At 41.3% G+C, this 72,089-nt stretch overlaps 1 protein-coding gene across 1 annotated transcript; it reads right to left on the bottom strand.

Annotated features, from left to right (window-relative positions):
- Nucleotides 1-35,888: 35,888 nt before the first annotated feature.
- On the bottom strand, nucleotides 35,889-71,583 carry LOC121167762 (neuropilin and tolloid-like protein 2; the record flags this gene model as incomplete). Its single annotated transcript, XM_040997343.1, has 7 exons — nucleotides 35,889-37,201; nucleotides 38,834-38,947; nucleotides 52,320-52,548; nucleotides 63,765-63,892; nucleotides 63,997-64,020; nucleotides 70,644-70,892; nucleotides 71,443-71,583. Coding segments are annotated over 7 exons (1,466 nt in total), but the record flags the coding sequence as incomplete, so codon positions are not given.
- Nucleotides 71,584-72,089: the final 506 nt, after the last annotated feature.

The raw sequence follows: 72,089 nt of genomic DNA, 5'->3' as shown, positions 1-72,089 counted from the left end.
AAACAAGTTTAGAGGTCGACAGTTGTGGTGCAGAGAGCTATGAGGCTGCCCAGCCTGCCAGCATCCCATATGAATGCCAGTTCGAGTCCCAGGTTTGGCCTGGACTCTTGTCCTTTGGTGAGTGAACCAGTGGGTAGAGGACTTCTCTCCCTCTCTCTAGTATTTTGTATTTCAAATAAATAAACTTTGTTTTTATTTTTTTAAGAGGAACATATTCACTAAGCTTTTACTTATGAGTCATTTGTGATGGTTTTCAAAGCCCTCAACACTGAGCTTCATGGTTTAGTAGTAGGGAAATTACTAGGTTAATGGACGTACCTCTTTTTAAGATTTATTTAGTTGAAAAGCAGAGCAAGGGAAAGAATCTTCCATGTGCTGGTTCGCTTCCCGCATGACCACGACATCTGGTGCTGGGTCATGGCGAAGTCAGGAGCCTGGGGCTTCATCCGGATCTCCCAAGGGGGTGCAGGGGACCAAGCACGGGGGGCATCTGCTGCTGTTTTTCCAGGCATGTTAGCCAGGAGCTGGATGGGAAGCAGAGCAGCATGGATTTCACCCAATGCTCTTGTGGGATGCCCGTATCACAAGCAGCGGCTTAACTTGCTACATTAAAGCATTAGGTCCTTAACAGTGTTAGCTCTCAAGAATGTCACCAGCCTGAGAAAATCTATTGCAAACCAGTTGGTAGGTGGAAAGTAACATCTTGGTTTGGTAGATGAATGTGAACCAAAGAGATTATCCCACAGATGTGGGCAGGTAGGGGAGTGCTAGCAAAAGGAGCTGCGATTTCTTTAAAAATATATGTTTATTTGAAAGTCATAGTTGAGGAGACAGAGAGAGAGACAGAGAAAGATCTTCTATCTTCTGGTTCACTCCTCAAATGGCCAGGCCTGGGCCAAGCCAGGAGCTTCATCTGGGTCTCCCACAAGTGCGTCAGAGATGCAAACACATGAGCCATCTTCTGTTGCTTTCCCTAGGCCGTTGGCGGGGAGCTGGGGCCGAACTGGAGCAGTTGAGATATGAACCAGCACCCATGCGGATGCCAATGTCACAGGTGATGGCATTACAAAGCCACAGCCCTGGCTCCAGGGGAGGTTTTGACATCAGTGTTCAACTGCCCTGCACTCCCTGGGGTGTGAGCCCTGCCTATGCAGAAGCTCTGGCCAGCACAGCAGCTCCCCCAGAACAGCCAGCCATGGCGGAGTGACAGCCCCATGCCCTTCCTTGGAATGGAGATGACAATTCTCCAATGTTCCAACTTAGAACTAGAACCAGCTGGAGGTAGCCAGCGTGGCTGTACGTTGTGTCCTTGTGGGGCTCCTGATGTCATTATGATGTCATTATAATAAAATGACCAGAAGCCATGACACTTCCAAGATTTCCAAAAAGGGGGCATGGAAATAAGTGATACTCAAACCCCACCCCAAACTCTGCTCCTCTGAATACACAAGTATGCCTCAACCCGGACAACACCCCGATGTCTCGTGTGAGGATAAAAGGTGGCCCAAACCTTGTGGGGGGAATTTTCTGTGTTCCTTTGGCTTTCTCTCTCTCCTGCCATTTTCCTTTGCTTTGAATAAATTCTGCTCTCCTGTACACTTTTATACATCTTCCTAGCCTTTCTTCTTCTGATGGAGCCAAGGCCCGAAGCAAGCCTAGCCAGGACCACCCTCCGAGAGATGCAGGAAGATCTGGGGTGGAAGAGGGGCCTGGTGGGCTCTGTGCTACACATCTGGAGTGATGAAGTCTTCAGCTTTGCAGGGAAGCCGTGCTGCTCTGCTCGTTCCCGGTGCTGTGCCACGCGTAGATATTTTGTGGGATATAGAGTCTGTGTAATGTTTCTTAGGGTAAATCAAAGAGCGAGGCTTACTCACTGTTGGGGTCAGCCCGCAGTAGGACCACCCAGAGCAGTGGAGGGGGCAAAAGGTGCCCTGAGGGCTTGCTGAGACTGCAGCCTCAGGAGAGGATGCTGCTTCCCCACAGACAGAGGATCTGAGGGTCCCAGCCGATTTCACTTAAATTTCAAAGACTAGCAAGGCTCTAGTTGATGTCTGGATCGTATCTACAACTGTGAGGGCCGGGGAGGACGGCTTTTGTGACCCATAAAACCCAGAGTGTCTGGGGAGCTTTGGTAAGGTTGTGTGGCAGCTGTGCTACTATGGAATTCGAAGCCCGCATTCCTGTGCCTTGGGTCCCTGCATCAGTCCTTCTCTATCTGTGAGCTTCCCAGGGCCTTCTGGTGATCCCTTTGTTGGGGCTTAGCAAACCAGAGGGGGTTTCTTAGCTCATTTTTGACGTACCTCTGTTGTGTTTGAAGTTCAGCAGGTGCCCTGCCTTGGCTGGACCCGGGCACACAGGTGCACCCTCTTTCCTGCAGGAGCTCACAGCCAAGATGGGGGTCAGGGAGCAGGTGCTGGCAGGAGGAGACTGACGGGGCTGTGAGAAAGCTGAGTGAGTACCTGGGCTGCCCGGTGCCTTCAGTCTGATCCTGGGCTCCCAGAGACAATCACGAGCCTGAAGGAGCTGGGGTGGGGGATGGGGAGGAGGAAAATGTCCCTCATTTGCAGTGACAGGACTCCAGGCTATAAATAGCACCAGAAATAGAGCAGAGAGAGAGGTCATTCTCTAGCTCATGTGGACTTTTCCTTCCATCGGAGACAAGTATTTTGAGGATTCTCTCCGAACTCAGAAAATCTGTACCGCCTCCGTAGCCCCCCACCCCTGTGTCTGCAGTGGCTCTCAGGGCTGCTGACTCAACCTGGGGGGGGGCCCTTGTCCGGGGTGTGCAGGCCAGTGGGTATGGGGGAGGGGCAGCTGCCACCCAGGCCCCCCCCCCTCCGTCCTTCCTCCTTCCCTTTCACTCTCCCGGCAAAGTACCTGCAAGACTCATCAAAGGGCAGCAGCTGAATGGGAGAGATTGATTAGCCGATCTGGTTTGCATAATGCAGTCATTGGCATTAGCAAATTAAGTCGGCTTGGCTTCCCTCGTCGCCAGGCTGTTCTTTAGATGGAGAGGAGACACAAGCTCGCAGTCCCAGTCCTGGCAGTTCTCCGGTGATCATTAATAACAATAAACTGCGAATACGACTCGACAGTGGTTCCTTCCGGTCCCATTTTCAGGCTTGGTTCTGGCATCCAGGGTAGAGTTAGTGAGGCAGTCTCGCTCTTCCACCTTGATGAACAAGGGAAGGGGAGCCCTGGCAGGTGGGGCCAGCTGGGGAGGGGCAGGGTGTGGTCCGCCACCAGCCTCTGCCACCCTTACCACCCATCTTGGTGTCCTCATGCCAGTTGAGCTTAGGAGAGAGCCAGGACTCGGGCAGTGCCAACCGCTAAGGCGCTGCCTTCACCACAGCCTCCCTGGCAGGGACCCCGGTCCTCATCATGCTGGAGTGAGTCCTGCCACTAACAGTGGCTACGATAAAGGTGAACGCTTGCGGAGTCCTCCCAGCCAGCAAACACTTTATGAAAGGGTGCTTCAAGAATGTCATTGAGAAATAGAATTCAAAGACTAATTTCAGTGAAAAATATTTAGAAATTAATTTCTAAATTCATTTAGAAGCACATTTCTTCGTAATATGTTTTCCATACACATTTTAAAGTCCTCTCTTACATGCCATTAATAACCAGGTTCAGAGGAAGGCAAAGTAACTGATACCAAAATACAGCCAGATGGGAGGAGTAAGGCATACTGTTCTACAGGAGGGAGTGTGTGTATATATCAATTTATTATTTCATGAAGAACCAGAGGGTTCCCAACACAAAGGAATGATAAATATTTAAGGAGATACAAATGTTAATTACCCCAACTTTGGTCATTACACATTGTATACATGTGTTGAATTATCACATTGTATCTTACCAATAGGCATAATTATTGCATGTCCGTTGCAAAAACAAAACCTCACAGCCAGCCATGATGCAGGTACCAAGTCTCCTTCATTCACTGACCTGGTGCCACTGGCTTTATCACATGCTTTGCTCTTCTTGCCATGCTTGGTTAGACCAGGAGGGGCCTGCTGACTGGTTAGGCCAGCAAAGTTCCTCCCTGGGACTTGTTAGGATGGAACTAAACAAGGGAGACAGTGTCCTCTGGAGCTGGCTGGAGCCACGGCAGTCCTGTTGTCGCCATGTGGAGGCAGCCAGGCTGTGATCCAGTGGGGGGTGGACTAAGGTGAGTAACAGCCTTGAATTGTCCTAGAGGCACATGGATGGTGAGAAACCCCAGGGTTCACTCAGCAAACTCCTTTTCCTGAGAGGGCTAGAGTCAGATTTCTGCTTCTTGAAACCATGACTCCTAAGCTGGGATCTACCAGGCAATAGGTGCATGGCAAGGACAGTCATGTTCCCTCCTCACCACATTGTCTAGGGTCTGTTTTGCTCAAGAGTGAGAGGGCAGGGGAGCCAAGCTGTAGACGGGGCAACTTTCTGCTTCTTTATTTTGCATTTTTTTAAGTTGGAAAGTCAGGTATACAGACAGGAGGAGAGTCAGAGAGAAAGATTTTCTGTCCGCTGATTCACTCCCCAAGCGGCTGCAACAGCTGATGCTGAACTGAGCCGAAGCCAGGAGTCAGGAGCTTCTTCCAGGTTTTCCACGTGGGTGCAGGATCCCAAAACTTAGGCTGTCCTCGACTGCTTTCCCAGGCCTCAAGCTGGGATCTGGGTGGGAAGCGGTACCACTGGGACACAAACCAGTGCCCATATGGAATCCTGGCACTTGTAAGGCGATGACTTTAGCCATTAGGCTACCATGCTGGACTCTCTATTGCTCTTTAAAACATGTTTTATTTACTTATTTAAGAGGAAGAGTGTTTTGTGTGTATGTGTGTGAAGGAGAGGGAGGGAGGGGAGGAGGGAGGGAGAGACAGAGAGAGGGTTCCATTCTCTGGTTCACTCCCCAAATGCTTGCGATGGCTGTTGGCTGGGACAGGACGAAGCTGGAAGCTGGGAATTGCATCCAGGCCCCTCCTGTAGGTGGCAGGAGCCAAAGACTGAAGCCATCACCCGTTGCTTTCCGACAGGCAGGAGCTGGAGCCGGACCTCAGCCCAAGTGCTCTGACACAGGGACAGGCTTGTTTATTAGTAGGCCAAGCAGCCTCCTGGGCCCCTGACATCAAGTGAGGCCCGAAGCCTGGGCTCTCAGCCGAATCCACAAACCATTGTTCTAATGTGGTCTGGGGTTTATCCGTGCCACCCTGGTGTGCTGGGCCAGGCTGGCAAAGCTGGCCATTTGGAGAGTTCATTGTTTGCGGGAGATGAGTCTGCAACCACCGTGTCCTCTCTCAGTCCCAGCCTGCGGCTGGACTTTAGATGCCTCAGGGGCTGTCATTCCATGGATCACTACGGACACATCTCCTGCCTTCTCCCACCTGGCCTGCAGCCCCTCTGGGTGCTCAGCAGTCCATCCTCTCAATCCCAGGAACCCAGTCCTTTGAAACAGAAGTAGACAGGCTCCCACTGGACCAAAGATCTCCCCATGCAGCCTCCTGGGTGTGTTAGGGGGCAGGGACTGCAGTGAGACCACCGGAGTGGGTACAGATCCATGCTCTGTCGATGGGCTGAGTCCTTCAGTCTTTGTGGATCTCGGGTTTCTAAATGCATCACAGAGGAAGACAGTAACACTAACTCCCTCCCTGAGTGACTATTAGGGCTCAAAGACACATTTCAATAGAGTGCAACATCCCGAGAATTCACATGCTGACTGGTAAAGGCGGGGACAGGAGTGAAGAGAGTGGAAGTGATGGCTGGGCAGCCGCAGTGCATGTCAAAACCCGGCTGGGATCAGACGCCAGGCCCCTGTCACCTCTTCACCTCGCACAGAAACCCGGAGAGCAGTGTATGCCTCCTCCGGCCCCACCCGCGCTGCCGAAGACTGGCAGATGCACGTGGGATGCCTGGGACCAGGGTTTTATATTTGGCAACTGCCATGGGAAGGGAATGATGCTGGAGAGGGTGCTGCATTTCTGAGAATCCGAGTTTGTCAAGTGACTGAGTCTATTCTGGTGAGCCAGCCAGAGACGTGTGATTTATTGACATTTCAGAAAAAGCTGTCAGCCCATCCCAGTCAGCTCCTTCCATCGAAGGTGCAGCTCTCCCATCTTCCCCCTTGCTAGGGCTGGCACCACAGTGTGGGTGACACTGAACCCATCCTGCTGCTGGACCTCCACCCCCTTACGGTCAGTGCGAGCTCAGTGGCCTGGGGCCAGATGTAGCAGGGATTTAGGAAGAGGTAAAGTAGCCAGAGACTGTTGGACGCGGTGGGCAAGGTGCAGCTGTGGGGGCTGAAAGTTTAGACTTGGACCTGTTGCAGCCATTTTATCCTCCTGTCTGTCCATCTGTGATTCAACACACACCGAAAGGAGGGGCTGACTTCCCAAGCCTGAGGTGAGGCTGAAATCTCCACCTGGGCAGCATCTCAGGCCACCCAGAATGAGGGAGAGGGAGACGTGCGAGCGTGAGAGAGAATGGACACATGTTTGTGTATGAATGCACATGAACACATGTCTCTGTGTGCATGTATGGGCATGTCTGTGTACACGTATGTGGTATGCACACAAGTGAGCTAATGCATCCTGGGGATACATATGAGTAAACATGCACATATGTGCTCATTACACATACATGTGTGTAAGCATGAGCTTGTGTGTGTGCACTCACACACGTGTGGTTGCCAACTGGGGTTCTCAGATCTAGGACAGGGGAGCGCTAGGTGCCAGCTCATCTGAGTCAGTGTTGTGTTGGACCCTCCAGCACTGTCACTCCCCTCTGGCCTCTGGGCTGTCTGAAGATGCTCTCAGAGCCCCTTGATGACTTGAGACATTGGCTGGGAAGCAGGCCTGGGGCGGAGGCTCAGGTCATCTGGCTTGGCTAGGAGTGAGCCAGATGTGGCTCGACCCAGAAAAATATCAGCTGCAGGTCTTGTTTTCAGCAAAACAGAAAAGGGCACACATGTTGGCAGCAAGTGCCCAAAGGAAATGAGGTGGGCTCTTCCTGTAATTCCCCGTGTGCACCAACTGGGTAATCTACAATTAAATTTAGTCCCAACACCATCCACCTGGAGTTCACACAGACTCCAAAGTTTCAAGCTCAGTACCATAAGCCTGCTCCCTCTCCCCTACATCAGGTGCCAGTTCCCAGAATCTCTGTCCAACCCGATTACTCATCTGGATCTCCCAGCTTGGTGGCAGGGACCCAAGAACTCCAGCAACCTCCTGCTGCTTCCTAGATGCACCAGCAAGGAGCCGATTGGAAGTGGAGGACCTGGGACTTGACCCAATGCCCATACAGGATGCCAGCATTGCCAGTGACAGCATAGCCAACAGCACCATAATGGCTGCAATGGATTATTAATCTCCAATCTCATCCAACCTACTCTTCTCCAGAAATGGGCAGAGGGAACTGAGGCAGCAATGATTTTGTCTTTCTGGAAGTCAATTTCATCCAAGGAGCCCCATTAAATAATCTCTTTAGAACATTAAGACTCCCAATATTCAGGTTTTAGGAGCTCTGGCTAGCATCCAGGAACAAGAACCAAAAAATATCACATTCTGTGAAATACTGTGTTTGATACATTAGCTATAGTTTAATATTGATTACATAGCCAAGCAAACTAGCTTGGGTTGCATCTCACCTAAAGGCACGGGAGAGTAACTAGCAGTAGAGCTGCTCTCTGCTCAGTGTGAGCTTTGGGAATAGGCAAAGGGCAGGCAGGTGCACACACCAGCTCCTGTTTACCAGACAGAGGCTGTGCCTAGCACACAGCACGTGCTCATGGTGACATGGTGCCCCTGAGAAAGGAAACAGCTCAACACCCTGATCTGGACTGAAAAGTTGCCTGGCATCTTACCTGGTGTGATTCAAGGGAAGCTAATTAACCTGCAGAGTGGGAACAATATCTACCTTACCATGGCGCCGTGAGGCCAGAAACAGAGTAGTACATACAGTATTGAATGGAGGGAAAACCCTTAATAAGTGACATTTCCTTCTCCCTCTCCTGCATTTGATGAACCTATTTGCGTCACACAGAGGGGGTGATGCAGGCACTCCTTCCCCAAGGAATCGGTTTAACCCCAAGGATGGTTTTTTGGTCTGGGAAAATGTGGGCATCAGCCATACAGCTGAGAGGTGCACAGGCTACGCAGTCCTCTGTTGCGGGGGACCAAGCATCTTTTACCACACTGGGGCTGTGATTCATTGCCTGGAGAGGCAAGAGTTGAGATGAGACTGCTTGCCTCTGACGTTGCACTTTCATTTCCTCCAGGGGCTGGGCAGGTGGCACGGACTGGTGAGAAACAGAGTCACGCCTACAGCTGTACTGAAGCAATAGGGTGGTGTTTGTGGGAGAACAGAGGGTGCTGAATGGGGTTCCGAGCCACAGGAAAGCAACACTGCCACGGTACCAGCTGCCTTTGGCTGGGACCTCTGTTTACAACCCCCTTTTAGGGTTTCTCCAGGCAGGAATAACCATTCCCAGGGCCCCAGACTTGCTGCTACTGCCAGTCTTTCCCCACCCTGTCTCCAAACAATCACTTGCTTGGCTGCACTTTGAACTTCTTTCTGGGCTTCCTCCCTAGAAGCAGAGTGTCTGGGCAGTGGTTGTGTCCAAGCTATGTGGAATTCTTGCTGTGTGTGAGCATCTCTGCCTTGAAGGAGCCCTGTTTGACCCAAGATGACCCCAAGTGACCTCAGTCTTGGGCCGTTCTGCCAATGGCAATTTTCAGCTTAGTTTCCTGGAGCCCCTTCTTCTGCTCAGAGGGGTGGGCAAGCTTTCCTAATCCTGAGCTGTGAGCAGATGACTGCTGCTGATGGGGATCAAGTTGGGCAGGTACAGCAGAAGCGGATACCTCTGACGCACCTCTCTGTGATGAACAGCGTTGCTGGGGTTGCTCGAGATGCCAATACTCCTGGCAAAATGAAAATCATGAGCGTCAGGGATGGGGGATGTATGTGTGTGGTTTTCACTCCCTCCGTCCTGGCTATTGCAGGACAGTGACCCGAGGATGACCCCATGGCATCATCAGGAGGAGGATCTTTTCTTGGTGGGAAGGTCCCTCACGGCTTAATGTGTTCCAGTCTGGAAGGCACTTTCACAGCTACACTTCATGGCATCCTTGTTCATTGCCTACAAGGTAGGCAGGACAAGAGATGTTCTGCTTATGTTTTAGGTACAAGAGGCGAGATCAAAGGCTTCCTGCAAATCACCCAGAAATGCAAGGCTGGAGTCACGTTGTGGACGCAGACCTGTTGCTTATCCATGGCTTTCCTCACTGCCTCCCACCGTCTTCCCACCCGGTCACCTGCCCAGCATTGTTAAAGCTCCACTGCTCATCTAGTGAGCTGTGCAAACAGGGAGGGGAGCAGAAAGCATCTAAAGCTCAGTAAGAGATGTGTGTTTCAAGGTCAAGGATGTATCTTCATCATACAGCGTGTGCTTCACAAAGTATGCACGTCAATCAGGATGCGTTCCAGCCAAAATGTTTAACCTGATGTCACCAAATGGAGGGAACCAATTAAACAGCACAACACAAAAGCAGTCAGAAGACTGGGTTCTGTGCAGGGCAGACTGCACCATGGTTAAACCACAGTGGAAGACTGGTGGATGGAGACTGAACACTGAGTGCCAGATGCAATTCATACTATTGGATGAATAATCATTCAGAGTGTGAGCTTGCTTTAGTAAAAACAATACTTATCAGTACACCCAGAACACTGGGAGGAGACTCATTAAGAAGCTCTGAGTGGTGGGGAATGAATTTTCATTTTTCATCATCAGTTGCCGGATTTTCTGAGACCAGATGTATCACTTCGGCGGTGAAAGGTGGTCCCCATACCTGGCAAAGATCTGTACTAGAGGATAAGGGGCCTCTCTCCTGCCGTGGAGGCCAGTTGCCTGGAAGAGCAAGGTTAGAATCTTCCCAAACCAAGTCAAGTTAAAGCCCCAAGAGTTCACTTCTGCCAGTGGTTAGTCCAGCCTTGACTGGAGTGGCAGCAGCATGAGAAAATGCAGTTGTTTGTGGGTAAGCAGGCGGGGGCTACCAGGGCCGCCAGCCCGCCAGGAGAATGTGCTCACCAGCCGCTGGCTCAGGGTACCCAGTGCTTATCTTCCATTTCCTGCTGCGCTGGCGTGGAGAAAACCTACCGGCAGTGCTTTGAATTGTATCTAAAGTTGAGTAGTTTCACTCCTGTTGGTTGTAGTTGTGCAACTAGCAGTTCCTTAAAAGAATAAAACAAAATGAAGCAAATACTTTGTCCTGTTTCTCCTTAGAAACACCTGGTTTCAAGGGAGGGTGACACTTGGGTGTTCCCAGGATGAGTGTCCAAGACAGAGGGAGGAGGGCCCGAGTGAGCGGGGCTGTCCCACACCAGGGCTGCCCCAAACAAGATGGGTTCTCCCAGGGCCCAAGAGAGCAGAGGAGATGAGGAGGGCAAGGAGAGAGGCAGGAGACGAGAGGGACAGCTTTGAGCCAGGCCAGGGGTCACCACCTTTACCAAGATGTCCCCTGTAGGCTGTCCCTCTTGTTCTTTCTCTCCCCTTTCTTGGGCCTCATGCTGTTGCTGTCATTGAACGCTGCCGTGTCTTACAGGAATCCTGCCACCTTCTGCCTGTGTGGGCCGGCCCCAGGAATAACCATCAGTCAACTATTTCGTGGCCCCTGTTTGAGGGCTGGGTGCTTGACTGAGCTTTTAAAAGATTTTTTTAAAAAGATTTATTTATTGGGCCCGGCGCGGTGGCGCAAGTGGTTAAAGGTCCTCGCTTTGCACGCCCGGGATCCCATATGGGCGCCGGTTCTGCCTGTGGCCTGGGAAAGCAGTCCAGGATGGCCCAAGGCTTTGGGACCCTGCAGGAGACCCGGAAGAGGCTCCTGGCTTCGGATCGGCATATTTGAATCATCGGACGGAAGATCTTCCTCTCTGTCTCTCCTCTCTGTATATCCGCCTTTCCAATAAAAAAAAAATAATAAAAATAAATCTTCAAAAAAATGTATTTATTATTTATCTGAAGGGTAGAATTACAAAGAGAAGAGGAAAGAGAGAATCTTCCAGCTGTTGGTTCACTGTCCAAATGGCCACCAAGGGCAGGGCTGGGCCAGAATGAAGCTGGGGAGCCAGAAGATTCTTCTGGGTCTTCCATGTGGGTGTAGGGACCCAAGCACTTGAGCTGTCTTCTGTTGTTTTCCCAGGCACATTAGCAGGGAGCTGAATCGAAAGTGGAACAATTGGGATTTGAATCAGCATCTGTATGGGATACTGACATTGCAGGGCTGGGTAGCCTGCTACACCATAGTGCTGGCCTCCAGCCGAGGCGTTCTGGAACGTTCAACTGACCTTTTCTCCTCCTTTGGATAGTTCTCATCCTGTGGCTGTTGCTTGGCTTCCTGTAAGCTCCCTTATCACAGGAGCCTCTCTGATCTCCTCAGCTGACCTGGGGCCTTCCAGCCACATTAGATGTACCTGCTTCATGGTCAAGGACGGGACCTTTTGCCTGTAGTGGCTAGGGCCCTGGGCTGCCAGCACAGCTGAAATCCACAAAGTTCAAATAGGCCAGCTGGCTTTCTCCAAGTTCTTTGCTTAGCAGCTTTCATTTGGAACCCATCACTATTCTTCTAGTTAACATCCAGCTAACTAGGGTTGGGGCTTTGTCACATGTCCTGCAGGTCCCTCTAATTTCTCCTTGTCACTCACCGTATTTCATGGTAGTTGCTTACCTAGCATCAGCTTTCTCCAAGAGTGTCTAGCTCCACATAGTTGGGATCCTGGTCTGCCCTGTGCAGTATTGGAAGCTCTGTGCCCAACAGTCAGAAACGCACAACCAGCACACTACAGTCACTGTTGAAGAGAGAAGTCAGTTCTGAGCACAGGTCAGAGGTCAAATGCCAAAGAGGAAATAAGGGTCAGGGAGCCACAGGCGACAGGTGGATCCATGCAATCAGGGTTTGGGCCACACACCATCGGCAGGCAGGGTGCTGGGATCTAAGGGCACTGAAAACAAAGCTCTCACTGTGGGGCTGTCTCCAGCACTCACCCCAGCACCCAGAATACACTGGTTCTCAGGCAGTGACTCCACACCCACAGATTTTCAGAATTCTCAGTGAGTGCTTACAGACGCTCAACTGTAAAGGGCAACATTATGTAACATTATGCAAGTCAACGAAAGCGATGGAGATGTTAGATTCTCTGGCTACGAGTGAGGAGGACAGACTTGGGATGATGGAAGTGAGCATATAACTCAAAGGCAAAGTAGAAGAAGCAGGTTTGGGATGGGCAGCAACAGCACAGCTCAGGTGTCCTCTGATGGAAGATTCGTGTCACCTGTTCTCAACAGGTGAATGATGGCCCTGGGGAGGTTGCATAGAGTGGACAAGGAGGTGCTCCCACAAGCGACAAGCATTCATGGATGTTGGTACCCTCGAGTAGATAAAAGTGATGCTTGTTCACAAAAGGAAATCTAAGAAACACAAGAAAGTAAAAAGTGCGATCTGACATCATGCTTCAGTGGGTTAACCTTTGCCTGTGATGCTGGCGACCCATAGCACAGTGCTGGTTCGTGTCCTGACTGCTCTGCCTCTGACACTGCTCCCTGACAATGCACCTAGGAAAGCAGCAGCAGGTGACCCAAGTACTTGAATCCTTGTCACCCGTGTGGGAGGATGAAGCTTTTGGCTCTGATTTTTGACCTGCTTGGATGTGGCTATTGTGGACATTTGGGGAATCAACCAGTAGATGGAGATTTCTTTATCTCTGCCTCTCCTTCTCTCTATTATTCTGCCTGTAGTAACCATCCAAATATACACGTTTGTATTTTAGACCCAAGTCTTTTTCTGTTTCGTTTAGCTGGGAGGCAATACAGAAAATTAGTCAGGATAGTGAGTTCTGGAGCTGCAACACTGGGTTGACTTCAGATATGTAGTTTGACCTAAGTCAAACTATTATGTATAAAAGAGAGCTATTGTGAATAAAAGAGAGGTGTTCCGAGGAAAAATACAGCAATGTCTGTCAGACAGTAAATACTTCAATGCTGATGAATGCTCAACAAATATTTGATGTGATTAACCTCACAGACAATCTATTATACTGCCATGTTGTCTGTCGCAGCTCTCCCCTGGAAACTCTTGGGTATAACGTATCTCAATTTGGGGCTTCTGGTATATCATCGAATATTTCTGGAAAACAACCAGAGAGTTTCCATCTGCTGATTCATTCTCCAAAGAACCAGAGACACCACCCAGGTCTTGCACACGGGCAGCAGGGATGCCAGCACTTGAGCCGTCACTTGCTGCCTTCTGAGCTTTGCATTAGCAGAGGCTGGGGTCAGGCGCGGAGCCAGGATTTGAACCCAAGCAGTCTGATGTGGGATGTGTACAAATACCTGTCCCCCTAGGGAGTACTTTTCCCCCCATTCCATGTCTTAAGAGCAAAGTTAGCTTATAGATTATCTTGAGTAATTTGGGGAGTGTGGAGAGGATGAAGACAGCGCACTTAAAAGCAGATAAAGCACTACATCGGATGGAGCTGGCTGCTCATTCAGGTCTGTTTGTTTTCTTCTAGTATAGTATTCCCTTAACCTCCTTTCTTTTGAAAATGCTTTCCTATCCCAGGTGGTATGAGCGGCTCTGTCTTGTTGACAGTCTCTGCCTTTTTGAAGTTGTAGGCCTAGCCAATTAGAGGTTCCCATTGGCCTCAAAATGTGGTTTTATAATTGGTGCTGACCTCGGGTTCTTGAAATTTTTGTCTTTGGAATGAGGGTGCTAAAAGGATGTGAACACGTTTGCCACGTGGAGAGAAGCAGACACCTGCAGAGATGCAGAGATAAGCCAGGACGTGCCCAGTCCCAGCCCCAGAAGCCTGGGTTTTTGCAGAATGTCTGATTTCTGTGACTTTCCAGTATTGTTCCAACCATGCAAACTGTATAAATTTCCATTTATTTTTTCTTAAATTGAGTTGTGTTGGGCTGTTGTTATTTTTAAGTCAAAGAATCTTGACTCATGCTTTGTTTTAAAAGGAAGGTGATTGTGTAATCATTTTTAATTTTGTCCATTCTGTCTCTAATGAGAAAGAATGTCTTCTCCACCTGGGCAATCCTCCCATGAGCATGGGAACCCCAGGTTTTGGGGGATGGGACTTGTCAGTTTCATATTAGGATATCCCTGGGGCTTTACTCTGTCTTAGTGATTGCTGGTATGATGATCCACAGCATTCACTCCGTCCAGCAAAATTTGATTCTCTCATGTCTTTAGAGTTGTTTGAAGAAACTGTGCTTCCTTTTATCTCTTCTGGTTTTCTTGGAGCTTGTTCTATTCCCTTTCATGTCGAGCTCAACACCACGGAAAGCTGTAACGGACTGAGATCCTGAAGTCTGCCTGTGTACGCAAGTTCACTGGCATCTTCCAAGCAATCAGAATTAAACATGTGGCACCTGCACAGTGTTCTTACTCCCTTTAACATCACAGGCTTTTTTTTTGGTATGTTTTTAAAGATGTGTGGCTGATGGTGGGGCTTAAAAAGTCTTCCCTGCTTGGTGGAGGTGCAGGAAGAAGGCTGTTCCTACTCAGAGACCCAACAGGCTCCCAGTGTGCTGCCTGCCTACAGACTTCCCGGCCAGGCCCTGTTTGGGAAGCCTGCCCACCTTCTCAGTCTGCCCCTCTTGTGTTTCATCAAAATGCTCAGAACACATCAGGGGAACTTCTGTTTAGTCAATTTCAGTGCCAGACAAGTCATCGTTTGTTGTTTTCTACGTTCACCCTCTTACTGCCTTGACCCCCTACCGGGCAGTGCTGTATCTGGGGGCAAGGACAGCGGACCTTCAGACACCCTGTAAGAGCATCGCGGGACACAGTGGAGAAGGCACTCCAGGGCAGGGTGAGGGGTGCAGGGGCCTGGGCAGAGCCTGGCATTAGTGCTTAGGGGAGAAACCAAACAGAAGCCACTGCATTCGCCGCGTGCACTTCCAGAGCAGAAAGGCCTCAAGTTGTGACCTATTTGGGTTTTTAGTTCACAAAACTCCTAAGAAGAAGTGAAAAAGGGTGTTTTTCTCTCCTCTAAATAGTCCTTGACAAATCTTCACTACTTAGTTTGTTCCTGTCTTTATACTTTATTTTGGTTCAGGATTAGGTAGTTGATTTGAGATCTCTGTTCTTTATTTATTTTTAAAATTTATTTTGGAGAGAGGGAAGCAGGGAGGGAAAGAGAAGGAGAGAGGAAGAGAGATGGAATGGGGAAGAGAACCTCCATCTTTTGTGTCATTGCCCAAATGCCCACAACAACCAGGATTGGGGTAGACCTAAGCTGGCAGCCAGGAATTCAGCACCGGTCCCCTGTCTGAGTAGAAGCAACACTGCTCATCCCAGCTGCCTCTCAGGGTCAACACTGGCAGTAACTGTGATCAGTTAGAGGAGTTAGACATGCAGCATGTGGGTGCAGCATGTGGGTGTCTTAAACAGTAGATTAAATACTGGATCCCTGTTCTTCTTTCCTATTTTTCATATTTATTATTATTCTTTTTTTCACATATATTTCACACCTACTGTTTCACTTTCCAAATGGCTGCCACAGTCAGAGCTGGGCTCTCCATAGCTGGGAGCCAGGAGCTTTTTTCTGGACCTCTCACATGGGTGCAGGGACCCAAGGACTCATGTGTCACTGCTTTCCCACGCTACCAGCAGGGAGCTGGATCAGAAGCGGAGCAGCCAGAACTTGTGAACTGGTGTCCAGTTGGGATGCTGGCACCATGAGAGGAGAACCAGTATGCTATACCACTGTACCCTCCCTGTTCTTTTTAAAAACTTGCTTACCAATATAAGCTTTTTTCTTAGTACAGCTTTTATGGCTTTCTATGAGTCTTGACTCAATGTATTCTTGCCTTCCTGTGTCTCTAGATATTTTCCAATTTCCCTGGTGATTCCTTCTCTGGCCCGTTGGTAGAGTAGGCTGCTGAATTTTCACATACAGTCTTTTTTTTTTTTAATCTCTGGCTTCATTTTCCATGGTTTCAGTTACCTACAGTCCAAAACTACTAAATGGAAAACATGAAAAATAAGTGGTGTGCTGAGCCTTAACAAGAAAGCTCACGCCGTTGTGCTCTGACCTTCCTGAGAAGTGATTCGTCCTTCGGTGTGGCACCTCCGCGTAGTGTGCACTGTCACCTGTTAGTCATCCTGTAGCCGTCTCCATTGTGAGCTCAGTGGTCATTGTGTCACAGTACTTGTGTTGAAGTAGTCCTTATTCTACCTAACAGCCCTGAAGTGCAAGGGCAGCAATGCAAGGAGGGAACGGACCGGCGGGTCAGCGGGAGTGCTGTGCTTGACTTTGGTTCTAGCTACCGCTTTTAAGCACTCACTCAACATGTCCCCGGAGGATGGATGGGGGCAGCCACTGTACATTTTTCAGTTTTCCTTTTGCTGTTGGTTTCTAAGTTTCATTCTATGGGTTAGAAAAATACGCTTTGTGTAATTTCAACTTAAGTTGTTTTGTTGCCTAACATGTGGTATGGAGAATGTTCATTTGAAGGGTTTTCTGCTAGCAGTCGTGACAGACTCTCTTTGACCAAGTTTAGGCTCCTACAACAACCTAAGCCTTGACTTAAGGTGTCTGTCCCTATTGGGCCAATATCATCCTATGGTGGCAAAAAGCTGGCTAAGTCTGTTTATATCTTCCTCCCCTTACCTTCAGTAGCTGCCTACCATTGATACTGATCAAATTTCTTATCATCCTCATCCACTAGGGAAAATCTAATAGGCCGAGCTTGCTCAGCAAGAATCCTGTGAACTCAGCTTCACAGATTACCCCACCCCAGCTTTATTCCTTACTGTTTCCCTGTAGTAATTTTTCATTCCCTGACCCGCACTTAACTCGTTGGCGATATTGTCTTGTCTATGTTGTCTTCAGCACAGACATCGAGGCCATTTCCATACTGAGGTTTCTTTTTTTTTTATTATAATCATTCCTGAACAAACTACTTTCAGGTCCTGGTTCTCTTTAGCATTGGGGAGATGTTTTAGGAATATTCATGTAGATACACATAAATGTACAAGTGCCCACACAGACTCTTTTTGGCTTAATTTGTTGGCATTTGCAAATATAAATGCTACCATACAACTTCAGTACAATCTAGTCACCCAGTCATAGCTGAGCAGAAAACCTCCAAGACTTTCAACTAGTGCTGTTCTGAGCCTGCCTGGAGCTCCTAGGCACCAGCTACATACCCCAGCTGCATACACCAGGCATATAAACCAGCCACATGCAGCAGCTGCATACCCCACCCAGCTACATACGCCAGCTACATACGCCAACTGCATGACCCATCCAACTACATACATGCCAGCTACATACAGCAGCTGTACACGCCAGCTAACATACCCCAGCTACATACACCAGCTGTACATGTCAGCTACATATCCCAGCTACATACAGCAGCTGTACATGCCAGCTACATACCCCAGCTACATACAGCAGCTGTACACACCAGCTACATACCCCAGCTACATACAGCAGCTGTACATGCCAGCTACATACCCCAGCTACATACAGCAGCTGTACACACCAGCTACATACCCCAGCTACATACAGCAGCTGTACATGCCAGCTACATACCCCAGCTACATACAGCAGCTGTACACGCCAGCTACATACCTCAGCCCCAAGGCGCCATCAGGATTCACCTGAAGTTCCTGAACCTCTCTCCCACGCTTACCACTAGTTCTGACTTGAGATGATATCCTGGAAGTCCTCATATTACTTGGTTGATTCTTGGTACATCAAAAAGCACATCATTTTAAGAGATGTCAGGATAAATGATCCTAATTGGTCACTCTCAAAAGAAAAGGACATCAAGTGGCTGACAAGACAGGAAGACATATTCAAAATAACTTATCTTCAGAAAAATGCAAATGCAATGCAATGAAATTATACCTCACACCATTAAAATAACTATTAGCAATAAATACATCGGCAGCACCTGGCACAGAGGTGAAGTTGGTGCTTGGGATGTGTGTATCCTGCATTGTAGTGGCTTAAGAATTCTAACACTTCCTGATTCCAGCTCCTGGTTACTGCGCATCCTGAATGACAGCGGGTAACGGCTGGGCTGAAGCTAGGATCAAGCCAAGGGTTCAGAACTCAATCCAAGTCTTCATGTGGTGGGTCCGAGGACTTGAACTATCATCTGTCGCTAGGTGTAGTCGTAAGAAGCTGGATTGGAATCAGAGTCTTTGGGACTCAAACATGCACTCTGATGTGGACGCAGGAAGCCCAATGGCTTTACATAAAATAAAAAATAAGTATCTGAAAAAGAGAGGGAGACAAAAGAAAGTATCTGTTGGTTCACACCCCAAGTGACTACAACAGCTGGGACTGGACCAGGCCCAAGCAGGAGCTAAGGACTCCCTTTGGGTCTCCCATAGAGATGGCAAGGATAAAAGCACTTAGGTCATAATCCATCATTTTCCCAGATTTATTAGAAGCTTGCTGGATTGGAAGTGGAGCAGCTTGGACTCGAACTGACACCCTGATATGAAATGCCAGCATCATAGGCAGTGAATTAACTCACTGTACCACAACGCTGGCTCCCCAGCTGGCTTATTAAACACCCGAAGCTCACCCCAGATTTCAGAAATCTTCCTACAAAATAACTTTATCTCTTAATTCCATTTTCTATGAGTTTTGAAGTGCCCTTACAGTTAGTAACAATGTACTGTATTGTTGAAAATTGTTCAGAGTTAGATCTCAAGTATGCAGGATGAAGGAAGGATACATGGACTGCCCTCAATTATTTTTTGAAATGTTTTGTGAATTGAAAATTTCTTCAAAATAAAGGTACAAAATAAAGATAGGCATAAATTATGTGCATGCACTATAATTAAGGGATCTTTAGATACCGTCAAACATGAAAAAATGGGGATATAAGTAAGTTAAAATTTCATAGATGGATAGAAACATGAAATAAATAAAACTATAGGAAAAAACTATAGGGGGAAATAAAACTATAGGAATAGAAATAAATAAATTAGGAAATGGACAAACAATGGAAAAATAATTTGTACTACAGGCTAATCTTTGGTGAAGGGCAGTATGGTTGCAAACTTAACTGACTATAATGGAAAAAAGGAGAAAAGATAGAAACCTACTAATACTAGGAATGAAAACCGTGATGTTGTATATCTTAAAGATGTTCAAAAGAAAATAAGAGAATATTATGAATACTTGAAAGCCAGTAAACTCAGCAACCTAAATAAAAGTTGTACATTCTTTGAAGGTAGCCTCAAGAAACAAACGAAAAACTAAATAACTCTATTTGAATTAAAAAGTGAATCTCTCAATCCAAAGGCTCACATCGATGGAACTGCAGGTTTAGATGGTTTCAGTGAATGTTGCAAAACACTTAGGGATGAAATAATACCAATTCTTCACAAAATCAACAAATGCAGAAGGAAGTAAAAATCTTCCCCCCTCGTTTCATGACCTGCGATTGTCTTCACAGCAAAATCAAAGACATCTCCAAAACCTGAAAAATGAATATCCCTCATGAACAAGGATGCAAAAAATCCTTCAGAAAGTACTTGGAATTAAAGTTAGCAAGACGTGCATATGTATACACATGAATAAGTTATCATCTCTGAACAAGTGAGTTTAATCCTAAGAATGCTTTAATGTTTAACATTTGAAAAAGTACTCATTTTAATTTACCATATAAAAGAGGAAGTGCATGTAAACACATCGTTATATGAAAAGAAGGTTTTTGATAAAAATCCACCATCTGTACAAAATAAAATCTCTTAGGGCTGAGGCTAATTCTGAGCCTGCGGCTCTGGCATTCCTGCTAAAGGCCTGGGAAAGCAGCGGACTTTGGCTCAAGTCCTTGGGTCCCTGCACCCACGTGGAAGACCCAGAAGAAGCGTCTGGCTGCCCAGCTTTGGATCAGCGCAGCTCTGGCCGTTGTGGCCATTCGTCAAATGGTACAGTGGATGGGAAATCTGCCCCTCTCTCTGTAATGCTGATTTTCAAGTAAAATAAATATAGATATATTTTTGGTGTGGCAAAAGTTTTTTAACTTTAAATTAAAAAGGAAAATATTCTCACACAGAACAGATTCAGCTTACCAGCTTTAAGGAAATAGTCAAGGTTTTGTTGGTATAAATAAATCTTTAAAAAAAAATAAAAATCTCTGGGGCCCAGCATGGTAGCCTAGTGGCTAAAGTCTTCACTTTGTATGCGCCAGGATCCCATATGAATGCCGGTTCTAATGCCACTGGTCTGCTTCCCATCCTGCTCCCTGCTTGTGGCCTGGGAAAGCAGTCGAGGACAGCCCAAAGCCTTGGGACTCTGCACCTGCATTGGGAGACCTGGAAGAAGCTTCTGGCTTCGGATTGTCTTAGCTTTGGACATTGTAGCCACTTGAGGAATGAATCATCGGATGAAAGATTTTCCTCTCTGACTCTCGTCCTCTCTGTATATCTGACTTTGTAATACAAATAAATAAATCTTTTTAAAAATAAAATAAAAATATCTTTGCGAACTAAGCGTAGAAGGAAACTTCCTCAACCTGATATCAGGTACCTATGAATGATGCATATTTAATGTGACACTAGATGGAAGAGACAATGATTTTTCCTGAGGATCAAGACAATAAAAAGATATCCACTTTCTCCATTTGTAGCCAAGGTCGTATTGATGAACACAGCCAGAGTCAGAAGACAAGAAAAAGAAACAGAATGCACAGATGGTGTAAAAGTGCGTTTCTTTTTATCAATCCCATGATTCCACAGAAAGCCAGGTTTACGTGTTGAGTATAGAAAAGTCAACAGAACTCCTGCTTATCAGCAACAAACAAGTGGCAGTGGAATTTTTTTTTGGGAAAAGCATTTAAATAATACTTATGAAAGCATAAAATATTCACGTAGGAATAAATATAAAGAAATCATGCAAGAGCTGTACTATTAAAAGTATAATACGTTGCTGTGAGAATTCAGTCCCCAACACAGGTAGGTGCACAATTGGACCAGAGTTTCAGTGCACACGTTTCTCCAGAATCCCATCTTGAATTTACATGATGGGGCCTAGCAGAGTGGCCTAGTGGCTAAAGTCCTCGCCTTGAACGCGCTGGGATCCCATATGGGCGCCACTTCTAATCCCGGCAGCTCCACTTCCCATCCAGCTCCCTGCTTGTGGCCTGGGAAAGCAGTCGAGGACGACCCAAGGCCATGAGACCCTGCACCCGTGTGGGAGACCTGGAGGTAGTTCCTGGCTCCTGGCTCCTGGCTCTGGATAGGCACAGCACCAGCCATCGCGGCTCACTTGGAGAGTGATTCACCGGACGGAAGATCTTCCTCTCTGTCTCTCCTCCTCTCTGTATATCTGACTTTGTAGTAAAAATAAATAAATCTTAAAAAAAAATAACTTAAACAAAGAGATAAATAGCACTAAAAGGTGAAGTGCTGAGCTCAGAACCTTCCAGAATGAGAATGGAGGCTTCGAAGACTACTTGAGGAAAAGGCAGAGCATTCTTCCTGGACAATCAACTGGCACCTTGATTGTTGGACTGTCCAGCTTTCAGAAGTGTGAGGAATGAATGTGTGCTTTTACACATTACAATATAGACGTTTCAGAAACTGCCCAACCCTTCCATCATGTCTGAGACCTGCTATGTGAGAACAAGGTGCTTGCCCCATCCCAGCTCATGATGCAGACTGCAGCAGGAAGGTGCCATCTTGGAAGCAGAAAGCAGCTGTAACTCAGGAATTTAAGTGCTGCACCTTCAACTTGGACTTTCTAGCACCAAGGACTTTGAATATGTTTATTTATTTTTAAAAGATTTATTTACTTTTATTTGCAAAGCAGATTTATAGAGAGGAGAGTCAGAGAGAGAGAAGGTCTTTCATATGCTGGTTCACTTCCTAACCAACCACAACAGCCTGGGGAGACAGGAGCTTCCTCTAACTCTCCCACTTGGGTGCAGGGACCCAATTACTTCGCCCATTGTCCACTGCTTTAGCAGGCCACAAGCAAGGAACTGGATCAGGAGAGCAGCTGGGACATGAACCGGCACCTGCAAGGGATGCCAGATCTACAGGAGAAGGATTAGCTTGGTATGCCACTGTACCTGCCCTGAAGTAATTTAAAAAAATATATATTTCTTTGAAAGGCAGAGAGAGAGAGAGAATTGATTTCCTGTCTTCTGCTTCACCTCAAATGCTCACAACAGCAAGGGCTGAGCTAGGCTGAAGTTGAAAGCAGGAAACTCAATCCAGGTTTCTTACATAGGTATTATGGATTTCAAATGCTGGAGACATCAGTTCCGCTTCCCAGGGCATTAGCAGGAAGCCAGAGAGGACGGTGCAACCAGAACCCGAGTTCTAACATGGGCTGTGGGTGTCCCAAGCTATCACTTAGCTGTTGTGCCAAATGTTTGAGAAATAAACAGCTATTTGCAAATTGTTTGTATATTTTGTTACAGCAGCAGCGACAGACTGTGATTATGTATCAGAAGACACAGTATTGCAGAGATGTACATCTTTCCAAATTGAGCTACAGATTCAGTCCAATTGCAAACAAAACTCCAGTAACTTTTTTTGGGTAGATGTTGACAAATAGGTTCTAAAGTTTATGTACCAATGCAAAGGTCATTGAATAACCAAATGAATAATAATAAAAAACCTTAGAGGCTTTACATGATCTAATTTCTTTCTTTATTTCTTTTAAGGATTTGCTTATTTTTATTGGAAAGGCTGATCAATTTATGAAGAAGAGAGACACAAAGATCTTCTGTCCACTGGTTCACTGCCTAAGTGGCTGCATCGACCGGAGCTGAGCTTATCTGAAGGCACGAGCCGTGAGAGTCTTCTGGGTCTCCCACGCGGTGCAGGGTCCCAAGGCTTTTGGTTGTCCTCTATTGCTTTCCCAGGCCACAAGCAGGGAGTTGGATGGGAAATGGGGTTGCGGGGATTAGAATCAGTGCTCATATGGGATCCCAGTGTGTTCAAGGTGAGGATTTTCGCCACTGAGCCATTGCGATGCACCGGATCTAATTGGAAGAGTTACTAAAAAGCTATTGTGTGGACTGGTGCTGTGACATTGCTTGGAAAGCTTCCACCTGTGAGGCCAGCTTCTCATTTGGATCCCAGTTTGAGTCTTAGCTGCTCTACTTCTAATCTAGTTCCCTGCTAGCATGCCTGGGAAAATGGTGAAGGACTGTTCAAGTGCTTGGGCCCCCTGAACCTAAGTACTTGGGTTCCTGCTTCTGTGTAACAGACCTAGAAAAAGCTCCTGGCTACTTACTGGCTTTGCATTGTCCCGTCGCCAGCCACTACAGCCATTTGGGGGGTGAGCCAGCAGATGGAAGAGATGGAAGATCTCACCCTTTCTCTCTGTGTAAGTCTGCCTTTCAAATAAATAAATAATTAAATAAATATTTTATAAAAGTTACAGCAGAAGAATTTTTTTTTTTTTTTTTTTACAAAATACCAAAGGACAGTGTTTTCAACACAATGTGATGGAACAAATGCATTCTCTTATGGAGAAGACAAATCTCAACATTTCTTTCTTTTTTTTTTTTTTTAAAGATTTATTTTTATTATTTTTTTATTGGAAAGGCGGATATACAGAGAGGAGATACAGAGAGGAAGATCTTCCATCCGATGATTCACTCCCCAAGTGAGCCGCAACGGGTTGATACTATGCCGATCCGAAGCCAGGAGCCTCTTCCGGGTCTCCCACGCGGGTGCAGGGTCCCAAAGCTTTGGGCCGTCCTCAACTGCCTTCCCAGGCCACAGGCAGGGAGCTGGAAGGGAAGCGGGGCTGCCGGGATTAGAACCGGCGCCCATATGGGATCCTGGGCGTGCAAGGCGAGGACTTAACCACTTGCGCCACCGCGCCGGGCCCTCTTTTTTTTTTTTTTTTAAGATTTATTCATTTTCATTACAAAGTCAGATGTACAGAGAGGAAGATCTTCCATCCGGTGATTCACTCCCCAAGTGAGCTGCGACGGCCAGTGCTGTGCTGATCCAAAGCTGGGAAACAGGAACCTCTTCCCAGTATCCCACACGGGTGCAGGGTCCCAAGGCTTTTGGGCCGTTCTCAACTGCCTTCCCAGGCCAAAAGCAGGGAGCTGGATAGTAAGTGGGGCCTCAGGGATTAGAACTGGCGCCCATATGGGATCCTGGGGTGTTCAAGGCAAGGACTTTAGCCACTAGGCCATGCTGCCAGACCCCAGAACATAAATTTCTTGAGGGAATTTTAGGAGGACATTTTTTTCAATGTTGGTATGGGCCAACATTTCTTATTGAATACCCAAAAGATGCTAACCATGAGAGAACAAAAAATAATAAACTGGATGCCATTTGCTATGTAAAAACATGGCTAAAAAGGCCCGCACCGTGGCCTAGTGGCTAAAGTCCTCGCCTTGAATGCACTGGGATCCCATATGGGCACCGGTTCTAATCCCGGCAGCTCCACTTCCCATCCAGCTCCTTTCTTGTGTCCTGGGAAAGCAGTTGAGGACGGCCCCAGGCCTTGGGACTCTGCACCGGTGTGGCTTTGGATTGGCGCAGCATCGGCCGTTGTGCTCACTTGGGGAGTGAATCATCGCACGTAAGGTCTTTCTGTCTCTCCTCCTCTCTGTATATCTGACTTTCCAATATAAATAAAATAAATCTTAAAAAAAAATGAAAAAGGCAAGCTGCATAAGCAAAAATTTGCTACTTTGAGCAAGTCAACAGAAACAGCAAAGAAATTTAGATATATAAAAATATATTTGAATAAAGATTATGAACTATATTCAAAATACTTTGAATATACAAAATTCTTTATTCGTAACAGTCACTAATTTTCTTTTTTTTTTTCTTTTCTTTTTTTTTTTTTTAAAGATTTATTTTTATTATTTTTTCATTGGAAAGGCGGATATACAGAGAGGAGAGACAGAGAGGAAGATCTTCCGTCCGGTGATTCACTCCCCAAGTGAGCACAACGGCCGATGCTATGCAGATCCGAAGCCAGGAGCCTCTTCAGGGTCTCTAGCGCGGGTGCAGGGTCCCAAAGCTTTGGGCCGTCCTCGACTGCTTTCCCGGGCCACAGGCAGGGAGCTGGAAGGGAAGCGGGGCTGCCAGGATTAGAACCGGCGCCCATATGGGATCCTGGGCGTGCAAGGCGAGGACTTAACCACTTGCAACACCGTGCCGGGCCCAATTCTCTTTCTTTTTAAAGAGGAATTTGCTTTTGTAAGAAAAGTAGAGAAAAGAAAAAAATTTAAGAATTATTTGTATTGGAAAGGCAGATCAGATTTACAGACAAGGAGAGACAAAGAGAAAGAGCTTCCATGTGCAGGATCACTTCCCACTTGGCCTCCATGGACAGTGCTGAGCTGAGCTGAAGCCAGGAGCCAGGAGCTTCTTCTGAGTCTCCCATGTGGGTGCAGGATCCCAAGGCTTTGGGCCATCCTCGACTGCTTTCCCAGGTCACAAGCAGGGATCTGGATGGGAAGTGGAGCAGCTGGGACACAAACCAGTGCCCAAATGGGATGTCAGCACTTCAGTTTGGAGGATTAGCCAGTAAGCCATCATGCGCGTCCCATCAGCCAATAATTTTCATCAAAAATGCAAATTATGTTATACCTAGCCATGAAATAATTAGCAATGTGAATATACGCATTGGCGCTGGTGCCATGGGGTATGCTGCTGCCTATGGTGCTGGCATACTATGTGGACAGTAGTCTAAGATCTGGGAAGCCTCACTTCCAATCCAGTTCCCTGCTAACCTGCGTCCTTGGGCCCCTGCACCCACATGAAAGACCCAGAAGTTCCTGACTCCTGGTTTCGGACTTAACACCCAACTGTGGCCATTGTGGCCATTTGGGAAGTGAACTAGCCAATGGGAGATCTCTTTCTCCCTTTCTGTAAATCTCTCAATTAAGTAAATAAATCTTTATATAAAATATGTAAAAATATGTACACTATTGATATATACACAAGGGTTACACAAGGGTAATGTAAAATGTATATATACACGAGGGTTAGTGTAAAATGTATTGAATGAAAGAATTCATATATTGAAAAACACTCAGGAGCCAGCATGGTAGCATAGCAAGCTAATTCTCCACCTATGGTGTCAGCATCTCATATAGATGCTGGTTTATGTCCCAGCTGTTTCACTTCTGATCCAGCTCTCTGCTTATGGCATGGAAGGACAGCCTAAGTCACTGGGACCCTGTGCCTATGTGGGAGACCAGAAAAAAGCTCCTGATGAGCTCTGTTCTGGTTGCTATGACCATTTTTAGAGAGTGAACTAACAATGGAAGCCATCTCTTTCTGTCTTTCCTTCTCTCTGTAAATCTGCCTTTCAAACAGAAAGAAAATAAATCTTCAAAAAGTCTATGGCATTTGTGGTGTATTGGATTAAATCACTGTTTGTAATTCTGGCATTCCATCTCAGATCTCCAGCTTAAATCCTGATTACTCTACTTCTGATCTAACTTCATGCTCACGCTACTAGGAAAGCAGCTGAAGATGGCCTAAGGATTTGTGCTCCTGCCATCCACATGAGAGATCTGAATGGAGTTACAGCCTCCTGGCTTTGGCTAGGCCCATTCCTAGCTGTTGCAGCCATTCGGGGAGTAAACAAACAGATGGATAATATTTCTGTGTCTTTTCTTCTGTCTCTCTACTTTTCACTCTACTTTTCAATGACAATCTTAAAATTTTCTTATATGAAATCTAGAAAACACACATCTACTCTGTGGTGATAGAAAATGAAGCAGTGGTTGCCAAGCATTGAGAGGAAAAAGGCTCCGGGACATCTTTGGGGGTGATAAAATGGTCAACATTTTTGATGGGTGCACATATATTTCAGAACTCATTGAACATGACTTGACTTGCATGCATTTTACTACATGTAAATTAGACTTAGTTAATTAATTTCATATTATCTGTGGTTTGTGGAAAATTCTCAATCTGAGAACTAAATCTAATCTAATCTTGCAGAAGCTAGCAGAAATCCTTTCAGGAAAGAGGTAATGGGGTACAGAGGGGCAGGTCAGCACGTGGGATGCCTGCTTTCCATACTGGAGATGTCAGTTTGAGTCCTGTCTTCCTACCTGCTTTCCTGGTACAGCTTTCTGGCAAGCAGCAGGTGATGGTTCAAGCACTTGCGTCCTTGCCACTCGGTGTGGGAGGCTTGAGCAGAGTTCTAGGATCCTGGCTTCAGCCTGGCCCAGCATTTGCTGTTTGTGGGTTTTCAGGAGAGTGAATCAGCTGATAGAGTATCTGTTTCTCTCTCTGTTACTGTGACTTAAAAAAACAATATCAGAAAATCAGCAAGCATCCAAAAAAAAAATATGACGAGTATGGGTCAACAGAGACAATAATAGCATTGAAGCCTCATTTTAGGAATTCCAGGACACAGAATACAAGGTATGTTTTTAAAAGGTTAAGGAGGGAAAGAGAATTAAACACACAGAAAAGGAAAGGTACTATTAAAATTACAGGCAGGTTTAAAATAGAACTAAACAGAAATTTTGGAAATAAGTGAAAATGTTATTTAAATTAAGGACTCATTGAATGGTTAGATGAGGTTGAGAATATGTATCACAAATAAAATATGAAGAGATGGAACTATTCAAAGACTAAAAGCTGTGAAACATAGACTTTTCCAGAATTGTTAAAAAAAATATGTTAGATCCAAGAAGCATATGGGATTCAGAATAATAATATAAAAATAAATCCACATGTAGACATATTGTAGTGAAACGTAAGAGCAGATTTTCATAAAATCATCTAAGAAGGAAAAGAAAAACTATGGATACGGGAATTTAGATTTACAGAAGAAGCTAAATGATCATGAAATAAACAGAGAGAGAACAGCTGCCCGTAGGGATCCTCACACACCTTTCAGCTCTGCTCAGCGATGAGGAGAAAGGAGAGATCTGAGGAAAAACGAGTACATCACCAGGGAAAGTGTCAATAAGGAAGGTGACCACAAAAGCAAGACACGGGGTGTGGGAAGGGTAAATGAATTGATGATGATGGAGGAAAAGCTAAATGCTTTCCATAAAACCACACACTGACCCACAATGCCAGCCTCAGGACATGATTTCTTAAGCTGGGCTCTGGGTTTGTGGGTGCTCCTTATTCTTAATGCATATTCCTAAGCCTTGAAGCATTTTTTTTGAAATAGAATTCAATAGCTTAGTCGTAGTTAAGAACAAAACATGAATATCTTGAGTCCATGAGCATTGGCAGTTTTTGCCCAAGGGCCGCCTCCCTCCGCATCCCTGCAGGGGACCCTCAGTTATTTCCAGTGGCATTTTGTGCTGTCACAACTGTTAGTACTACTCCAGAGGCCAGGGTGCTGCGGCTTCCTGTAGCCACAAAAGGGGCCACAAGCTACAAAGAATTAACTGGTTCAATCCATGCAGAAGTGCTGAGAGTGAGACACTGTCCTTTAGGATACAATGTTTATATATTTTTTAAAAATCTAATTTTCTCCCTTCTTTTCCCTTAAAAAAATCACATGGTGACTTGGTTCCCAGTTTTCAGGTACATGATAATTTTCAGTCAGTAAAGATGCTTGAAAAAGTTATCGGGAAAACAATCAATTTCATCAATGCACAGAATAATGAATGTTTTGAAAGTGTTCAAGAATTAGTCTTTGGTAAAGCTTCATGAACACAGCCACTGTAGGTTGCATTTGGTCATACTTTCTTTAAGACGAAGTTTCCATGAAACAGTTAATTGCTTTCTGTCTCTTCAGGAAAGGGACAAAAAAGGTAACTGAGAAAGCAGCTGTTTCTGTTTCCTTGTTAGTGGCACATTAGTATTCGACCGTGGTGCCACACTAAATTCTGGGGCTGCTACTGAAATGTCGGCGTTAAATTCCAACTTTACACATTGGGCACGCTGCCGAAAGGCAGCTCAGCATGTGAAAGTGTAGATTACGGCCCAACAAATCAATGCTCTCCAGTTGTTGGTTTATGTAAACCTACAATTAAAAACAGTATGCAATCACTTTCTTTGCCTACCTGATGAGAGGAAGAGAAGGAAGCTATTTTTTCCCAGGATTGGGAGGTGAGAACACCAGTTTAAAATAGAAGCATCCTCCAATACACACTTTAGGACATGGCTTTTGATAAAAGCAGTCGCTGCACATCTCTCGGCCTACTGCTGACCTGCAGCTCTCAGGGCAAACCTTTCACTTTAACTACTTTCACTGGCAAACTTTTACTTCCTAAGGTTTATATATTTGAAAGGCAAGAGTGATGAGAGAGAAAGAGAGAGAGAAAGAAAGATTTGTTACCTGCTGGCTTTCTCCCCAAATGGCATCAAAGGTCAGGTTTGGGTCAGGTTGAAGTCAGCAGCCTGAAGCTCCATCTGGGTCTTCCACAAAGATGGCAGTGGCCCAAATACCTGAGCCACCATCTGCTACTAATGCTAGCTGCAGCAGTAGGGAGTGAGATTAGCAGTGGAGCAGCTGGGACTGAAACCAGTGCTCCCACGTGGGATGCCAGGATCACAACTGGAGGCTTAACCCACTGTGGAGCCCCCTACACCCACAGCAAACTTCAAAGTTTCTTGAGAGTACTTGGTTTGATGCTGTAGGATTTCCTTTAAAAATCTGCAAGCACTTTGGCTTAATGAGGAAAAGACATGAGATCTTCAAGCAAAGAGGCAGTGATGCAACAGAAGGATTTAACAAAGCATCGTGGTGAGGATTAAGCTCTGGGGAGGTCGGCCTTCCTCCCAGCCCCGCAGCTGATGGGAGACTGCCGGAGCACTTCTGGCACAGGCTCGGTCAACTGGCCCTCAAGAGTGGCAGTATGACAGAAAGGATTTAGGGTACAGTTATACCCACAAAGCAGGCACGCAGGTTCTCATTCAAAGGAAAAGACTTATGGAGATACAACTAAGGATACAGTTCTATCATTTACAGTAGGTAGCTCTGCTGTTAGCAAGCTACTGATGTCCAAACAAGAAAAAAGTGTTATCTTTCATGAAAACTATTTCTATTTCATCACAACAGACAATTCTTTGCACAGAAACATTTTGGTTAGACTTCTAATTTTGGAGACAGGGTGGGTCCTGGCCACATCCAGCTTATACCCTTGTTTTCTGAGCCAGTTACCAAGAACCAACCTTTACATGAAGACATTGCATAGATAGGCCCTACAGTCCAGGAAATTGAGAAATTGTTATTGGAAATTTGAAAGTTATTGAATGATGGGAATACCTTCATAGAATCTGAATAGAATGTCACCTTTTATTTCTTTTGGATGACCTCATCTTACTGCAAGAATTGATGAGACTTAAAAGGCCACTTTTCTAGAGTTTGGATTTAGCTGTAATCACTGTCTTGCTGTCTTGAGGGGGAGAAAGAATTCAGTGCTTGTATTTGTGGCAGGAGAGGCTGAGCCACTTGTGCAGGGGGGCGACCAGCCTCCCTGTTACTGCTCCTTGGAGCCTCGTGGTTTCATCAAAATGACATGCACATGACTGGAGAGGTTTCCCTGCAAGAGGAAAACACATTACACTTCCCTCAGCCATTTTCACCCCAAGAATGACGCTGGCATGTGTCACCGTTTCCCTCTTCCAGCTTTGTTTCCATCACCTACACTTCCATTAAAATTCACCCCAAAATGTAGCAACTCCAACAATCTGACCTAAGTGTCTGTGAGTCAGTAATGAGTAGAGTGAGGCCCAAGTCCATTATCACGGCATTGGCTGCACCAGGGGTGGGGCCTCTTTCAAATTTATACTACTGATGATTCAGTTCTTTGAAGCCTATTGGAGATGACAGCCTGTTCCATGTTAGCTGCTAACTGGAAGTCTCCGTTTCTCATCCCACAGGCCTCTCTAAAAATATTTTGGAACAGAAATGGCTCCATCAGATCAGAAAAGCTCGTGGGAGGGTAAGGGACAGAATCCAGAACCTTTCTGTCAACTAATTTCAGAAGGATCTTTGCCAAGTGGCAGTGGGTCACTAGAGCTAGCTTTCACTGAAGGACAGTGGATGCAAGGGTCACCAGGAACCATCTCAGAAACTGCCTTCCGCGTGCTTTGAACTGAAAGCTAATGACTGAGGCAGGCACTGGGACAGCAGTTAAGACTATGCTTGGGCCCCCGTATCAGGATATCTGGGTTTGAGTCCTGCCTCTACTTATGATTCCATATTCCTGCCAGTGTGCACCTTGGGAGGCAACAGGTGATGGCCTACGTGATTGGGTCCATGCTACCCACGTGGGAAACTTAGATTGAGTTTTTGAATCTGGGCTTCAGCTTGATCCAGTTCCAGCTGTTGCACGCATTTGGAGAGTGAACCTACAGATGTTATGTAAAACAGGTAAAAATTTTAAAAAGTTGATGACTGAGACAAATTGCCTTCATACAACAAACTTGAAAGTCACAGGCTGAGTTTGAGCCACTTGCAGTCAGTTTTTTAATCGTTGTGTTCATTTTTATGGCTCAATTGTCTTACATATGTGGCAGAGTGGTAGAAAAATGGAAGGGTACAGAAAAAAAAACTCCTTTTCTATTCACACTTCTTTCATTTCAAGATTTCTGAATATTTCTCTGAAAAGCACTTAATGTAACACGACAATCTCATCAATGGAAGAAATAAAGCCAAGATTTGAAAAGCCTGGTTCAATACCTGAGTTTCTGATGAAAATTCTTTCTGGCAATCAGCAGCTACTTAAAACATTTCAATAAATCATTTACCAGCTCAGAGGCCTAATGGCATCAGATGTTATAGAATGTGGCAAAGCTTGGAAGGCGAGAGCCCTTGTAAATAAGTGTTTCTTGATCCTAAATAGCACAGAAAGAAAAACTGCTCTGCAGATTTTATTCCTCTGTGGCACTCTGATCTGTATCTGATGACTTGAGTTCAGAGGAGTTTCTGCCTTTCTTTGCTCTCTGTTTGTTGCACAATTTTCTCTGCAGGTAAGTTCTATTTATCTGTCTTCCCTAAGCTGATGCTGTGACCCAGGTATTCTGTATTTCAAAAGGACAGCCTGTTCGGACAGCCCACTCTGCTCACTGCTGTTTCAGTGACTGGATACAGCTGGCTGGATCTGGCAGGCAACCTAAGACACCTGTGTGTGTGTGTTCTCCAGCTCATTTTCATTGGAAGATTATTTGAAAACACAAATGGTACCAAGTTGTAATAGCTCCGTGTTGTTTTTTTGAAAAGGTAATTCATTGAAAGAGCCACAGAGTAAGACACTGATTCATTTCCCAGATGGTCAAATCTGCCAACACTGGGCTAGGCCAATGCTTCTTCCAGGCTTCCCACATGGGTAGCAGGGGCCCAAGCACTTAAGCCATTTTCTGTTGCTTTCCAGGAAACTTTAGAAGGGAGCTCGACTGGAAGAAGAGTAGCTGAGACGCAAACTGGCACTGATATGGAATACCAGTGTTGCAACTGGCATTGCAAGGTGGACTTTAAAAAAGCTCCAATCTTCGATTATTTTGGAAGCTACTAGACAGAAAAAAAAATGGATCCTAAACTCTTTGGAGCTACTGGAGACTTATTGAGGCAAGAAAATGAAAACAGTTTTTTTTTAAGGGTCAAGATTGTCACAGTAAAGAATCAAATCCAAGGTTAAGCATGTGAATTCTATGACCCAGAGGTTCATAGCTAGTAAAAGTTTACTGTTTTTTAAAGGGTTCATTCCTGACAGCATATAAATATGCTCCCCAGTCATCGTTTTTTTGGCTTTCATAGCCATTAAGCCAATCTCAGAAATACATAGAAAATGTAAAGCAAATTCAGAATTTAAATTACTATTGGGAGTATATAAAAATAAGTTAATTTTTCATTAAGAAAAAGTTATCTCCTTAACATACTAGTTGTATATTTCAGGTTAATTTAACATTTTAATGGCTAAGAACTCAAATCATTCTTCAAACCTCCACAAATAGAGCACACCGATGTTCAATTTTTTTGCTTAGATTTTTAAAAGATCACAAAAACAAAACACTCAGGCTGTGTCTGGTATCAAGTCAATCGATTGTTAACAAACATTATTTATTAAGAATTCACAGTAATTGTCTTACAGTTTGCAGGTGCTAAGGAATCATGGCAACAAGCTAGAGGATAACATGGTGTTACATATATAAACAAAGAAAAAGGGTGAAATATAAATGCTCTGAAGAAAACTAGCAGAATAGATTACATTTCAAAATCAGAATGATTGACAAACTTTATGGAACACCTGGCCTGTTTCAGGACTGCTTGACTTACAGCTGGCAAAGCAGGGTGACAGCCGAAAAACAAGGAGCAAGCACTGGGGAAGGACTTCTGAGGCATGGTACTCACTTGTCTTGGGCTCCAGTCTTCTCATCAATAAGGTTGCACCAGATCATCTTTCTTGGATCCTTAAGAACACTGAAGAACCCAAGTTTCTTCTGGGTCTCTCCAGCATTATTTTACTATGTTTAATAAGATAACATGACCAACATAGCAGATACCGTTTTGCAATGACAGCAATGTCTTCATTGAGAATCCTGCTGGAATTGTGACCAGGCTTTCCCTGTCTGGTCTCATCAGTTGACACAATCCTAAAGCAAAGATGCATCCTCCTCATAGGAGAGAAACATGTTTAGAGAGGGACGTTTAGGAAGTTATTTTACTGCTCAACAATACAAAATGACAAAGACATGGACAGATGTGATGTTAAATCAAAGCAGTATTTGTTTTAAAATCTTATGTGAAATTATTTTCTTTCTGTTCAATCTCTATTCTTTCCCACCCCATACAAAAAGAATACCTCATTTTATTCCTAAATACTTAAAGTGCTGAGATTAGTAGGTTACTTTGCAATTTATGGGCAGTGAGGGTTGACATTATGTGTTAAATTTAGAATGGAAGATAATGATGACAATATCATGAAAGTGTATTTAACCCTGTCCTTGAATTGAATAGCTCTTCCAAGAACCGTATTTTGTTGGAAGATAATAAGGAGTCTTCAGAAAGTTCATAAGAAATGTTCTAAAAACAACTATGCATGTTAAAAAAAATTTTTTTTGCACCAAAATACGTACCTTTTTATTTCATTTTTTTTTCCAGAAACTTTTTGAAGTTCCTTCATATTTGTCAATGGGGTAGTGTGCAGGAGATTGTAACTTCCACAAGAGGGCTAAATTTTATTGCCAAATTTATGGCTTTTGCTCTAATTAGACAATCTGTAAAGTAGTTTCATTGACCTCAAAGACGAAGGATTATATATACAAAATTAGCAGTATCCTAATAATAGTTTTAAACTTGATAGCTCTGTTCTCTTTCCCTACACCCGACCCAAAATGTAGCTAGGAATGAATGGTGGAAAGCTCCTTGGAGGAATGATCCACAGTGGTCCAGCACTGGCTTCGCTGCCCATCATCTGGTTTGTGCGCTCACTGGCTTAGGATTTATACCTTTGTGACCTTTGTGCACACTCTGCTCTTTTTTTTTTTTTTTAGTTGAGGCTATGTTGCCCCTTATAAAAATTCTTACAAAAAAGAAGCTTCTGCTAGCAAGTTTGGATTTTCTACAGTGACAAGAAAAATTTTGCAGAATATTTAGAACTAAATATACTACCCAACTTGAAACTATGCACTTCTGTGCTGTTTGAACTGTCTTCTTTCAAGGCTCTGTATGTTGTGAGATTTTTCAAACTCTTTAAAAAAAAAACAGAATACAAACTGAGAAATAAAAACACGACAATTATACATAATGTAGTTATGCACACGGTCATAACTATTTTCTACTATGTCCTAGAGATTAAAATGGATATAATTTTACATAGGAAATAATTTCCTTTTAGCTGAAGATCGCAGTTGGAGTAACTATGAAAGGCAGTTAAAAACTTGACTTTCCTAACTAACCTATTTAATGTCTGAATAGCAAAATTATTGAAAAAATTCAACTATCCGATTGGTTTCTCATGTTAGTTCTTTGAATAGTGTATTCTTCAGTTTGTTTCGCTTTCCAAATTGTATTTTTTTTCAACAGGGAAACATGCTAACTTAAAATTAAATAATAAATATACTCTGTGTAGATTATCCTATCTCCTGCACATTTGATTTTATAAAATTAAACATGTCTTAAAAACACATCTTGAAGCAGTATGTGTGTATATATTTAAGGTCATAATTTTCATGAATCTAAGAGAACATATCTACATATACTTAAAAGACTCAGTGAAATTCAACAAAACCCCAAATTCTCACTTGAGAATTTACAGGAAATACAGAAATGAGAATTTTTCTATTACTTGTGATTTGGTAAACAGGTTCCTTTTCCATATATATATATATATATATTTAGATCTCAAATCTCAATACATGATAGAAGGACCATGTAACAAGGTATATGATTTATGCAGTGATGTAAAGCAATAAATATATGGTGAGAAAATGATAATAAACTAAATCCAGTTAACAAAGCTTATGAACACATCAAGTTCTTTACAACAGATTGTACACAGCTCCATGATACACTACCTGCATTCAGATCTACTAATGTGAATACTGAATGAAATCTGTATTTAGTTTGTCTAGTATCAAACAATATCAAAAGTAAAAACAATGAGTTCCATATTATGTTTAAAACTTATCATTTTATATACCATAAGAAACATAACATCAAAAATGCTGTTTAAAAAGAGGAAGTTGTTACTTTAGCTAAGAGCTAGAAAAAATGTACTGTCCCATGTTAAGACGCAATTTAAAAGGTTACAGTTGCTCAAGAATTTCCCACTAACTTTCATAAGCCTTGGTTCCTGTATGTGATAAGATAAAACACAGTGCTAACAACCATAAAAACAACAGGAAATAGATTGGTGACTGGAATCATTGCAAATAAACATAATTACTTGCTTCCCCCAAATGAATGACTGTTTATTGGAATGAACAGGCTTTCACTGGATATGACCTAATTTGAGAAATTCTGAAGGCTTACTAGAAAGCTGTTGTGTTTCTCATATTTTAGTTATAACTGGTAATGATAGTGTAGACATTGTGGGGTTATGAAATTTTCTAGGGTAATTTACACAAAATATAAAGGTGATAAATCATATCATTTACTACTTCTCACAGAAAAAGGACTGAGAATCCAGTAACAAAAGATGGAAGTAGAGAAATAAGTCAAGAAACAGATGGATGAAATACAACTCTGAGTCTTAATTGGCACTTATCACAGTAATTAGCTGTAATTTTGACACACTTCAGAAGAAAGGCTTATGCTGAAGTATGCGGCACATGAACCACTTATTTTTATATAAAACATCAAAAGCTAAAATTTCTAAGTTCATAAAACATACCGACTTAAAGAAAAATAATACAAATGTAAAGGAAAATCTTATTTTTCAGTTTATTTTTGGATCAAAATATTGACAGCTGTATTATCAACAGCAGTACTCCTGTTGTTAATACTGAGACAGCCTGGGCCTGACACGAGACGGCCACTCCCCTCTCCAAGCGCCGTGCAACACCACACGGCGGTTTACTTCTGTTGACTGAACATGTATATACTGCCTGATACAATAAATAGGTTAAGAGCAAATAAAGGTTTTCCCAGTTTTGACAGGGGAAGGGGACTTGTTGGAAACAGCATGGGTATTCTGTAGGCTGCATACACACGCACTGAATGACCATGTCACCTTAAGTCGAAGATTAAAAGTCGATGGATATGGATGCTTGTGCAGAATCTTCTCGCCCCCTGACATAAATTTCACAGGGAATCTCCTCCATTACTCTGTCTTCTAGAGCCTGTTCAGGGCATTCATGTGCCTGTTTAAAAGTGTAGCTAGTTTTTTTGAAGGTGCTGTTAAATGTCTTCATTGGCTGTGGTTGTGCAAAATCGTTGCGGAAAGGAAGCTCCATGGAGCTGAGATTGGTCCTGCTCTGTTTGACGCTGGCTGCTTGCGATCCACAGTGATGGTCGTGAATGCACCGGGAGGCAGTGGAGGAGCGTCGCAGCTTCTGGTAGTTGTCCAGCTCTTCTGACAAGTCTGCCAGGTCTGCAGAAATTTCTTTGTCCCTTAGTGAAAACAGTTCATAATGAGGAGGATCAAACACTTCTTGGAACCCCGTTTTATTAAATGCAGTTTTGCAAGCCATGACCTTTTTTCGAGGCTGCTTCACTTGTACTAAAATAGAAATAATGAGAAGGACCAAGACAATCCCTGATGTAATGCCAATAATTGTTCCATGGGTTTTAGTGATTTGTTCAAACACTCCTGCTTTTTTCTTTTCTGTGGAGAGAAAAAAGGTTTTCAAATTTTGTTAATATGAGTCTCAGCACAAGCTGGTAAGGTAATTTTAAGTAAAGGAGAACACTTGGGTCAAATATGCCCAAGGCAATGCACCTTAAAAACAGGTTTTTAAAACAAGATTTAAAAATCTTACAGTGATTTCTGGTTAATCACAATGTAGCTTGATCGATTATAGAAAAATAAAGTGCTTGCTTCCTTTACTCAAAAGGTATACAAATGTATGCAACTTGTGAATTAGATTCAAAAAATGCAGGAAGTGGCACAATAAATACTCTTGTTCTACTAAATTCAGCTTTCTGCTGTATGGTAGGTTTCAGCCATGCGTAAGGATACCCCTTATATTTCTACTGGTGACTACGACAGAACAATCAACATGATCAGGCTAATCCAGCCACCTGTTTCATGTTCTGTTTGATTATCAGAAAATACTTCAAGTCAAGTACTCAAGACACCACATACAATTATATCACTTTGTCATATATTAAAACTATTAGGCTCTTGAAACACAAAACTTTAATTCTGAGACACTGATTTGATAATCAGCTTGCAGACATTCAGCTATTGCCACCAGTCGTATTTTATTTTTCAGAGCATATACTAGAACTGTAGCATGGGGAATTTTATGGAAAAATTTTAAAAAGCAGTTTTTAGAATAGGTCTGTTTTTAGGGTATAACACTGAATCTATCAATTGATTTTTTTAAAGATATATTTTTATCAGAAAGGCAGATTTACAGAGAAAATGAGACAGAGAAAAAGATCTTCCATCTGCTGATTTATTCTCCAAATGGCTACAATGACTGAAACTGAGCCAATATGAAGCTAGGAGCCAGGGGCCTCTTCCAGGTCTCCCATGAGGGTGCAGGGTCCCATGGCTTTGGACTACCCTCTACTGCTTTCCCAGGCCACAAGCAGGGTGCTGGATGGGAAGCAGAGCTGCAGGGACATCAACTGGAGCCCATATGGGACTCTGCTACTTGCAGGAGGAGGATTAGTCAACGGAGCCATTGTATCTGACCCTATTAATTGATTATTTTAACAGAGATGTCTTCCATCCAATGCTTCATTTTCCATATGGCCAATCTGAAGCTAGGAGGAAAGTTTCTTCCAGGTTTCCCATGTGGGTACCGGGGCTAAAACAGTTGGACCACTCTCTCCTGCCTTCCTAGACACATGAGCAGGGAGCTGATGGCAAGTGGAGCACTGGGACCCAAACTTGTGCCCATGAGAGGCTGGCCTCTGTAGGCAACAGCCTCTTAACTATGCGACTGTCAGCCTTGATCTTTTATTAAATAAAATATTCTAGGCTACCTTTTAAATGATCTAGACAACTAGTAAGGTATCTTCAGAATACAAATGACAAATTTTAACAATAAGGGCAGAAAATATCATGACACATTTCCGACTTTTCTGCAAACAACAACAAAAGTTTTGTTGAGATTAAGTATTTCTTTGTGCTTGTACCATATCCACTGAAAAGAACACTTATAAGTCTCCATTGCTGTTAATCAGCTATGCTAGGTAAGGTTTTTGAAAAAGAACATTTAATGTATCTTAATTAAAAGCACATTATTTTTTCCTCAAAACAGTTTGGTTTTTGCATAGTACTCACCTTTACAATGATTCTCATCCCAAGGGTATGCACAGTTTTGAATACCATTGCAGACTAAAGAATTATTGATGCACATGTTGCTATGGCAAAAAAAAGTACTGCCTGTGCAGGGAGCTGTAGGGGACAAGAAAATTACATTGCTACAAACAGCAAAACTACAAAAAGCTTTTGTTTTACTTTTTAGTGTCTGATTTTGTAAGAGTACTTTCTGACTGCAAAGGACTTCCCCAAAATACACTCTGTACCACACAAACAATATGATAAGAGCCAAGATTCTGATGCAGATTCAAACTTTTTCTGAGGCTGGGACCAGCCTTTTTACGTAATGGTGACATGAATTATATTCTCATAGCTCTCACGGGTCTAGTATACAGTAAGGTAATGTTTTCAAAACTATAAAAGTTGATAAAGATGTGGAGACAGAATTCTGTGTACATCGCTGGTGGGATTGTAAAAGGTGTGGCTGCTGTGAAAACTGGCAAAAAGTTAAATAAAATTCTCTTAAGATCTAGTACTTCCAGTTTTAGGTATAAACACAAAAGAACTAAAAGCAGGAAGAAAATACATTCTTATTATGTCCCATCCTGAACTCCACTCATTATATTAAGAGGCCTGTTCACAGAAAACACCCAACTGTCCCAGGGGTTTCTTTTTCTTCCTCCCCTTGTTTAAAAACTACTCTCCTTATACTGACTTCCACAAACAGACTATGTGTCTTTCTAGGTCTGCCTTATTTTACTTCGTGTAACGATCTCCAGTTCCATTCACTGCCACACTGAACCTGATCCGACCTTGTTCTATTCCCAAGTGTGCAACGTCTGAGCCCTTCAGGCACTTCTGTCCCAGCCTTGGGAGGACGGTAACCCTTTGTCTTCCTCCCTTTGGATCAACTATACAGGAACTGTTTAAAAAAAAAAATCAGCACACGAAAGTTGCCTGCACCCTCATGTTCATTGTGGGGTACTCACAATAGCTAAGATAATGAATTCACTCAGATGCCCATCAACTGATGACTGGATAAGAAAATGTGGTATATATATATAATGGAATACTACTTAGCCATAAAAACAGAATCCTGTATTTCACCATTATGTTTAGTAAACTAAGACAGTTCCCAAGAAACAAACATTTTGCAGACTCGAGGTAAGTAACATACAAAGTTCTTAAAAACAGAGCAATATATATGAGCAAAACTGCCATTTTTGAGATTTGATTATTGGCCTTGTCTATATAGTTTTTAGGAACAGTGGTTTTTCTACTTACTACGTGTTGAACTCTGTATTCCGCAGAGTGTTAAGCTTGTGTTTTTAAAGAAAGCTGAAAGTGTATCACCGAAAAAAGCTAAGGAAATTAGGAGAAGGCAGAGTGCCAGAAAGGGAGGGAGATAGGCTAGGGTGGGAAGTATCACTCTGCTCTTAAAACCACATGTATGAAATATATAACATCTGTTCTTAGATGAATTTTAAAAACACTGGAAGCAGAAGTCACACTTGCATATCAGTGTTTCCATCAGTATTATTCACAGTTGTCAACAGCTGAAATCAGCTTATGTTTCCACTGACAGATGAATGGATGAAATATGGAAATAATGGAATATTATTCAGTCATAAAGAGAACTAAAACTCAGATAGATACTATAATAAATGATGTTTGAAACATGCTAAGTGTAATGAGCCAAATACTCCATTTAACCTAATAAGTGTTTGATCATATATTATTTACTACGGGACAAATACAGGATTCTACTTAAATGAGGTAACAAAGAGCCAAATTCACAAACACAAAGGAGCAGTGTGTTACAGGGACTTGGACAGATGGTATGAAGTTTCAATCTGTTAAAATGAAAAAGCTCTGAAGATAATGGTGTGTGGCTGTACAACATGAATGCGCTTAATATCACTGAATTAACTGTACAAAAGTGACTGAAATTTTGTAATATCAATTTTACATGAGAAACAGGCAGAAAAATCCTTTCTTTCATACTTCAAAATATTTCAAAGGCAGGCACGGACATTTGTCTGCTGGTTTACTCCCCAAACATCCACCATGGCCAGAGCTGGACCAGAATGAAGCAGGAACTGGGAACTTATTCCAGGTCTCCCATGTGGGTGGAGGAACCAGCCACTTGAACCATCACTGCTTCTTCTCAGGATGGACATCAGCAGAAAGCTGGAATTGGGGGAGGAGTCAGGACTCAACCCCAGGACTTCAACATGGGTGTCTCAAGCTGTATCTTAACTGCTGCAGCAAATAATGACCCCTAGATTAAAAAAAAAATCTTAAAAAAATGGGATGAGTATCCTGTAATTTCTTATTTTATAGACCCCCCCCCCCTTTATTTTCAAGGTGGGATATCTTTTTTCTTAACAGTGACCACTCATTCATTTTCCAAGATCATCTCGAATATTACCTTGTGAAAATCCCTTTAAGTTTCCTTTTAGCTAACCACTTATGTTTGCTCCTGTTATAAACCCTTCCACCTGGCACTTCTTGTTGTATACATGAAAATTTCGTTATATTGGATTAGGATTCAATGTGCTTACTTCTACTAGGAAATATGATCCTGGAATGTGTAGAGGTGTAAGTCCAACACAGCAGTAGAAACTCTTTTCAGTGCAATATTTTCCCATCAAATAAGTTCGTAGAGGTAATCCCAAAATCAAAAGGTTCACTTCCCAAAAGGCCTCAGTGCTGAAGTTGAGCTAACCCAAAGCTGGTAGCCCGCAGCTTTTTCCCAGTTTTCTACATTGGGCGCCTGGGCCATTCTCCACTGCCTTCTCAGGCTATTTGCTGTGAATTGGAAGTGGATCCCAGAACTCTCTGGCACCCATATGGGATATCACTCTGGCAGGCAGAAGCCCAGCCCAACACACCACAGTGCTGGCCCCTCAATGCATATTCTGCACCATTTTTTCTTTGGATAATGTGATTATGTGATTTATATAAATACAATAAATATTTCAATAAAACGGAAAGAATTTCAGCTGATTATTTGAACATACCATCAGGGCCAGAATTTCGCCAACCTGGTTAAAATAAAGGTAAGTTACCCCACATCAAAGGCCCTGGGTTAGTGTCCTGGCTGCAGCTCTTGACTCCAGCTCCCTGCTAATGTGCATCCTAGACAGAAGGTGGCTGTGGTGGCCCAGGTAATTGGGTTCCTGCCACCCACTTCACGCCCTGGTTCATCCCTAGCCCTGATTATTGTAGGTGTTAGCTGAGTGAGTTGTTTCAAAAAATAAAAAAAAGTGAGAAAGGTAAAAATAAAATTATAATCAGAGAAAACACATTTATCAACTAAAAAATTCCATATTAAAAATGACTTTTATTTGAAAGGTAGAATGCCATAGAGACAGAGATATCTTCCATCTGCTGGTTTGGTCTCCCATTTGTGCGGTGAGGTCTCAAGTACTGGAGCGGTTTTCGGCTGCTTTCTCAGGCACATTTTCAGGAAGCTGGGCTAAAGGTGGAGTAGGTACTCTGAAACAGAATACTGGCTCAGGAAGTGCTGGTCCCAGATTTTACAGTTTTAATTCTAAAAAAGCTGTGCTTCATCAGACTGAACACTGGAACTGGTGTGATGCCACACTTACTAATCCTTCCATCTTCAAGCACTGGCATTCCACGTGGGCACCAGTTCATGTCGGGCTGTTCTGATTGCCACTCAGTTCCCTGCTTATGACCTGGGAAATTAGTGGAGGATGGCCTGAAGCCTTGCGACCCAGCACCCATGTGGGAGACCAGGAATAAACCCCTTGGCTCCTGGGTTTGAAAGGGGCCAGCTATGGCCATTGCAGCCATTTGGAAGATCTTTGTCTCTCCTCTGTAAATCTGCCTTTCCAACAAAAATAAATAAAAGAATTGAACACTATACTGATAACTTGAATATTTTATAGTTTTTTCAACATGAGAGAAATATGAACATTTTGTTGGACTAATAAGTATTGGTTCTTTCCCAAATATTATTTTTCTCTTAATTCATATACAAAAAAAGTCACAGGGAAGGTGCCTGGCCTAGGAACTAAGATACTGGCTGGGATGCCTTCACCCTATATCAGCACACTGGGACTGAGTTCCAACTCCACTCCTGACTCTAGCTTCTGGTCTGGGCTTGCACCCATGTGAGAGACCTGACTGTTGTAGGCATTTAGGTTAGTAACTCAACAAGTGGGAAGTCTGTCATCAGATAAGAAATAACCTTTAAAAAGACAAGAATTTAGTAATTTTTTTCCCCTCTGAAGAGACTCTCTTTAGCATGCAGTTGCAAGAAGTTTGGGGCTATTTAAGTAATATCAGTTATAAAACTGGTATTTGATAACTACCTGTCTTATCCCACTATATCTTTCTAATTTCTGATTATGGGCTAGAAAGAGTTACTACTTAAACTGGGCTCCCAGAAAGATCCTAAAACATTGGTTAAGTATAGTGAATAGAAAATATAAAAAATTGCTGTTATAAAACCTCTCTTTAAGTAAGATAGGATCCTGTAGAAAGTATTATTCCTCCAAGTTCCAGGGCAGCAGATTACTAATCCATGGTAGGTCACTGGGAACCGGGGCTTGTTTGCCCCTGCCCCTATTAACTAACCCCAAGATAATTTAGGCATGACTTTTTAATTTACAGATGCTTAAACAGTCTCAAAGCTACACTTGGCACAGAAATTCAACTACAGTAACTACAAGTGGTTTTATGATTTAAGAGTCTAAAACTGCCAAGGACTGAATAATTTGGCATACAGAGCTGTCCAGTCCACAGTGGAAAAAGCAATGGGCTAGTCTCAATATTGTTACTAGTTCTTCTATAGACTCGAAGCAATGTCACCCCTACCCCCAAGGGGTGAGTGGGTCTCTGCTTTCCTAATGTAATGGGAGCATTTCCAGGTTTAAAATTTCATGACTTCCGAAATAAGCAAAAAAGTGGCAGGATAGCAGCCGAGACACTGCACCCAGTGCCTAGCTTCAAGGCCCTGCAGCCCCTGATAATGCAGTAAGTGATGGCTGGGGTAGCTGGGTTCCTGCAACCAACACAGGAAAGCTGGACCAAGCCCCCAGCCACTGCAGGCATTCGGGAATTGGAGCTCTCTGCATCACTCTTTCACATAAAATAAAACTAAGTAAATAAAAAATGGATACTATGAACTTAATGATCTTAAGCTGATCTTTTCTAAGTACAAAAGCATATATACCTGATAATTTATTGAGAGATTTAACTTGTTAAACTATATTTAACTTGTTAAACTGCTGCAATAAGTGTTTTTTGCTTCAAAGCTTACTGTAAGGTATTAGTTATAAATGTATAAACCTTTATGACTTCAACTGAGCTAAGAATGGCTTTTTAAAATAAGAACCGAGATTATTGGTTATTGATATGTGATACTAATGATTTGCTTCAATTCAAAGCTATCATAAAATGGCTGAACTGTCTTTATAAGTAAGGAATAAGTGACAAAAATAGTGCCAGTTATGAAATAGTCTCTACTTATAGCCAGAAGACTCTACTTTCTGCTTTTTCTCACTACTGGGTAATGGTGTGGGAACGAAGAGGAGGCTTAGGATTCCAGCTCCCCCCTACTTTTGATGAGATGTGGAAATGATGCTTGAAGATGGCTCTGTCTGTCAGCTAAAACCTGCAGGGGACCTGTAGGCAATATGTCACTGAAAATCACATTATGGATTTATTCTAACAAAAATATCTTCTGCTGCTTTCACAGTTTTAGTCCTAGAAATTATCCACATACTTTCTTAAAGAGCAAGGTACATATTAGTATTCAGTGCCTGGGAAGAAGCTAAACATATCCTGATTGCTATTCTATACCATCCATTTTAACAAAGCTATACTATTTTAGTCATATCTGCAATCTACCATGGGTAGGCATGAAGTGAATCTTTCATGCAGAATTAACTCAAATAAACTTCCAAAACACTTTTTCCATGGTTGGATTCATAACAATTAAAAATCATTGCAAGCTTAGAAAAGAAAGAGAAATAGTTCAATAACTTGAATTAATGATAAACATGTAAAAATTTACTGAATTGAGATATGAAATGTACTTTTCAAGTACAGATTTTAAAACTGGAACTTTAAAAATAAAAATCTATGAAATCTCTTATTTTGATCACTCCTATGGTTTCTTAAGAGCACATTTCTTCTTGGGCAACAAAATTAAATTTAGGATATGTGGCTAGATATACAGAAGTCTTATAACTTAGTCTTACATATTAGTTAATATGAAAGATATCACTTAAGGGAGACTTTTCATCAGCTTAATGAAAATATTTTAAAAGGTGTAGGGGAGTGTGAGAAGTGATTTCATTTGTTGGTTTACTTTCTAAATAGCTGCCAACAGCTAGGCTTGGTCGGATAACAGCTAAGAGCCAGGAACTTCTTCCTGGTCTCTCATTTAGGTATTGGAATCCAAGTGCTGCCATCCATGGCTTTCCCAAACATATTAGTAGGGAGCTGAAGTGGATCAGAAGTGGAGCAGCTGGGACCTGAACCAGCACCCACTGAGAATATCACATTGCAGGCAGCTCCTTAACGAACATATCTGAACTAATGGAGAAATCACCAACTGCATACACAGAAAATACCACAGAAGTCATAAGCAGTGGAACTAAACCACCCTAGCGGTTTTGTTATATAAGATTTTGATGGGGACTACCTAAAAGAAATAAAATGGGAGCCAAAACTACGAACAAGAAGTCACATTCAGGAGCAAAAATAAATAAATAGAATTTTACTAACATAGCTTTATTCAACCAAACTGATCTATGCAATAAAGGTAACACAGAAATCCCTAAGGCTGTTAACTTTAGCAAGGATGGCCCTTCTAGCACCTGTGAATCTGCTTTCCTTCATCCCCTGACAAAGTTAGTCCTCAGTACCTAGAGCAACTATAAATCTTTCCTAATGACAAACACCTATTTGCTTTTGGGACTTCAGAATTTTCACACCTGGCAAGCGGGGTGTCTGCGTAAGCAGGCCCGATGAAAACCTTGGGGGATGAGTCTCTGATGGGCTTCTCTGGGCAGAAATACTGCATACGAGATACTGCTTTCATTGTTGTTGTTAGAGAACCAGGCACACTCTGAGTGGCCCTCATGGAAGGAAGCCTGTGCAAGAAGTTCTTGACTCTAGCCATCTTTTCCCTGGCTGATAAATTCAGTGTAATCAATCTTAGCTGTGAATACAAACACATTCCGGGTCCTGTAAGTTCTCCTAGCAAATCGCCTAAGAAAACAATATTTAAAACATGTTCATCTTAACTTGAAATTAATACATAATATTACTAATGGGGCACTTATTTAAAACCAAGTCTGAAATCTGGGTGGTATTTTTGTAAATATGGCTCATATCAAGTTAGGCTGATTATATTACAAGTACTCAAAACCTGCACTATGCTACCAATCTTATAATTGTATCACACTTATCACTTTGGATGTAAAGCTAAAATACTTGCTATGCTCACAAGCACAATGGATAAAATATAACATAATTTCAGAATCAATGTGATAGAAACCTAAACCCTCAGCTATTTCTGGGACTTTCAGATACGTATCTAACTGGCAAACAACAACAAAAATAAGGTAGTGGTGAAGAAAAGAGGCAATAAAAGCTGTAAATTTACAGAAAAGTAAAATGGCATAAGTCCTTTGTTATTAGTAGTTGCTTAACTCTCCAATGAAAAGCAAGAGATTGGTTTAAAAAAAAAAAAGCAAGACTATCTGCTGTCTGTAAGATACTCATATTAGATGTACAGATGCCAAAATGGAAAGTGAAAGGATAGGAAAATTCCATGCAGTTACTAAATAGCACCATTAACTAATATTAAACAAAAAAATGGACCTTCAGTCAAAGCTGTTATAGATGACACAGTTGAACATGATATTTGGATACAAGGTTCAACTCACCAGAACAATATTAAAGGGGCTGGCATTGTAGTGTAGCATGCAAAGCTGATGTTGGTAGTGCCAGCATCTTATACGGGCTTCCATTTTTGAGTCAGCTCCCTGCTAGTATGCCTGGGAAATGGCGGAAGTTAGCCCAAGTGTTTTGGGCCCTACACCGACATAAGAGACCAGAAAGAAGCTCCTGGATCCTGGCTTCAGTCTGGCCATCAGCTCCACCAAATGCAGCCAACTGGGGAGTTAAACAGCTGACAGAAGACTCCTTCCTCTCTTTCCCTCTACCTCCCTCCGCCCTTCAAAAATAAATAAATCTTAAAAAAATATTATAAACATTCCCCAGGTGCTAGAAATTACAAGAAGCAAACTGACAGAGGGACAAATAGTTGGGACTTCAACACCGTCATTTTCAATAATGGGTAAAATCACGAGACAGAAGACAAACATGGAAATAAAACATTTGCATAGTCTAAACCAACTGGGCAAGACACAGAGAGAAAACTCCACCACACAAAAATGAGGCTCTTCCTCAAGTGTGCACTGAGCAGTTAACCCACATGGTCAGTCACACATGCCTTAATGGATTTTAAAAGCCTGAAATCAGGTCCCAAAGTGATAGCTTAGCGGCTAAAGTCCTTGCCTTGCACGTGCCAGGATCCCATATGGGCGCCGGTTCTAATTGCCTCAGCAACAGCCATTGTGGCTGCTTGGGGAGTGAATCATCAAACAGAAGATCTTTCTGTCCTCTCTGTGTATCTGACTTTGTAATAAAAATAAAATAAATCTTTAAGAAGCCTGAAATTATATGAAATGTCTTTTCTAATCACAATGGAACGAAATTAGAAATCAAGAACTGAAGAAAAATGGTAAAATCCACAAATTTGTGAAAGTTAAACTGCACATCCTACACTATTTTCAAAGTTGTGATTTCAAAGAAAATAGAAGAAAAATTATAAAACACCTTGACACAAATGAAACTGAAAACACATTAAAGCATATGAGTGGTAAAGGTAGTACTGAGAGAGAAATTTCTAGCTGTACATGACTTTGTAAGAAAACTTCACAATTTTATACCTTAGGGAGTGGGAGAGCAAAAGACAGTGTAGAAGTAATAAAATCATAAATATTAGAGATTTAAAAAAATAGATACGAAAAACCTCAAAAGTTGGTTCTTTGTTAAGACAGTAAGACTGATAAACCTTTGGCTACAAAAAGGGGTCCAACTGTAAAAGTCAGAAGTGCAGGTGGGAATTTTACTGTGAACTTGCATATATACAGAGGATAAGAGATGTTAAGAACAATCGTATGTCAAATACAACACATCGATAACCTACATTAAGCATGTATCTCATTAAAACTGTTCCGCAACTGAAAAATCTAGTAAATCCTACCACTGTCAGGGATTGAAACAGTAATCAAAACCTCTCAAACAGAAAGGGTATTCATGATGATTTCTACTAAGCATGAAAAAGTTTAACAACAATCCTTCAAGCCCTTCAAAAAGCTGAAGGAACAGAAGCACTTTATACTTACTTCATTAAAGTTAACACTACCCTTATACCGAAGCTAAAGAAAGATACAGAAAATGAAAATGCATAACAATTTCCATCATGAGTATTTATATCAAAATCCTCAACAAAGTACTACTACAGAATCCAGCAACATGTAAAAGGATTGTACACCATGATCAGCTGGAATTTATTCTTAATATGCAAAGATTGCTCAATGTACAAGATTAATCAAAGTGACATCACACACATTAACTGAATGAAAGAAAAAATCATACATGATAATCTCAATTGATAAGCAAAAGGGTTTGACCGAATCCAATATTCTTCTGCAACATAATAAATAGATTAGGACTAGAAGGAAACCTCCTTAACAATAAGGGCCACGACTAAAACACTCACAACTAAGGTCCTACTCAGTGCAAGTTTTTCCAGTAAGATCAGTACCAAGAAAAGAATGCCCCGCCTACTCTATTCAACAAAATGGTGGAGTTCTATCTAGCACGAGAAAGCAAGAAAAGGAAATAAGGCATGCAAATTGTTAAGAAAAATACAAAATTACCCCATACATGCAGATAATATAGCATTATATGCAGAAAATCCTAAAGATCACACTCCACTGCCAATGAATTCAGCAAAAATATAAGATGTAAATCAATAAATAAAATCAACTGCATGTTTTCTAAACATTAACAATAAAAACCAGAAAAGGAAATTAATAATCCCATTTATATTTACATCAGAAACAGTACACAGCTAGAATTAATTTAATGAAGGTGAAAAAAAGATTAGTATGTTAAGAAATAAGATAACCTGCAGAAAGAAATTACAGAGGACTAACGGGAAGGCATTCTATATTCACAGACTGGAAGACTTACTGTAAGTTAGTTGGGAGGGCAAAGCCCCCTGAGACAATAGATGTCAGAGAAGGTGTGGGTGAAGTTTATTGGAGGGGAGATGAAAAACGACAGGATGAAAGTTACCAACTGGGAAAGATGTGCATCCTAACATTGTTACCCCTAAGCAAGCAGAGAGGAGGAGGCAGTCCTTCCTGGGTTATACTAGGAATAAAACCTCCCCTGAGGGTTTTCCAAACTTCATCTGGGAGAAGTGTGGCTGTACAGGTAGCTTTGCAAAGACTATTTTGTGAAGCCAGGTGGGACCAGAGACTCTGACACCTGGTGAGGAAGAGGAGAGGAAGCAAAGTCAGTAGAACTTGAAGAAGCCTGACCATCTCAAAGAATTCTCCTAGAAAAAGGACAAAAAGAAACTCATCTGACAGCTCAGACTATGCACTCGGCAAGAGGTCCAGGCACACATTCAGACTGCAAGGCAGCAAAGGGTAGAAAAGGCAACAGCAGCACAAGAGCCTTAAGGAGTGACAGGAGGAGAAGCAGAGCTGATGGGTGAGAGATTAAGGAGGCAGCAGGCCTGTGCTGGAAGCCCTGGCTCCTGAAAACTTCATGTGGCCTCCTACTCCACTGACTGCTCCCATGGGAGATGGCTTTTTTTTTTTCCTGCAAGTTGAAAAGCAACTGCTTAGCTGTTATTGTTTCCTTACTACTCCTGGTTCCTTTGCAGTGATCCCAGCAGTGCAGCCATTCATTCACCCAACTTCCTTTATTCATGGAAGAGCCTGTTGCCCTCCCCAGCTGCCACTGCCTGGGCTGAATTCCCACCAGGAGTCTAGACTAAATCCACAGGTCCTGTTGTGGAGTTATATAAGGCTGTGTTTGGAAACAGTGATTTGCTCCCTTCCCGTTGGTCTGACTTTGGCCAATTTGTGGGTAGCCTGTGGGATCTAGCACAGGGACAGAAAGTGACCGGCAACAGAAAGGAGAGCACTTTTTCTGCTCCCCAATACCATTCTCCTGTGCTAGAAATGACAGCCAGAAACCACAACCAGCAGCATTTGCAGTGTGGTTAAGCTGGTGTATGACAGCTCAACAGACCACTGTACCAGCGATCTAACCCAAGATCATTGCTCTCTGTATTTGCTATCACGTGAGTCAGCTGGTTCCTCTTCAGATCTCTGCTTAAATTCGTGGCAGTTAGAAAAAGAAAGGAAAAACCACTACCTAGAACCCTTCAGAAAGGGTACTGGCAACATCTAACTACTGTGACTTACAGCTTTTGATCAAGATGTAACTTCAAACACATTTAAAACACATATTAATAATATTGTTATTGTTAACAATTGCAAAATATCTGGAGTAACTCATGTGGTGATAGAGACAGCCTGAGTAAAGATGGTACAATGTTTTGCACAGCTAAAAAAAAAATGGTCTTCTACGGGATGATTTCTAGTACATACTGGTAAGTGAAAAATGCCAATGCAATAGAATACTGCTGCACTCACGTTAAAAAAGGATGGTTGACATAAGAATAAACATACCCACGTGTCTGTCATGAAGGCCTACACAGACTAAGAGCAGCAAACCAAGAATGAGGAGATGAGGCTGGGGCAGCTGAGAGGACACGGCATATACCTTTCAAATCTTATTATGTAACTCAGGGAACAAGAGTCATATCCAAAATAAAAGCAATTTAGAGTAACCATGGTGTGACAGGAGACAACACATATAAACAGTCTCAAAATTGATCTAAGCATATTATAAATAAGGTGACATGACCACATGGAGAGAGGAAAATAGTCAAGATTAGGGAACTATTTTGACAGTAATGCTAAAAAGAACTGCACATAAACGAAATACTCTGATAGGAAATAAATCACAGGGATAGGATTAGTAATCCTATAATTATGTGTATAATAGGGTAGAACAATTTTTTTTTATATAATTAGGGTTGCATTTCTCACTACAAGAAAAGGACCCCTGGAAATGTGAATGGTTCTAGGGTTGTCTCAAGACAGTGGTGCCAGAAAGCAAAGGATTAAAAAATAATTGTGTACACTTATACAAGAAGCAATCTTGAGAAACTCCTAATGACTAAAGCTTGATCTCTAACCAATAAAATAACATATTATGGAAAAGCAGCATTATAATGCAACAGAATAATAACATGCTTATGAACTCACACTGATTTAAGTAACTGAATAAAGTGAAGCTAAGCTGGCTCTTATAAGAGCATTCTAATAAATACATGTAGAAAGGATCATGGAACTTGAAAATTACTAATAACTATACAGGTAGAAAGCACCAATGACTACTAAAACGAATGAGCGAAAGGCTACTCGCACGACCTCAAAGAAAAGTAACTTGACAGTGCAGACAACCTTTAGACGGCCCCTTAATGAAAGGACTGAAGTTCATGTCACTAGCAGTAGGTCAGTCAGTACTGTGGACTCCTGCCTCACTGACAGGATATGCTGAGAAAGCCTCAGCGTTTCTGTGGGGTTCCTGACAGCAACACATATCCTTAATGGAATCCATATGAAAACATTAGGCACAAATCAAACTGACGAATATTTGCACTAAGTAACTTCTTCGAGCACTCTTCAAACACATCAGTATCATGAAAGACCAAGCAAAACTGACCACCAAAGACAGAGGGGCGCAGGAACGCAGGACACTGAAAAGCAATGTAGGAAATACCACTGGTAGGAGTGGCGATATCTGAATCAGATCCACCGATTAGGCAGGGACACTGTATCCACGCTAACTTTGCAGTTTTGCCGTGATTTTGCCAAGGCACAGAACTCTAAGGGGAATGTAAGCAAATACATATGAGAATGCTACAATTTTTATGACTTTCTGAAAGTTTAAAACTTAAAAATAAAGTTAAAGAAAAGAGCATATTTAAATTTGGGGGGACTATGATTTGGTATGTTCATAATTATTTACCAAGCTGAACAAATATTTCTAATTATTATTTTTACATCAGATAATCTTGAGGAAGTGTCTCTACAAACGTGTAATTCTTTTCATTTATTTGCACGTTTACAATGAGAAGTGTAGTGATTATTTTTAACCCATGATAGAGAACTCCTTGAGAACACTCAGATGCCTACCTCTTCTGTAACTTGTGGTTTCACCACGTTAATGTTCACTAAGTATATTGTAATTGAGTAAAAATTATGTTAATATTTCAATGATACATGAATTAGTTACTTACGCTCAATAAAGGAAGTAAAGAGCATTCTAAATCTGCTAAGCCGGCTGCCTTCATCTGCCCACATCCGTATCACTCCAACTCCTGTTTTAAGCATCACGTCATTGGCCACAGTGCTGCAAAACTTAGCCTTCAGATTTTCAATAGAACTGCTTCCATCATAGACTGCGACAAAGTTTCTCTTGCATTCATTCGAGTGCTCCATTTGATAATCTAAGAACCTCAAATAAATCTGTAACATTAAAACAGAAATACTGCTTCAAAAAAAAGATCATTTGGGTTTTTCTATTATCCGGTCAAAATGATAGACTGAATACTATAGCTGAAAGAAAAACACAATAGACAAAAGGCTGAAGCCTCAGTAGTTAATAGAACTAAAAAATTGGTTCTTTCATAATGGGAACAACCATGAAGGAACTGGAGTTCAGTGTTTTTATTATAAAGACAGATAACTTCTTGCTCCAGTGAGGCATAACTAGACTACGGATTTCCCTTTTGCAAAAGCAATTTCAAGGGCATTCAGCTAGAGGTTAAGACGCAAATTAAAAGGCCTAAGTGACTGTGTCTGGGTTTCACTCCTGGCTCTGGCTCCTAAGCAGCTTCCTGAAGCTAATTCAGAATCTAGAACGTAGTGGTGATGACCCAAGTCATCGAGTTCTTGTTGCCCACATGGGAGACCTGGATTCAGCTGCTGGCTCCCTGGATTGGTTCCAGCTTTTTTCCTTAGGAGCAAAAGCAGCCTCATGGTACCAACAAAGAACAGTCACTCACAATTCTATCAAACAGTGTGACTAAACAGTGAGCTTCTTTCCAGTCTGTACATTTTAAAACCTAAGATTCACTGTAATATGTGCAATGCACAGAAAGACTGCCTTTGCTCTTACACACCCAAAGTGCTCTTTTTGCAATCTATACTCTGGATAGCCATATGCACTCCTAGGTTGTCCTCAGGATAGAATTCCTGTTTTATACCTCCTTTTCTCAGAGATTTTACTCTTTAAGTAATTATGTCAACATTTCAGACAAAATATGAACTATACCATCCAAATAAGTATTATCAGCACAGTCTTTACACTTTACAGACATTTGGCTACTTAGCACTAAGATTTCTTAAAATATATTAGTCCATTCTTGTTTGCAGATTTCCTTTGCATGGTGGGCTTACAAGGACTTTAAGCATTAATGTCTGGAAGAATCTAATGAAGTCATGTCATGATTTATAGGTACAGAGACTCAGCAATGTCACTGGGTTATTAAGGCAAGCATCTGAGTTCAGATTGGTCTAATTCCAAAACATGTGTTATTCCCAATGTATAGTGTGTCTTATACATTGACATGTCATGTTCTCCAGTTGCTCATATGTGACTCTGCAATTTAAAGAAAATTATGAGTACAGAATGAAGATTTTCTCTGAATTTCACTTGGTTGAGGTAGCAGAATGCCACCTCCATCCTTTCAGGTGCTATATAAAACAAAAAAAAGTCATGTCACAGGTTTTTCTTTTCTAAAATACTTTGATGGGAGAAAACTAAAAGCAATTAATTAACAAATACAGTTCAAACAGTTAAGTTTATTGAAATGACCAGTTTTCTACTTTCATGAGCATGATGAAAAATGGCTAATGAAATAAGATTTTCATTTAAAAACTACAAAGTTCATCAGGCATATATTTTAGCATAAACGTGTTTATATATAAATACCATATTTATGTACATAGTTACCATTGACTCTCATTAACTTTTCAATTATTCTGTAATCAAACCACTCTGCTCATGGTTCTATGATAGTGAGCCATCACTTACACTGTAATTGTTTGCCTTCCCCATTACATTATAAGGTCTTCCAACAAGATTACAAGTTAAATTACCTCCCATACAATTCTTGCTTATAGAAGGTAATGAGTTAGTGACTGGATTTGTAAAATTGAATCGGCAGAACCAGGTATGGCCGGTCAAGTATTTACTTCCTGCTTTTATTTCAACAGCAAGATATGTACTCTTCAAAGATATATATATATTATATTACATATATAAATATATATATATTTAAAATCGAGACTTAAATATAAATCATGTGATAAGAATGGCATTCTTTCCTATTATGAACCAGTTAATAATTCAAGCAATTTTCAGAAAACATTTTCAGAAATGAAACCCTCAGAAAGTTACCACTGATAAATGGACTACAATACTTGGCTACCCTGCATTGTCAAAACACTGACATCTTTTTTAAAGAGTATTTTTCTTGAACATCATCCATTAACTGTTTCATCTCATTTTGAACATCCGAAAGTTATAACCTGTAACATTTTTTATTTAAAAATTTAAAAACCTTTAAAATTTAAAATGAAAATTCACTTAATAAAATCCAATAACATTCCCATGTCAACTGTGCATCAAATTTTAACTATCAATTTTCAAAAATCAGCATTCTCCAGCAGTCAATACTTGAAATATCTCCAATTTACATAAATATGGAATTATTTCTTCACAAATACTTCAATGAAGAGTAAGAAGATCTAAGAAACAAGGTTTAAGTTCATTTTAAGTATTTAATTCTAGCATTGCTAATGTTCTCTATTATTCCCAATATTCTTCCCAATTCCCTATTTTGCATGATTTTTTAATTCCTGTACCTTTTGATATTTTAAGAATCTTTAAAATCACAGTATTTTGAAATAGTTTATATTTTAAATTGCATCAGTTATAGAAAGACATCATCATTTGCACATTCTCCTAAGAGTTGCCTGGCTTCCTTCTGCCTTCAAGACGAATCTTCGGTAAGCATTCCTGCAGTCTCCTTACACACACAGGCTTACACTCTGTGGCTGCTTTGCAGCACATTATTTTCAGCTTTGCCAAAGAACATCAAACTACTTTCTAAAGTTGTAACAAATTTACAGCTCAAGCAAGAATTCCATCAAAAGGATTCCATTCCCCTCTGCTGCATCCTCTTGTGCTGCTCCTGTGTAGTCAAAATCACTTCCAGTTTCCATTAACAGCTACTATACATCCCCTTAAATGAAGAGCCACAAAACAAACTCAACATCCGGGAGAAAAAAGAAATTAACAACACCAAGAAGTTAAACAACATGCTATTAAATGACTAACGTGTAGCTGAAGAAATGAAAATCAAGAACCTTCTTGAAGAAAATGATGCCACTGCATGATCTACGAGTCACTGAATGATTTAATCAGAAGAAAGTGTTTTGAAGAGATGAAACCAACAAAACCCATGTGATATAGTTTCCGCTGATCTTTGTAGAGCTGTGTCTCCTCCAGACAATAAACAGATGGGTTTTGTTTTTTAATCCAGTCTACTAATCTATGATGTTTGAGCTTAAGCCATTTACATTTAGGGTTAATATATATGGGTGGTACTTTGGTCCTGTCATTTTAGGAATGGGTTGTTCATTGTTTAGTCTTCTGTTGTCATTTTACTGGGATGTTCTTCCCATTTGCCTTGGTTTTGTTGGGTGCTATTCCTCTTCTCTGTCAAAAGAACATCTTGAGGTATCCTTTCTAGGGCAGGTTTGGAAGAGGCAAATTCTTGTAACTTTTCTTTACTCTGGAAGAATTTTATTTCATTTTCAAAGACTAAAGAAAGCTTTGCTGGATATCTTATCCTAGGCCGACATGTCATTTAACTTCATGGCATTGTAAATTTCTATTTTTCTTTCTATTGTTGATTTTGTATTATGACTTTTCATTTAAGGGGATGTACAGTAGCTGTGAAATGGAGACTAACATCCAGATGTGAGGATGCAGTGTAGTATGCATTTCTGTTTCCAGACAAAGATGGACTTACAATGAAACTGTTTACTATATCTTGACAATAGGATTCTGGACTCTCTGCCATTGTCCATGCCTGCAATGATGGACATATGACTGAGTATGAAGAACTATATGTTAGTAATGATATAAAGGAACTAGGTGGGGGAGGAGGGAATTGGGGAGGGGATAAGGGAATATGGAACTGTATCATAAAATGATAGCAATAATAATAAAATGTAAAAAAAAACCAGGAAGAACAACAGTATCAGGGCTTCATATTGATGTACCCAAGTATGTGCCAATTTGCCGCAATGAATTTGTGCGCCATACAAATCTCTATTGATGTCATATTGCAAAATCATGTTCCCCCTGACAAAACAGCAACTTGATATTAAGTTAGTATCACTCCAGATATTATTCTTCTTTATATCACTTCCAGCCTTCATCCCTGGTGACCACGGTCTGATTCCTGTCCCACAGCTGTCACCTAACTCAAAGAATCACATATTTAACCTTTTTGGAGACTAGATTCTTTCGCCTGGTATGACATATTTGATAATTTATTTTTATTGTTGACTGTATTTCACTATACAGATGTACCAGTTTATTTTCTCAATAGTTAAATAACTGGATCGCTTCCAGTTTCTAGCTAGTAAACATTTACATAAGGGTTCCTTGTGTGAACACCAGTTTTCTTTTTTCCTGTATCTATGTCCACAAAAGACTGCCGAGTCATATGGCACTTTCATAGGAAGCCAGATGTTTCGCAGAGTGGCTAAATGATTTTACATTGCTGCCAGAAATGTATCAGAATCTCATTTGGTTTACAGTTCCCAGCACTTGGTGTTAATTTTCTTAAAATTATGTTTTTTTTTAAACAAAGGGGATATATTGTCACAAGATTATTTTAATTTGAATTTCATAATGACTAAATCTTTGGTGAATGCCAGTCAAAAGCCTGCCCATTTAAAAACTGATCTTTATTCTGAGCTTTGAGTAACGGACACACAGCAAATTTGCAGATGTTTTCTCCCAACGTAGGGGGTTTGTCTTTTCAAGAAGCAGCTATCTTTCACAAAGTTCTAAGAAATGAGTACAATTTATACATTTTCCCTTTATGGATGTCCCTTTGGTGTTATATCTAAGAACTCAAATTCAAAAATTTTCTTGTAAACATTTAATGGGCCTGACTCAGTGGTCTAGCGGCTAAAGTCTTCACCTTGAATGTGCCGGGATCCCATATGGGCGCCGGTTCTAATCCCGGCAGCTCCACTTCCCGTCCAGCTCCCTGCTTCTGGCCTGGGAAGGACAGCCCAAAGCCTTGGGACCCTGCATGTGTATGGGAGACCTGGAGGAAGTTCCTGGTTTCTGGCTCTGGATCAGCTCAGCTCCGGCCACTGTGGTCACTTGGGGAGCGAATCACTGGAAGGAAGTTCTTCCTCTCTGTCTTTCCTCCTTTCTGTATATCTGACTTTGCAATAAAAGCAAAAATCTTAAAAAAAATTTTTATGACATCATTTGCGTTATGACATAATAGGTATAGGTCAGGGTCCATTTTATTTCAAATTGTCCCAGCACTGTCGGTTGAAGATTATATCTTCACCACTGAGCTACCTTCAGATCCACCAAAAATCAACATATTTGTATAAATCACATTTCCAGACTTCTGCTTTGCCCTTTTTTTCAGTACCACATTGTCTTGGATGTTGAAGTTTTACAGAAAACTCATAAAATTACCTAGCAAGTCTCCTACCTTTGTTCTTAAAATTATTTTGACTTTTAACTCCACAAGTTCTAGAACTAGTATGTCAACGTTTATCACAAATGTAGCTGGGACTTCAACTAGAACTGTTTTCTTCTCTATACATCAACCTTGAAAGAACTGGCATTTTAGCATTGTGAGCTATCAACACATGCTAAGAGCACGTTCCTCACTTTTGGTTCTGTGGCCCCTGCCCTACCTCCCCTACCCCATCATGATATTATAAGCTTTCAGTTTACAAATGCTGGCATACTCAATCTCAGGAGAGTCTGTTATTTTAAATCATACTATTTCATTAATTTTGAGTTTCAATGACTTGCAGCTGGTACACACAAACTTATTTTTCTATACTGGTTTTGTGTCCTGCAACCTTGCTGAACAGATTCTTTTGTTCCAGGAACTTTTTAATAGATTTTACAAATAGACAATCACACATCTACAAAATAACAATTGCTTCCCCTTTTGAAAATAAGATCTTATTTAAATGAGATGGGGAAGAGGAGAGAGCACCTTTTCAGCCCTGGTTGATTCCTCCAGTAACTTTAACAGCTAGAGTTGGGCCAGGCCAAAGCCAGGAGGCAGAAGCTTCATCTGGTCTCCCACAAGGACGCAGACGCCCAAGTGCTTGGGGCCATCTTTTGTTGTTTTCCCAGGTACATGCGTGGAACAACAAGGAACTGCATAGGTACCTACATGGAATGCCAGCATTGAATGTGGCAGCGTAACAAGTTACGCCAAACACAAGCACCCATTTGCTCCTTTCCAGTTACGATGCTGTTTCCCAGTGGTTGCTATTTGATTTCTATTTGAAAGGCAGAGCTGCAGGAGGATAGATAATCCTCCATCACCTAATTCATTCCCCAAATGGCTATAACGGAGAGTACAACAGGTCAGGAACTTGTAGGTTCTTCCTGAGTCTCTGACATGGGGGAGCAGGTACCCAACTCCTTGGACCATCCTCTGTGGGTTTCTCAAGCCTATCAGTATGAGCTGGATCCGAAGTGGAGCAGGTAGGACTAAAACCAGGATTCCAGTTATCCAGGGAGAGGTTAATCTACCTATGCCACAATATTGTACCCACAGCTGCAACTTCTAATGTGGTGTTGAACAGAAGTAATCTTGCTGTTTTGAAGGGGAAGGAATTCGAGCTTTCATCACAACATATTGTGACAGCCACTGGTTAGTAAGATTTGTGGATAGTTGATTAGTCCTCTGTTAAACTTTTCCTGAGGTTTTGGTCATGAGTGAGTATTAAATTTAAATAAGTGAAAAAATAATTTTCTAGTCTTTTACAAGGTAAATTATACTAAATTTTCAAATTTTGAACCAGTCTTGCTTTTTCTGAACTAAATCAAAGTGGTTGTGATGGATGTTTTAGATATTGCTTGACTAGCTGTTGCTAGTATATTGAGGGTTTTCGCATATATTTTCTTGAATGCTGATCAATTTTTTTACATTTTACTTGTGGTATAAGTAATATGTGTCTGACAAACTTGGAAGTGTACCTATTTCATTTCCTGAAGTGTGTGAAAAACACACACTCTATCTTCCTTAAATTTTCAGAACAATCTGCTAGTGAATCCACTCAGCCTTGGCATTTTATTAGGTCTCTAACTACGAATCTGATGTTTTGGATAAGTATAGGATGATTCACGTTATGTATTTCTGAAAATGTCTGGACAGTGTACCTTTTGAAGAATTTGTCCATTTCACATAAGTCATCTGACTTCTGAGCAAAAGCTGTTATTTTTTAAATGTTTCTTCTTTACCAATGTTTTCTTCTCCTAGGATGTAAATGATACAAACATTAGACTTTCTGAAACTGCTTAATGAGGTTCTTGAAGCTCAACTTGTTTTTAATCTTTTTTTAAACTTCAGATTAATTCCTACTGACTGATTTTTAAGTCTACCTCCTCTCATCTCCAATCAGCTGTGGTGCCTATAGAGAATACTTATTAAAAATCTTCATATATTTTTCCTTTTAGTTGAAAATTTCTACTCTTCTTTTTTTTGTGGCTTCACAGGTCCTCTCAAGAAAAATAAAATTATTTATATGAGAGAGGTACTGAGAGAGAGAGAGGTAGAGAGAAAAACAGGCATGTTTTATCCATTGGGTCACTCTCCACATGGCTGTGACAGCTAAGCACGGGACAGGCCAACGCCAGCTTCATTGTCTCCCACATCAGTGATTGGGTCATGTTCCCAGGACATTGTCAGGGAGCCAGATCAGAAAGGCAGAGCATCTGGGACACGAACCAACGTGTGCACGGAATGCTGGTGTTGCAGTTGGTACCTCTGCCCGCTATGCAACAATGCCAGTCTTTGTAGCTGGATTTCTATGCTGCTGCACTCTTGTCAGGTTTACCTTTACCTTACAAAGTAGTTCTACTGATGCTTTAAAAGTTTTTGACACTCTGTTAACTGGATCCTGTTAGCACTGTGATCTGCAGAGTGTCTTTCATTTAGGAATTGACCAGATTTTCCTGGTCTTTGGTTGAATAAGAATTTTCTGGAAATTTGAAAGGGAGCATCCAAGTACAAGTGCCTTCATCTATCAGTTCACTGATCAAACGGTTCTAACAGCTGCAGCCAGATCTGGGAGCTAGGGAGGCAATCCAGGCTTCCTATGTGAGTTACAGGGACTCCATTATTTGAAACACCACCACCACCTTCCAGGATCTGTGTTGGTGAGAAGCTGCAGTCTAGAGCCAGAAATGGGAATTGAACTCAGCCATTCTAAAGTGGGATGTGGGCATGTTAACCGTTAGGCTAAACACCTGTTTGTGCTGTAGTTTTGCTTGCATTGGGTACTACAGTTTACATAGTTTGAGTAAGTCCCCCACATGTTCATATGTCATAAGCTCTGTCGTTAGTGTAGCAATGTTGATAGATAGTAGAATGTTCCAGAGGTGAGAGCTAGTGGATGGATGATGACTAAGTCATTATATGATGTGGCTCCTGGTAAAAATTGATGCAAATCTCTTAGGACACCTCCTAATTCTCAGAGTTTTTGGGAAATGAACAATCATGGCCCCCGTGTCTCTCTTGCCCCACCTCTCAGTATGGATGTCATCATCTTCTCACACACACCCCCACTATGCCATCCTCCCTGTCGTGCAGTCTAAGCGCCTCCTAACCAGGAGGGTTATGCTCTTTGACTTCCAGCCTCCACAGCCGAAACAAATACTCTATACATTACCTAGCTTCTGATCTCCTGTTATAGCATAAAAAATGGAGTAAGAGTCTCAGACAGCTTGAATGTCATTTGTGAGTTGAGGATTCTGCCAAGACTGTATAAACTGTTGATTTTTGTTATTTGTATTGTTTCACTAGGCAATCAAATGAGGTTTGGATAGCAAGTTCTGTCTCACTTTGTGGGGGTGGCAGTCCCAATATTGGCTCAATTTTCAAAGCATTTGTGTTCTATGTGGGTTTGCTGATTCTCACTTTAACTGCATTGTCAGAATCTGTTCTGACAAACATCAGTATATGTTCAAACTTTCTTTGATAGTCTAGGGCATGGAGCAATTTTAAGAAAGTTTTAACATACGCGGTAGAGAATGTATAGGGAGTAAGGTAACATGTCCATACGGTGTCATTTTTTGTGCCTATTCCTTTTATGCTTGATCTACTAGTTACTGATGTAAAGGAACTGTCCATGGTAGCTGTAGATTTCTCAATTTATTCTGGTGATTATCCATTTATATTTTGTGTATTTTGAGGATACATTATATATACACTTTTAAGTTACTTTATCTTCCTTGTGAATTACTGATATTCATGATTTCCATTTTTTAATAGTTGTATCAGCTCTCTTTTGATACCTGCCTGGTATTCCTATTCTATTTTTTTTTACTTTCAAATTTTCCTATAAACAGGAAATATCTGAATTTTTATCTTAGCATTTTATTCATTTATTATTTTTTTTCTCAGAAATACCCTTGTTTTCAACGAGGCTAGTAGGTTATGGAAATTTAGATAAAGAAATAATTTTTCTCTAAACACTTCAAAACAGTCTTCTGTTGTTTTTAGGCTTCCATTTTTCAGAAAAGGTGTTTTCACAGTTACAGAGATGATTCTTTCATCTATTGGTTCACTCTCTGAAACGGCTGCAACAGGTAGCACAGAGCCAGGTGGAATCCAGGAGCGTCACCCGAGTCTCCCACATGGTTGGCAGGGGCCACCTGCTGCTGTTTTTCCCAGGCATTGGATCTCCAGTGGAGTAGCCTGTGTAGAACCAGCAGCCATACGGGATGCTGGTGCTGAAGGTGTCAGCTTTACTCACCAAGCCACATAACAACCCCAGGGTTTCCATTATGCTACTGATACTTTTGGGTGTCAATCTTAGAATTATCCCTTTGAGAAAATCTTTTTTTCCACTCTGCTTGTTTTAAGAATGTGTCTGCCTTGGTTTCAATGTAAGAAGGTATCACTTAAAAACCTTTTTTTCACTTGCCTGGAGTCCTTATTTGTCATGTCATTAATCAAATCTTGAAATATTTTCTAGTAACAGCAAAACAAAACAAAAACCTATCACTCCCTCCTAGCACTATATTTTGGGTAATATCCTCAGATGTATTTTTCAGTAACATACTTTGCAAGAAACATCCTGCTACAGTCAGGAGGGGAAATGAAGGGAAGAGTTGCCCAATAACTATAATGCATGGAAGTTCTCGCTACCTTCATTTTTTCCCCCTTAGACACTGAAAACTCTTTAAGTTCTTGGATAATCTGAGAAACTTCTGTTAACTCTTCTTCATGGTGGGTTATGAAAAGAGATTCTGCAAATTTTGGGTTGTCAGCCTGCCTGCCTTCTATTGATGTAAAATTATATCCCATATGTTGATAAAGGTTAGGTCTAGGTATAAAGTCTTAAGGGAGATGCCAGCCTCACTAGTTATCTTTTATATAGGCCCAAGAAAACAAATCTGGCATCAAATTGTCATAGTGGGTATCTCTTTTTGTGTTCTATCCTTTCATGTTCTACTTTGCAGATTCCAGCTTTATGTGAAGAAGTCTCAGAGGTTCACAGAAACCCTACGCCTTCTTTTTTTTCAGTGTGTGGTTAGAACTTGGCACATCACCCTCTGGCAGTTACAGGTTACTGAAATCAGCCAAGGTAATCTGAATCATCAACATAAATGCTAATTTATAGCTGTCTTTGTTCATTTTTGGAGTATACATATGATTCTAAAGGGACATTTACTCAATGTTTCCCGTTTCTTTTTAACAGCTAAGTTTTCTGGGTATTTAATCTACAGTATTTATCAGGACTGTAGAGCTGACTTTCAGGGTATGTTCTCCCACTCTCTTTTCTTTTTCCTATTTTTATACACATATACATTAAGTGTAATTTTAATTCCATTGATTTCCCTAGAATAAATTAAAGGCAGAAAGCAAAAGCAGTTAGCAAGCAATCTCAAGCTGTCAGAGTTATTTAAAAACATTCTTCTCTGCAGTACTTTCCAATACAGCTCTCCATGGTTAGCAGAGTGTGCCACAGTAAGAAAAGAGAACTAATTCTCAACAAGTTTGTGTTTTACACTGCTAGGGTCACTGTGTGATCTTTGACAGGTTACTTTAACTTCTTGCAGCTTTTGCGTCCTTATAAAATAAGGTTTTTATGAATCCCACTGATCAATAGCCGCACTCACCAATCATGAATTCACAGATTTTAAGAATCTTAGTCTTTTAAGATGAATACATTTAACATATGTATAATGCTCCTGAACTTTACATTTCAGTTTACTTAAATAAAACATGAATCTTAATAGCACCCTCAAAAGTGACAAGGTTTTAATGCTTAGTATCAGATTGTATAATGATGATCTTTTTGGCACAAACTGAAACAATATATCTAACAAACTATCTCATTACACATGTCCTCTGAGGTGACCCGTCAGACAGTAATACCTTAGCTTTTGGAGTGGCCTTAATTGTCCATATGCAATCAACTGCTTGGCCAGGTTTTGTTTTTTCTTCTTGTTCCACCTGACTAGAACGTACTATTCCATCAGCTCCTGAGAGCTCAAACTGGCAATCTAGAAGAAATAAATGAATGATGTTGAAAGGAAAATAAGACTGACTCAAAAAGTCACAGGGAGAAAGAGGTAATATACTAAACCTGGGATGGGATTTAAAATACCTCCTAGGTAGGTAAAGTCTGGATCTGTAACAGAAAAGAGAACAAAGTCACTGCCATTGAAACAGTTACTGCACAGCCAACATCTTAAGTTATTTCTAGAGCCCCAGTAAACACCAAGGTAAGAGAAGTTATCACTGACGTTGCATATATACAATTGCTCATTTGGAAGCTCACTTATATTTATGTTTTTAATTCCATGACATATTAAAATGTATTTATGTTACTTGAAAGCTCACTTAAATGGTCAAGAACAGTTGCCAGAGTATTGACAATTATATATAAAAAAAGTTTGAACAATACAGTGGACTGTTATATACCCTCAAAAAGAAATATAATACATTTTTGCTCATGTTAAATTTACCTCCTAAATACAATAATCACTATTCCAAAACACTACAAATCTACTTACCCCACTGAATTGTGAACTGAGAAATGATTAAACAGTAAACTTTGCTAAATACATTCTACTACAGTAAAAATAAGTCAATAAAACTAGAAAACTGGTATTTTAAAAGCATGTGAAACTCAGTTAAGAACTTTATTACATCACATTTCCAGAATGAAAACGCTGAGGAACTGTCTCAGAATCATCAACCTGGCAAACCTATTTAAGCACACACTTTACTGTATATAAGTGGCTGCTTTATTCTTTTTAAAATTGTTATCTTTAATCCCAGACACTGTAGGAAGTTATCAAACAACATATTGAAAAAGTGGGAAAATATTACTAGCTTAATTTACAAAAAATCTAGTAGACTGTTCTTTTAACACTAAACTTTTCCTTGCTAAAAGGGAACAACCAGTATATATTTCACACTAAATCCTTTGTAGAAAAATGTCAAACAGAAATTTAAACAGGATCAGCAAAGGGAGAAAGTCCAGGCACTATCTGGCAAATTAATGAGAACCTCTTTATAGGTAGGCATGAATTCCAGAACATTGTAATTATTGCTCTGAAATATACATAACTTTACCAGTTATCTCCTGAAAGTGACAATTCATTAGGAGATTCCATGTCAATAAATACCACCAATAGCTTAGAGAACTTTACTTCAAAAATGCTAACTTCTCAGTATTGTTAATGGATTTCAGAAAAAAATTGTAATCCAATCCCAGTTTTGCTTTTATGTAATTCAAAAAAAATCAGTTTAAACGGGATTATTATGTAATTCTCCTGACATTTCTGTCATTACTTTAAAATAGTGTGTACAGAAACTGAGGCATGATATAATGCAAATAAATGGTAAAAGTCTAACTCAAGTATTTTATAATTTGTATTTAACTATATGCCATATAAGATTGCTCTCATGATATTTAAAACTACAGGAAAAAAACTATATTTCTTCAAATTAAGCATTTTTTACATGTATAGCTGGCATATTAAACCATTTTTCATTGTAATAACATATCTGAGGTAAGCTGCTTTACACAGAAAACTAACTTATCCAGCTCACAGTGCTGGGGGTTCATGGTCATGGCACCTCCATCAGACTGGCTCTGGTGAAGGCGTTAATGGGGGGAGCATTAAAATGGAGATCATAACACTAAAAAAGGAAGCCAAAGAGTATGGTCTGTTCCTATTTTCTCCTATGGGGTCCTATCTCTTCAAATGGCCTCACCACCTATATAAGCACTACACTGAGGAGCAAGGGAGGACAAACCACATACAAACTATGGCAACTGGCTGACTTTTGTTTTTTAATGTCTAACAGCATTGTTTGATTCCTGCTTTTTCTGTTTTAAAATAATCTTTCATGAGAAAGAGTTAGAGATGAAAGACAAAGATTGATCTTCCATCTTGCATCTCTGTAACTCACTCTGGCTTCCGGCTGTCCCAACCATGGGAAAGTGAAGCCAGAAGCTAGACTTCATCCAAGCCTCCCACACGGCTGGCAGGGGCCAAAACACTTTGGCAATTTTTCACTGCAATTCCCAGGTCACTAACAGGAAGTTGGTTTGGAAGCGGAGCAGCAAGACACAAACCAGCACCCAGATGGGACGCCAGCATCCCAGGTGTCCACTCTACTTGCTATGCCATTAAAGCTGGCACTTTTTTTTCTTACAAGAGGTCTATGCTTATAAAGAACCAATTCATGTGTAAAATTTTGAAACGATGTCACAACGACACTGAAGTCTCAATACTTAAGTTAACTGGTATAACAATATAAGCAAACATCTGACCAATAAAACCAGATCAGTTATTTCAATTCAGACTATTGGCTCTTAAGTTTATGTGAACCGCTGCAAAAGGCAGAATATTCCATGTATAGCCTGGTCAATCATTTACTTTCTGGCATTTTGTTTTAAAAGCTCACTAGTTACTTTTTTAGATTTTTTTATTTAAAACAATTGTATTTATTATTGAGGTACACAGATGGACAGAGTATTCGTATCTACTGGATCACTCTCTAAATACCTGTAACAGCCCCAGGCCAGAGCAGGAGCCTGTATGCGAAAGCGGAAACAAGGTCTCTTGGAGTAAGTTGTTCTGGTTGCTGGTTGGTCTTGTGGATCTCTTGCATGCATTTGTTAAGGGATCTTAAAAAGAAGTTAAATCTTTAGTCCTAGTAGGATGATCAGTAGGCCACAACATAAGAGGAAAGAAATGCCCAAGGGCAGTCAGCTAACAACATATGAAAGGATCCTTTTGAGGGAACTCCTTTTACGGACTTATACATTCTGTCAAGATTTTGGAAGTTTCCAATTCAATCTAGCTACAAGTATTTATCCAAGTATAGCACAAGTTATCTGTGATAGCACAAATAGTGTGTTGTACAGGAAGGCAGTAACCTAAGACAATTTGGCCACTCAGGGCTACATACACAAGGGACTCTAAAGATTGGGTTCTAATAGTCAAAGAAAGAGAATGAATAATTGTAATGCTGTAGAAAAGTTGGGCAAAGGGACATGGACAATCCAGTAACACAGAGGAAGAAAATAATAGCAAAGAGGGTTCTCCAAGTCTGAACTAGCTCATTTGAAGGCTCTACTGGCCTGGTGTCAATTTATGGGAAGCAGGTTGCTCAGCTATTGTCTGCTGCTTGTTGTCTGATTCTGGTCAGTTTGATCTTTGTGCTGGGGACAGAGATGTACTTAGCAGGAGGGTTAGTGGCTTTTTTAAAATTAAGAGATATACTTCCAATAGTTCATGGTTTCCAACTAACTTCTAGAGTTAATTAGGAATACCAGAGAGTTTCTTTCAACAAGTTGGAGATAATTTTAAGCTGGAGTTTTTTTTTCCAATAAATGCAGCCTCCCAGCCTCAGGTTGTATACGTAGACTTTATCTACTGGGAGTGCGATGTTCAAAAAAATCTTTGGTCAACTTACTATTGTGTGGTATAATGTTAATGACCTACTTTCAAGAAGCCTCCTTTATAGAGTATGGACTGTTGAAGTCCTTTATCTAGGTGCACAGGGTGGCGGTATGGATCTCAAAAGACGCTAACTGGGATGGTTATCCAGCCGAGAAACTCACAACCCACTCTCAGGTCTGAATTTGAGTTCCAGCTCCAGTTTTCCAGCCAATGGACATTCTGGGAGGGAGCAGGTGATGGCTATCAAGTGTTTGGGCCCCTGCCACTCACCTAGCAGTCCTGGACTAAGTTCCTGGATCCTGGCCCTTGGTCTGGTCCAGATCCAGTTGTGTGGGCATTCAGGGAGCAATCCAGTGGGTAGGGATTCTGTCTGTCTAAAAAGAGAAATAACTTATTCTTCCCTGTAAGAATATAATGGACAGATCTTGAGCCACAGCAGACTAAATTCTACCTATGTTACTGCCAACTGGGTTTATTCTTCTACTGGTTTATTCTAGCAGTCCAGAATGGACATGTGGATGAACGGGCTGGATTTTACAATCATTCTGAATTAGTCCGCCTTGTCTATCTGCTGCCATGGCCGTGGTCTAATGACACAGAAACACTTAAATTTAATATTAAAAACAAGCAAACAGTAATGAGCACATACAGGTACTTCCATGATTTGGAAAGCTGACTAAAACTTAATTCCCAGACTCAAAAGAGCCACTTGGCAATGGAAAATGACCCATGGGCACATAAACTCTTGGGAATATAATGGGAGACATTTGAGCAGAGAGGGCAAGTCTCCTAACAGCAATGTTGTCTGCACTGCATCATTTAGTTATTCCAGTGGGGAATTCCTAAGGGTTAAATTTCCTTTTGTGGACTGGGAGAATGGGATATGAATTTGGGTCTACAAAAAGATGTTCCTTTTCTCCAAAACAAAACTCTTCTTTCCTCTTCTGATCATCAATAAAGTCACTTGGTCCTTTATTATCCTAGGATATAAGCTAAGGGTCTGAGAAATGGTAGAAAACAGGGGAGGGAGCCTTCAGAGGCCATGACATGTAAGATCTCCTGGAAGTTGTCTGTTACCTTATTTCCTTTGCTCTTGTCTGTCTGAGCAGATCACTGGCTCTGAATTTCAATGACAGTTGGACCTTTGGAGCTTGAATTATGTTTAAAAGGTCAAAGGCATGTTCTATACTCTTTATGCAGTATCCCAAGAAAGTTAGTAAGTCTGTATTCACAGCATGCCAAAATCAGGAGTCCTACGAAAAGAATACCTACTGTCTATACAGAGATTAGCAATTTTTTCTTTAGCTATTAAGGCTTGCCCTAGTGTGGGCAATAGAGTTCAGCTTGGCATGTGAACCTGGACTCAAAAAGGGACCCTCATACTCTAGAATTTCATACCAGGAAACTTTAACTTTTCATTCTAAGTGGAACGAGATGTGGTAATTGCACTACCCTGAACTCAGGACTAAAGTGAACTGTGTTTTCAGAAGATTTCTTCCCATTAGAGGGCTACTGAATGGAATCAGATGAGGTGATTTTTAGTAAATGTGCATAGGCTCAGACATCAAATCAAGGAAAAATTCAGTAGTCATTGTGGGCAGTAACTTGCAAATTTCATAAACCTTGGTTCTTAGTGCAGGGAAGAAGCAAAGTCAACATGCTTAGAAGAAATGTAGGATCATGTTTAGATCCACGGGTGTCAAGAGGTAACCCCAACATTTAACTGACATCTGTCAGAACTGAAGTTTTTCCGTTGGAATCTTATAATTTAACAGTCCAGATTATAGAGTAAGTGGATGATATTGGCAAGGCAAGCTTCCTAGGACAGGGAACACAAAAGCAGAGTGTTGTGCTAAACCGGAAAGCTAGATCAGCCCGAAGGATTTGAGAGAAGTAGGATAAAGTTTTCAAATATTTCCTTAAGAATGGACTGTCTGAGTGCACTCTTTCTAGGCAAAGGCAAAGAGGTATTAGCTTGTTGGAGTCTACCGGCACACTCAAAAAGGCACCAGCAGTCAGCAGCTGAAAAACTACTGGCAGTGGAAAACACGGGGCAAGGGATCAGGGATCATGGTGTACTGGAATACAGGAATATAGGTTATTCCTGTATCCATAGCTGAATGGATCTGAAGTCTTACACAAATATCCAAATTATTTCATTAGGTTTGCAAATGGGAATGATAGGACAGTTCCAAGAGTTCACTGTATCCCATTTAGAGCTTTAGGGCTGAAGCGGGTACTGGCTGATATTGGAGAAGTGGTTATTATATCCACCTGATTTCAACTGGTGGTGATGAATGGATATTGGACTGTGCCTTCAGGCAAGCGTGAGCAGAGTAAGACTGACAAAACAGGAGGAAAACTGAGTACAGACTGCCTCTATGAGGTCACAGGAAAGGTCTTCTGATGGGGATAGTCTAGCATTACCTTTCCCCTGAGGGAGAAGGAAACAGGGCAGCTTTCTAAAGTCTTTGAGGGAGAAATGGAGGCCAATGGAACATTTACACAGATTTATACATACATACATACATATATATCACCTATAAAGGCTTACATTAAGAAGTAAATACATAACTTATGGTTATAAGCTATATAAATGCTATATTGTTGAAACAGTCACAGGATTGAACACTTGGGGGCAGAATGGGTTAAGTTAAAGATTTTGAGATGAAGAGAAAAAGAAGATGGAGGAAGAGATTGCTGTGATGGTGATGTGGCCATACTCTCAGAAATGTTGGCTAGCACTGAAAGCATTAAGAGGCATTAGAGCCTCTCCAAAACGCCTAGTAAAATTAACTTCACACTACATTTTGGACTTCTGGCCTCTAGAACAGAGAATATGTGCTTTTTTGCTTAACTTAACGAAATTTCAGATTAATTCTGACAGCCTCAGCAAATTAACACAGCAAGTAGTGAATTTCAAGCACAACTTTGCACTGAACTTTCACAGCTGTTAGATGGCACAGAAGGCATTCAGACAGGTGCGGAGTCCTCCAAGTCCAGAGCAGTTTTCTATCACTGTATATTTCCTAGAGTAATCAAATGAGTGGTTTAACAGATCCAATGGGAAAAACCCACCAAAATAACTTCTGTGGGGAATTATGAAAGACAACTGGCTTATTAATTTTTACAATGTATTTAATATTGCTATGAACAAAAGGCAACATTTGATGCTTCAAAACCAAAGTGATATGGCTCAGTTTTACTGTTGTTATTTTTAGCCTTCAATCTTGATAATTTAATATTTATTTAACTTGATAAAATATCTTTTCTAATCTTAAGATTCCAAAATCAGAGATACTCAAAATCAAAAATATAATTTAGTATTTACCTGGAATAAATGAGTATTTTGCTCGAAATCCCAGTCCTTCAAGTTCTTCATCAGAACTAAACTTAATCCACATAAACCTCCCTGTTGATCTAATTAACGGAGGGCTTTTCATGCCACAGTAACGATCTATAAGAGGGGAGAAGCCAAAAGGTCCATCTCGAATTTCCAAGTGATCAAATCGACATTCAAATGATGGCTCTATATAATAATGTTCATCAAAGGTCAATTCTATTCTTTGACGTGGAGCAGCTAGAAAATAACAAAATCAGAGGAACACAAATTAGAATATAAACATGCTGACACAAATGACAAAAAGGAAAGCAGTCTCTGACTAAGGCTTATAATGAGAATTGTTATAAAAGTCATAATAAATTTTAGATTTTATGATAAAAATGTTACTCTGTAAAACTACAATAAATTTCCCCCTTTGGCATATGATACTTATTAAATTAGCTAATGTACTCAACTGATTAATGAGTTCAGAAGCTAATGCTTATTTCATGATAGCATGTATCATGATATACAAAAAGAAACAGAAATAAAAACAATTCACTAATGTAGACAAAAATTTCATGAAGTCCATTAATGGATGCCACTTAAGTCTTCTATCAAGGGCGTTTTAAATATAAAGTTCTTGTAAAATTGCAACTATTACTTTGTTAATTGTTTCCTACAGAGAAACCTATCATTCTGATAATTTAATTCAAAATACACTATAAGCTTACATTTTGTCCAAGCTGGTTTAAAGTAAAGGTTAAAAAAAAATATACTCAACAAAAGGTAGAAACTGGTCAAATACCTTCCAAGATGTAGATACATTCCTTGTTTGGGGGGTACGAATCAGGATAATTTGGTGACGCGAAATGACCTCCATTGCTGGTTCGAATCCAAATGCCACACTGTGTTGCTGGACTGTGCTTGATTCCAATATTTTGTCCATCTCAGGAAAGAAAACATTATTCAATACATTAACTATAGCAAAACTGAATAACATTTTTCTCACTCTCCAACGTTCCATGTAGCTACCCACTCTATGTTACATACCTATTTCCCTAAAAACCTCTACCAAATTTTAACACAGTGAATTTAAATACAATAGAAGTGGAGGACTTGTAAGGTTATATACTGTGCTTGTTGGAAAAATTTGCTAGAGAGTAAGAATGTTGTGTCAGAGAGAGCAGGAAAATAAAATGTTTATATTCTACAAGGAGAAAACTACATGTGAGAATTTGGTAAAATTTAATATAAAACAATAAAATTCTGTTTTGACATGTAAATTGAAGGGTTTCTGGAATTAATTTCTGACATGGCATCTTTATATTTAACACCAAAATCAAATAATTCTTTTAAATTTAAAAAATTAAAAATTATACTGGAATTTCAGTTAAAATTACACAACTCTGCTTCTTCCTCAAATTTTAATTCAAGGGTACTAAGAGTATTTCT

Source organism: Ochotona curzoniae, unplaced genomic scaffold (assembly GCF_017591425.1).
Source record: "Ochotona curzoniae isolate NIBS_2020 unplaced genomic scaffold, NIBS_Ocur_1.0 patch425, whole genome shotgun sequence".
NCBI classification, from domain to species: Eukaryota; Metazoa; Chordata; class Mammalia; order Lagomorpha; family Ochotonidae; genus Ochotona; species Ochotona curzoniae.
The sequence above is the reverse complement of the archived record's forward strand: the minus strand, read 5'-3'. Positions and strand labels throughout refer to the sequence as shown.